The 69237-nt window shown below is 48.6% G+C and overlaps 9 protein-coding genes and 1 pseudogene across 9 annotated transcripts; 5 read left to right on the top strand and 5 right to left on the bottom strand.

Moving 5' to 3' along the window:
- The first annotated feature begins 25333 nt into the window (after window positions 1-25333).
- LOC115459380 lies at window positions 25334-26102 on the top strand (annotated as a pseudogene).
- Window positions 26103-26590: 488 nt separating this feature from the next.
- Window positions 26591-27097, bottom strand: LOC115459389 (histone H3). Its single transcript, XM_030189223.1, has one exon. The coding sequence runs from the start codon at window positions 27065-27067 to the stop codon at window positions 26657-26659; it is 411 nt and encodes a 136-aa protein (XP_030045083.1). The 5' UTR covers window positions 27068-27097; the 3' UTR covers window positions 26591-26656.
- A 9058-nt stretch (window positions 27098-36155) lies between these two features.
- LOC115459386 (histone H4) lies at window positions 36156-36494 on the top strand. Its single transcript, XM_030189219.1, has one exon. It carries the CDS (start codon window positions 36156-36158, stop codon window positions 36465-36467), a length of 312 nt encoding a protein of 103 aa, XP_030045079.1. The 3' UTR covers window positions 36468-36494.
- A 521-nt stretch (window positions 36495-37015) lies between these two features.
- LOC115459384 (histone H2B type 2-E) lies at window positions 37016-37436 on the bottom strand. The gene has a single exon (XM_030189217.1). The coding sequence runs from the start codon at window positions 37400-37402 to the stop codon at window positions 37022-37024; it is 381 nt and encodes a 126-aa protein (XP_030045077.1). The 5' UTR covers window positions 37403-37436; the 3' UTR covers window positions 37016-37021.
- A 314-nt stretch (window positions 37437-37750) lies between these two features.
- On the top strand, window positions 37751-38195 carry LOC115459383 (histone H2A type 1-E-like). Its single transcript, XM_030189216.1, has one exon. It carries the CDS (start codon window positions 37751-37753, stop codon window positions 38141-38143), a length of 393 nt encoding a protein of 130 aa, XP_030045076.1. The 3' UTR covers window positions 38144-38195.
- Window positions 38196-41954: 3759 nt separating this feature from the next.
- Window positions 41955-42399, bottom strand: LOC115459382 (histone H2A type 1-E-like). Its single transcript, XM_030189215.1, has one exon. It carries the CDS (start codon window positions 42397-42399, stop codon window positions 42007-42009), a length of 393 nt encoding a protein of 130 aa, XP_030045075.1. The 3' UTR covers window positions 41955-42006.
- A 326-nt stretch (window positions 42400-42725) lies between these two features.
- On the top strand, window positions 42726-43130 carry LOC115459385 (histone H2B type 2-E). The gene has a single exon (XM_030189218.1). The coding sequence runs from the start codon at window positions 42750-42752 to the stop codon at window positions 43128-43130; it is 381 nt and encodes a 126-aa protein (XP_030045078.1). The 5' UTR covers window positions 42726-42749.
- A 263-nt stretch (window positions 43131-43393) lies between these two features.
- Window positions 43394-43705, bottom strand: LOC115459388 (histone H4). The gene has a single exon (XM_030189222.1). It carries the CDS (start codon window positions 43703-43705, stop codon window positions 43394-43396), a length of 312 nt encoding a protein of 103 aa, XP_030045082.1.
- Window positions 43706-48335: 4630 nt separating this feature from the next.
- Window positions 48336-48844, top strand: LOC115459381 (histone H3). Its single transcript, XM_030189214.1, has one exon. It carries the CDS (start codon window positions 48373-48375, stop codon window positions 48781-48783), a length of 411 nt encoding a protein of 136 aa, XP_030045074.1. The 5' UTR covers window positions 48336-48372; the 3' UTR covers window positions 48784-48844.
- Window positions 48845-49272: 428 nt separating this feature from the next.
- On the bottom strand, window positions 49273-50003 carry LOC115459379 (histone H1-like). The gene has a single exon (XM_030189212.1). The coding sequence runs from the start codon at window positions 49955-49957 to the stop codon at window positions 49343-49345; it is 615 nt and encodes a 204-aa protein (XP_030045072.1). The 5' UTR covers window positions 49958-50003; the 3' UTR covers window positions 49273-49342.
- Between the last annotated feature and the right edge of the window lie 19234 nt (window positions 50004-69237).

Here is a 69237-nt window from a genome sequence, read left to right as displayed (position 1 = left end):
CAAGAGAATAATCTAAAGACAAGTGTACAATCTAGAGGACAAGTGAACAGTTAATCTGATAGGGTGGATAGATTGGGGCATTCTATATTTCTCAAGCGGTTAGGCGCCGAAGGCAGCATTGAAGAGGTGAGTTTTAAGCAGAGATTCATAAACTTTCTATTTAGTCAAAAATTAAACTGAACCCCCAAGATGCCAGACTCTGCATACAATGCAACACCACAGAAACAGAAAATGTCCCCTAGTACTGTGCAAAATATAAAGACAGCAGATGTAAATTTGGAAAAAAACTAACAAATACCAATCACCACTTTACAAATTAACAAATAGAAATAAAACAAATATAGAAAATAAAATACCATTTTATTGGACTAATACATTTAGCTGTCAGAGGCCAACACCTTCTTCCTCAGGTCAATACAGTATAGTGTGTTACAGTGTCCTAACCTGACCTGAGGAGGGGGGTTTTGTTCTCCGAAAGTTAGTCAAAAATGTATTAAAATCAGTCCAATAAAAAGATTACCTTATTTACATGTTCTATTATAAACATTTATTAACACAGCTACAATACTACTTTATCCTAAAGCAAAAAAAAAAACAAAAATATATATTTTATTTACAGTTTGTTGTCTCTGGTTTCTGCTTTCCTCATCTTCTTTTCACTGTCTTCCTTCCATCCAGCATCTGTCTTCGTTCTTTCTCTGCCATCCAGTGTCTGCCCTCTCTGCTGTCCCCTCCATCCAATGTCTGCCCTCTCTCCCTGCCCCTTCCATTCACTGTCTGCCCTCTCTCTCCCCCTTCCATTCACTTTCTGCCCTCCCTCCCCCCCCCCATCCATCCAGGGTCTGCCCTCCCTCTCCCCCCATCCATCCATCCATCCATCGTCTGTCCCCTCTCTCTCTCTCTCTCTCTCTGCCCCTTTTTTCAGTCCCCAGTTCCAGCCCTCTTATCCCACCTGCCCCTAGTTCTAGCCCCAGCCCACATCTCCCACTTGCTCCCCCTTTTCAGCCCCACTATCCCACCAGTCCGCAGTTTCAGCCCCAGCCCTTTTCTCTCACCAGTCCCAAGCTTCAGCCCCAGCCACTTCTCCCTGTCCCCTTTTCAGCCCCCAGTCCCCCCAGCTTCAGCCCCTGCCCCTTTTCAGCCCTCAGTTCCAGTACTAGCCCCCTTATCCCACCTACCCTCCTTTTCAGCCCCCAGTTCCAGCCCCCTTCATCCACATGCCTTGCATTAGGGACCCCTTTTCAGCCCGACCCATTTTCCCACCAGCCCCAGGCATGGTTCCCATTTTCTCGCATGGCCCCTTCCCCACCCCCCTTCTCCCCTCTTCTCCCATCTGAGATCCCCCTCCCCACCCCAGTCCCCTTCTCCCCTCTTCTCCCATCTGAGACCCCCTCCCCTCCCCACGTCCCCTTCTCCCATCTGACACCCCCCTCCCCGTCCCCTTCTCCCATCTGAGACCCCCATCCCTTTCTCCCCAGCCCAGTCCTCTTCTCCCATCTGAGACCCCCCTCCCCACGTCCCCTTCTCCCATCTGAGACCCCATCCCCCTTCTCCCCAGCCCAGTCCCCTTCTCCCCTCTTCTCCCATCTGAGGCCCCCCTCTCCAGTCCCCTTCTCCCATCTGAAACCCTCCTCCCCAGTCCTCCTCGCCCATCTAAGCCCCCCCCCAACTCGACCCACCTACCACCTTCGACGACAGCCCTCATCTCCTGCCTCCATCCGGGGCTTTAAGAAAAATTTGAAAAGCAGCATGGCAGGCAGCGCTTCGCGTCTGCCCTGCCTGCTTGTAAAAGAAAGCGGCAAATCTCCTCGTCGACGTCGTGTCAGGTCTTTCTCTCACTGGGTCCCGCCCCCTCGAGGGCGGGACCCAGTGAGGGAAGACCCGACGCGACGTCGATGAGGAGGTTTGCCGGCGCTTTCTTTTACAAGCAGGCAGGGCAGACGCGAAGCGCTGCCTGCCATGCTGCTTTTCAAATTTTTTTTAAAGGCACAGGATGGAGAGGAGATGAGGGCTGACTGCAGTCAGCAATGGAGCACCCCCCACCCACTGACACCCAGGGCGGACCGCCCCCCCCCCCCCCCCCCCTTGGTACGCCACTGCAACTCCATAAGCCTCTACCTGAAGACAAATCCTTCATCACATTTAAGCCTTTCTTTAAAAATTTCCTTTCATCTCTTTTCCTGCCACTGCCTCTGCCACAATCCTCTTCACCTTCTGCCACCCAATTGGGCACAAAGGCAGGACATTTCACCCCAAGCCCCACTGGAGAAGGGGGATCAAAATGCAGTAGAGGCCTTGTGCTGCTCCTATCCTCCATGAAGGGTAAAGAGAGATAGGAAGTAGCAATGCTGAATAGTGCACCATTCGGTATTGCCCTCTCTCTGTGCACATCAAGCATTGCCCTATCTCTCTTTCTTTCTCACCCCCCCCCCATGCAATATATCCCTTCTCCTTCTCCTTCCCTCCCCCACCCCATCCCCATCAACTAGCATTACCTATTTATCTGTCTCTTTTTTTCCATGGAGATTCCCCTGACCCTGTCTTCTTTCCTTCCCCTCTCTACTCTCCCCACCATTCAGCATTGATACTGCCTTTCTCTTTCCTCAGGTAACATTGCCCCCTTCCCCTCCTATGCAGTATTTCCTCTCTCTGCAGTCTCTCCCCAGCCCATCCAACATTACCTGTTTCTCAACCTCTGGCATGCAGCAGTGCTCATGTCTCTGTTTTTGTCCTCCCCCCCCCCCCCCCCCCCCAATCAATCATTTAGAATTGCATATGCCTATCTATTCCACAGGATCCACAGCACCTCTCTCCCTCCTACTGTGCAGTACTGTCCCTCTGGGGCAGATGCATCAAGCAAACGTAAAAAAATCAGAAACGTAAAAACCTTTACCGAATCTCAAATAACGAAGCATGCTCCAAAAACACAGCCCCAAAAAGTTTGGTGCGGTATTGCAAACCCTGATTCCCGAAAGTTTCGCTAATGTGCCGTAGCGGCGTATGGAACGCATGCGCACTGGTCCATTCGGAAAGCGTGTGTTGTAGGCGTGGCTGTCGCACGCCTGTGATGTCATAGGCATGCGTCGACAGTGTAAAAGAATCAAGTCGCCGCACTGTTTTTTTTTAATCACAGGTTCCTGCCGAGTACTAGTGGAACTGATTTCACGCAGCTTTTCCTGAGATTGAGATTTTCAATCTGTAAGTGTGAAATGTTGTTAGCAAAAATTCTGCTGTTCATCCCATTTAACAGTTTTTAACGTCTTTTCCTCCTTCTGTTTTAAACTTTTTTTTTAGGTGTTATTTGTGTGCCACCTTGCTTCTTCATTCTGTTTCTTACACGTGTTAATATTTGGGTAAGAAGTTCACATGAGCGTATGGTTGTTTACCAATGTGATTTTCATGTCATCCTATTGCTGTTAGGTACTCCGATTTATCATTTTCGGTGTGTGTGTGGTGTGTGGATGTGGTGTGTGGCTCCCTTTTTGTTGTTTTCACCTTTCTGGTTTCCAGTTCTCATTTCAATCGGTGTGGCAGGGTGGTGGCGGGTTGATAAGTGTTCAATTTCAAGCTCTTAACTTCTCCAAAATTTTATGTCTCTGGAAGCAATGGAGGATAATGTCTCGTGGCGTGAGGAACAGGAGACAGTTGGCAGTGAGGGGCATGGTAAGCGGAAGCGTGCTCCAAAATTTACGGAAGAAGAGCTGGAGGTGTTGGTTCGTGGTGTATGTGCCGAATTTGGGAGGCTTTTTAAGAAGGGCAGGCTGACGGTTGGACAAAAGAACAAGATATGGCGGAACATCGTGGCAGAGGTGAATGCTCTCGGTGTGCGCAGTGTACAGCAATGTAGGCACCGTTGGCACGACTACAGGGGCATGGTGAAAGTGAAGGCACAGCGGAAGTGGGAACATGCAAGGGGTACAGGGGGTGGTCCTCCATGTGATGTGGAGCTGACCCCCCTGGAGGATGCTGTGTTGTCCACCCTTGGTCAGGCGCAGGTTGTCGGACTTCCTGCTGGTGGCGACACGTCGGAGGATGCCAGTGGTGTGCTGGAAGGTGAGTATGTATAATGTTGCGCAAGCAATGGGATATGTGTGTGCGTGACAACTTCCGTTGTGGACTGTTTGGGTCAACCTCGTCTCTGTCTACGTTTACAGGTGTACCTCTGGAGGAGTCCGCATTATCAGGCCCCACGCCAGAGGACACAGACAGTGGTGAGTTGTGCTGTGATGTCCAGCTGGTGTGCTGGAAAGAAAAATAGGTATATAACTATTGCCATAGTGGGAGACACTGAGGGCCATTGAGCGTGTGTTCTTTTGTTCCCTGTATTACAGTGTGTGCGAGAAGCCAACCCCCCTCTGCACCTTCCTGTTCTTTCGGCATTGCTCAGCCAGGAACAAGGCGGGTCACCTCTTCCCCTTCCTCGGCTAGTAGTGACGTGGTTCCGCGTAAGTATTGTGTCCGTACTGCATGTTGTGTCCTATCAATTTTTGTGCTGGTTGTTTCCTTTTCTTTTTTTGGCTTTTTAAGGCGATTGAATCCTACATGGCCAATTACACCATAGGTTTTAAACTTCTATCATATCTCCCCTCAGCAACACCATGTGCCACACGACGTCCGGTGCCGGGAACTTTTACATTTTCAACATTTTCAACAGGGCCTGCTACACCATGTCCCACGCAACACGATGAAGAGGAATCACGTGTGTACTTTCTTCTGATTGTATGTTGTGGGAAGATGAGAACGTTTGTGTAACTTCGTTGCAGTTCTCCCTTTTCTATTTTTTAGGTGTTTGTTTGTTGACACCGATACAGGGGGGAGATGAGGTGGATGACGATGAAACTGTCACACTAGACCTACTTGATGTCACACCCCCCCCTGGATGGTCATGCCACCCCCCTATCTGCCGCTATGCAGATGCCCACGGGCCGTCCGCGCAGAACACCCATGGAAGAATGGCAGGCTCGTCGTCATTTGTGGGAGATGCAGGGCAAGTGGAATGACGGGATACATTCTCTGCTAGGAAAAGCGGCAGAGGGTCTCCAGCATTCCTCTAACGCAATATGTGCGCAGGTGCAGAAGGTGTTGGAGAGCACCAACGCCCAATCAGAGAAGACCATTGCCCTCTTAGAGAAAATGTATGCCGTTATGGAACAAAACAACGCCCTTATGGAACAAAACAACACCCATCTGCGTGAGCTGCGCATGAGAGAGTCTGCCCAGCAGTATCGGCAGGAGCTCGGGGGGGAAGGAGCTTGACATATCGCATGATGACTCTGCATGCATTTACCGCGCTGCTGGTGGTATATTTTCCTCGTGTATTCCCCCCCAAAAAAACAATACGTTTGCCTCTGATGTATATTCTACAGCACCCCGGTTACTATGTGTCCATCTAATGTGTCTCTTCTTTTTCCCTTATATCATTTCAGCCTCTACGTCGGGCCTGCCCTGGGCTATAAACCATTCTCATTCAGGTAAGTATTGGTGCTGCTTGTGAAATCCTGTCAAATCCTACACATGCATGCGCACAAATGTTACATATACTTCATGTCCTACAGCAAGGACAACAAGTGTTCCTTCTACGCTCCCTTCCTTGTACAACATGACTCACGCCGCTCATACAGCTCATACCAGTAGTACACCTCTTGAAAGTACGTAGACATTTTAGGTGCTTCTTCTGTTTCTGCCATTGTATTTTTTATTCACTGTCCCACGTATTGTTGTGTTTCCTTTTTGCAGCCGCCACAGGGCAAACCATTGTCTCGAGGGACCTCTTTCATGAGTAAGTGTCACGCGTTACGATGTGTTTGCTGTTCGCCGGCCCGTATAGTATATATACCTCGGTGGAGGGCCACATTTACTTGACTGTTCAATTCTGTTTTCTTAACACAGGCTGTGCCACAGTACACCACGGACAGGACAACGGGACATCAGGACAACCCCCTTTACCACCCCTGTGTGGCAGCCACCCTCTCATTTGTAAGTATGGCATACAGATATACTGGAATAGAATGTTTGCCAACGTATGTTTCACTGCTTTGTTATACAATTTCTACTGTCCAAACTGGAAGGGTTTGGTATCATAATGTGTAACTTTTACGTTTGTGTTTTACATTGCAAGTTTTGTTTTGGATTTCCCTAGCAGCCACAGAACAGCAGGAGACCCTCTTGTTCCTCCCACGTTTGGCGGGCATACTATGCATGGTGAGTTTCATGTTGGCATCTATTATTTTGTTCCATTTCTATCGATACCATGACACGGCTACCACAGCTCTGTCCTTGAGGTGTAGAGATATGTACTCCAAAACAATGTGGAAGAATGCATTGCTTACGTTTTAACTTTGTTCTACTCTGTGTTTGTTGTGCATTACCTGGGCGATACTGGTGTTCCCATCCCCCTTCTGAACCTCCCCATTAGCACACACTGAAAAATAAGAATTCTCAACATTACTTTTATTTTCACATAGATGCAGAGAAACAGCAGCATCCTGTGTTCCAGCGCAAAGAACACATCTAGAGGACACACAGTCTACCTGCTTGCCGGTGCATGTGTTCAGCCTCATTTGTAATATGTTGGAATTAGCATTTTCTGTGCTTGGCTTCCAGGCCATGTATGTGTACGTAACATCTTATGGACACGATTTTTCTTTTTTTACGTATGCTGTAATAAATAATCAAAGCTTATTCATTTGAAGGTATTATTTGGTATTGTTGGAATTGGTTGTTTGAATTATGTAACCATTTTCTGTGCTTGGCTTCCAGGCCATGTATGTGTACGTAACATCTTATGGACACGATTTTTCTTTTTTGACGTATGTTGTAATAAAGAATCAAAGCTTAATCATTTGAAGGTATTATTTTCCTCCATATTTAAAAGCTTATGTACAAATTAAAATGGTCACATGCTGACAGTCCGTGGACCTTGAATAAATGGGCAAGTACAACAAAAAAGGGTACATTTGTTAACCACATATCAGTAGAGGCCATGAACGGAGGGTTTAATGTAGGTTGTGAGAAAGACATAATAGCTTTCTTCTTGCTCCTCAACAAAAAATGGGATTTTATTCCAAGTATTGCCTCGAGCACACGGTACTCTCTGAATCGACACATGATACTGATTGAAACAGATTTTATTGTTATCGTGCAACTGTTCATGTTATCGGTGGCATTACCTAACAATAACAACCAAAAAACATTTGCACAGGGCTGCAAGGGCTATGCTTATTCGGCGCTGACATGTTACACCTTCACGGCGGGAAGATTACTTTCAGTTTTTAAAACGTGCAGGGAAGGGCATGTGTGACCTGTCCACCAACATTTAAAACATTTAAATGATTACCACCCGGTTCGATGACGCTCAAGGATGCGGTTCTACGATACCTTGATGTTATCCGCCTTGGAGGTGTAGCTTGACAGCTCTGCACATATGCAAACTGTTTGTTAAAGCATATAACTGTAACATGGCTACACTGCCTCACGGGGTTGCGAAAACCATTCCCTGATCACCTGCCTGCGCACAGCATTCCCCCTGCTTACGTCTGATCCTGTGGCCAAGGGGGTTATGTCAACTTCAGGAGGGACTACAATGTCGATGTCAATGTCAAGGTTATGCCTCAGCGCTAAGTTATGAAGCATACAGCATACAAGCACTATATCAGCAACCTTCTCTGGGGAATATTGAAGGGATCCACCGGAAATGTGCAAACAGCGAAACCTGCTCTTCAGTACTCCAAAAGTACGCTCGATCGTACATCTTGTTGAGATGTGTGACTCATTGTAGCGCTTCTCAGCATCAGAACGGGGGATCGGTATAGGTTTAAGTAGCCATGTTTTTGATCCATAACCTGCATCCCCAGCAGGGAGACAACAATAAATTGCAATCATGGTTAAATTTTTTTTTTTTTCTGCATATTTGGGGATGTGCCCTAACATGTCCTGGTGAAAGAGGTCACTTTACTTTTGCAAAGTGCACTCATCAGAATCAGGGTTATAGCGAAAGTAGTCGAGACACAGCCATGCAACCTTGAAAATGCAACCACCCTGAACCGCTGACGTGTCTATTATCAAAAACGGGCACTTACCGAGAAGCCATCCTTGGGCAATCCGCCCCTCGGCAAACTTCCTTCCCAGCGCACTGTTAGACAAAATGTAGGAGTCATGACAGCTCCCAGGATAATGTGTCACAACATCCAGGATCTTAAGGTTCGCATCGCAGACCGCCTACACATTCAACGAGTATCCCATCTTGCGGTTGCGGTATTGCATCTCTTGATCGGACGGCGGGGTGAAGGCAACATGTGTGCAGTCAATAGCTCCCAGGACGTTAGGCATACCAGCTATCTTGAAAAATCCGGTCTTGATCTTCCTATGCTCCTCTACCCCCATTGGGAAAGCAATGTGCTTACGGACGCACTTTTTAAGTGCGCGCAGAACCTGAAACATATATGTCAAAGGTGTTTGTTTGGCAATGCAGTAATGGAAAAAAACATTTTTGGGAGGTAGGGTTACATAGGAGGTGGGAAAGGGAACACAGTGGTGGTTTGCAGTGGCTGGGGGACTGGCAATTGCAAAAAAAGAGTTGTACCTGTGTAAGATGTCGTGAAACAGTGGACTGGTCAACGCCACTGTTACCCCCTAATACATGCTGGAATGTCCCTGTTGCAAGGAACTGCAGAACAGTCAGCAGCTTGACTATGCCAGGTACTGCGTGAGATCTTGCAGTGGTAGGATCAATATCCTCTCTAATTTCCTGATATAGCTCATAAATGGCTGTTCTTGATAGGCGGTAGTCATCTATGATTTTCCTGTCCGATATCTGATCTAACACCAGCCGTGTTCGAAACACACGTGGCCTTGGCAGCCGGCGAGGGAACAGGGGGGGAAGCTGTTCAACATCTGGTCCCCTTTGATCCTGTCCCTGCCTGTCAGTGACGTGATCATAAATCATGTCAGGGCAAAAGTCCAACTGTGCCAGGAAAAAACCACCATCCATTTCCTTATTCCAGCGGTACACCAAACAGCCCAAAAGAGGATCCACCGTTCGTTTCCTGCGTGCACTGTGTACGTCATACATATGCGCCGCCAAGCAACCCTGTCTCGCGTGTAACACAGACCCTGCACATTCGCGCGGTGCTTGCTGGCGACGCTACACACATAAGTTTAGAAAATAGGAAGCGCAGCACGCTGCCAGTTTCATTGGCCGTCGCCCTAAAAGCCAGATTGCTTGCCACTGCAATGTGTGACACAAACGCGAGCACCTTCGTTATATTCAAGCGCACGATTTTGACGTCACACTTGTACGCAGCCAACCAGAAACAACATGGACCCAGCACATTCGCGCGGCGATTGCTGCCGGCGCGAGACACATAAGTTTCAAAAATAATTATTATCAAGGAAGCGGAGCACACTGCCGTTTCATTCACCGTATGTCTGTCAGAACCCCCAACACAATCATTATGGTATGCATGACACAGAGGACATAGGTTAAAACACATAACTTTATCAAAACGGCAGATAATATAAATTGTTTACAAAATATCAACGGAACACATCACTTTGTCAAAGTTGCAGATAATATAATTTTTATATAAAATATCACTCAAAACCGTGGTTTATTTACAAGGGCGTGGTGGCTGGAAGTGACAGATCTGTGTGTGTTGGTGTTTGACTACTAGTCCTAATAATTGCACTGGTGGTGGGGATATGGATGCACTTAATGCACTTGTGGCATGCATGCTACACGAAGAGGCCACCCACCGCAGGAGGTATTCACGGCCCCGAGTGTTTAGGCCCCGCACCACCTTCCTACAACTCACTGACCAGCAGTGTCTAACAAGGTTCAGGTTTGATAGGGCCACCATTCGTCAGCTGTGTGAGCAGCTGAAACCCCTCCTTCAGCCCCAGACACGTAGGAATAACCCCATCCCTGCCCACCTCAAAATCACTTCCTCTCTCTCTGTCCTGGCCACTGGCAGTTTTCAATCCCTATTAGCTGCTAACACAGGCCTCACCCAGGCTTCTATTTCACACTGTCTCACCCAGTTCCTGGATGCCTTTATAACTCACACCTCACACTACATCACTTTCCCCACCACCCCCCAGGCCCTGCACAATAACATGGCTGCCTTCTATGCTCTTGCTAGATTCCCCTCGGTCATTGGTGTGATAGACTGCACACACGTAGCCCTCAGACCCTCCCAGGCACACGAAGCCACCTACAGAAATAGGAAGGCATTTCATTCTATTAACATGCAAGTTGTATGTGATGCCCAGGGGGAGATATTAGACGTGTGTGCCAGGTACCCCGGCTCCACCCACGATGCCTACATCCTACAGCACTCGGGCATCTTCCGCGGGTTCGAGCGAGGGGAGTTCATTAGTGGATGGCTACTAGGTAAGTGCAACATGCATGTACCCATACTATACCTCCTCCACTGGGCAACCCTCCGCCCTGGCTTCCTCCACCTCACTCCACAACCCACTATCCAAATCCCCCCGCCCCCCCCCTGTACCTGCTCCAAGCAATACACACTCATCTATCTCATTCTGCTTTTCTCCAAAGGTAACCGAGGCTACCCGCAGAGGACATGGCTCATGACCCCCCTGATCCACCCACAACCAGGGGCAGAAGAAACCTACAACAGGAGACATCGCAGCACCCGGGGGATCATTGAGCGCACCTTTGGTTTCTTGAAAAACCGCTTCCGCTGTCTGGACCGGTCTGGAGGAGAGCTGCTCTACAGTCCAGAAAAGGTGGCCAAGATCTTTGTGGCGTGCTGCATGTTACACAATTTGGCCCAGCGCAGAGGACAGCCTCTCCCAGAGGAGCCAAAGCCACCACCAGAAGAGGCCCCAGATGAGCTGGAAAAGGAGCCCCCTCCACCCCCAGCCCACAGAGCAGAGCTCAATGCCTACTAGCTTGGCGTAAGAGTAAGACAAAGACTCATTGAAACAAGATTTAGGTGAAAGTAAGTGTACATTTATTTATTTACATTAAGTGCATGTGTTACTGTGTTCAACCCCACCACCACCACCACCACCACCACCCCCCTCCCATACCCACCCCCCCTCCCACCAACCCTCACCCTACAGCATGTCCCATCACTTTCCCCTTCCCTTCCCCCGTCCCCTCCTACCCCTCCCACGCCCTTCCTTTGCAGCTGGTGCTGCACGGGAAGTCTGTTCACCCTCTTCTGAGGTGCTGCTCCCAGTGTCCTCCTCCGTATCCCCACGGCAGCCTGCGGCTTCGGCTGCACCGTGGAAATCCAGCCACCTTGTTGGTTCTAGTCTGGCCACAGGACCCAGAATGGGAGCAGATTTGGTGGGTGCTGCAGGAGAGGGTGTGGAGGCGGACGATCGCAACGCCCACCTCTTAGCTGGTGGTTGGTGGTCAGTGGAGGAGGAAGTTGATGGCAGGCCCTGCTCCAGCAGCACGGGGGCTGGAGTAGGTGCTGTGCCCTGAGGGCGCAGGTGTTGGATGCTCTGCTCCAGCCGTTTGAGTTGCTGGAGCACCTCCTGGTGGCCTTTGCGTTGCGCCTGGAGGAGTTCTTGGTGGGCTTGCTGCTGTGCCTCCAGTGCTTGGCGCTGCAGCTCTAGTTTCTGCTGCCGGTACTCCTCCAAGCGCACGTTGTGGCGTAGTAATTCCGTGGCCAGCTGCAGGAGTTGCCTCCTTTGGCTGGATGGCCTCTGGCAAGGAGCTGGCCCCTCCTCCTCCTCCTCACCAAAGTCATCCGGTGCTGGAGTTGCGGCCTCTGTTGATGGTGCTGGTGGAGGATGTGCCTGTACTGCAGGTTCTGCTGCTGCAGGTGGTGGAGGCAGAGGCTGGACTGGTGCAGGTGGAGGCAGAGGCTGGACTGGTGCAGGTGGTGGTGGAGGCAGAGGCTGGACAGCTGGTGCAGGTGGTGGAGGCTGGACTGCTGGTGCTGCAGGCTGTGGAGGTTGAGGTTGGACTGCTGGTGTAGGGCGTTGGCCTTGCAGGCCACTAGGGCCAGCCTCCTCTGAGTCATCACCTGTATAGGTGCAGCGCTGCGTATGCCTTGTAGCGCTATAGAAATGCTAAATAGTAGTAGTAGTAGTATAGCACAAGAGTGAGGAATAGTGTTGGTGCAAATAACCCACTTTTGTCTTTCAGCATTCATATACATTGGCATGTCCCCCAACCTGATGACCCAGCAAAGAGATGGTGAGGAGGAATGGAATTGACACGGGTGCGAAAGAGAGAGCCCCACAGGCAGCTGGGTAGAGGTGGTGGACGATCAGCCAAGAGAAGGACACCACTCACAACGTTGTGGACAAGCTGTTTGTTGTATAATTGTTAAATTGAACAACATTTCAGCATGTGTTGTGTTACTACTAACTTGGTAGACTGCATAGAACTGCTTTATGACCCCCATTACAGGCTCCTTCAGTTGAATGCATGTGGCCCACACTCAGTAGAGCACAGAGGTCACAGAAGGAACTAGGCACAGTTTGTTGATGGGAAAATAGGAGGGAGTAGTAGGGAAGGAAGGCCCCCAAAGTTGTGCCACAGTAGTAACATGCACACACCCAAAGGAACCAACTGTAAAGTATTATTGGGGGTGCTAAGCCCAGTGCACAAAACTCCTCCCTGCACAGCTACATGATCTTTCCTCAATATTGGGGGTGCTCACACACCCACAGCACCCACCCAGTCTGCTCCTATAACACACATGAACACTACCACTACTCAAATAGAGCTTACAATTCAATTAAGATGCGCACACAGGACAAGTAAGAGGAAACCCAATGACAACGGTAGGGATAGGGAGTAAGGGTACAGAGCTAGTGAGTAGGGGTTACCAGGTCACAACACCATCATAAAGGTGGCCTGTTAATGTACATAAAGACAGCCAGAGACACTCCCCCCCCCACCTCCCTCCTCCTGCCCCCCACTCCTCACCTCCCTCCCCCTGGCCCCAACTTCTATAACACAAGTGTACTGCAGCACAACAGATACCCCAACTGCATAATGAAACACCTACCTGAGTCCTCAGCCTGGGCCGAGGTGTCGAGGGAGCCAATCCCGTGGATGCCCTCCTGGGGTAGGAGGGAGTGCACCATCAGCTCCATGGGGGTGAGGTTGGCTGTGTCATGTCCTGGGGGATTGGCCCCCGCCTTCCTCCTGACATCCCTCCTCAGCTTCCGCCACTTTCTCTTGCAATCCTCCACGTCTCTCCCAGAATGGTACACAGCATTCAGGCTGTCCCGTACTGCCTCCCATTCCCGCTGCTTCGTGGTTGCAGCCAGCCTCTGCCCTGTGGGAGCAAACAGACTCCAGTGCCGCTGTTGTATCTCCTGCACCAGGAGCTCCACCTCACCTTCGGAAAAATTACCCTTCCGGGTCAGGGGCAGACGCGGCGGCATTGTACCAATGGGGTTTTCGAAAATACGGAGTGGGCGTTTATATAGTCGCCAAGAACGCCCATTGAGACAGGGGAATAGGCGTTTTTGATATGGGCGTTTGTTTTTCAATTATACACATAATTCCTAAGCGTGCCCAGCTGAGATAGCGATTAGGAGCACATGATTTTGATTATGAGTAGATAAGTATGGGCGTCTCCACCTGCCTTCCCTTTCTTCATTGCCATTTAACCTGCCATTTCCTGCACTGAGACCTTGCCGGTTGTTCGTAATAATCATTTACAGGGTTTTACCCTCACTTATATTAAGGTTTGTGTTTAGCAATGTATGCTTGGGTACACCTGTGTATTTAGGGGGGGGGGGGATTATTGCTGGCCCTCAGCCACCATGCCTTCCGTTTCCTCTTTTCCACATCTCCTGATGCTCCCTTCCTTTCTCCCATTCTCTCTGCCTGGTTGTAGCAGGCAGTCTATGGGGGCGACGAATTTGCTACACTCGCCCCAAATCAAGCACCCCTCGGTAAGGGTCATTTCAATCAGGGAGATGTGCAGCTAATGTTCCAGAAGATAAAAGGCGCACTACACAGTCTTGAAACAGACGTTCATGGTAAGCTCTCATTTGTCTGCCACCTCTTCTCTTTGTGCTCATAGTCAAGGAGTGTGCATTCACTGTATGTAGTCTGGAGTCAGATCTTAGGTAGCTCTCTTTTCACCAGGTTCCTGTGCACTGTACTGTGGGGTTGGCAGGTCCTCAGTGGTGTGGGCCAGCTGTTGGAACTGCTGTATTGGTTCCCGGTAGGTTCCATCTTCCTTGTTTATGTGGTATACCCCAGTCCCCATTTATGACGTGGCCACCCATTCTCAAGGTCCATAGGAGGGGGAGGGGAGAATGATTTATGCAATGGATGTGTTTAGGACATTATGGAACACCTTCCTAAATTCCTCCATAGGTAGTAGGGAACATGAACATTTTTTTTAATCGGTAGCCTGGACAAAATGCTCAAGGTGGCTACAGGTACTGCCACTGAGGCCTTAAGACATGGTGTTGAGGGAGAGGGTTGTGTGTACAGGTCCCAACCCAAAGTACCTGCAGGTGGCTAAAGCCTGGTGGCTGCTGTGGTCTAGTGGTTAGAGCACCAGCCTTATAATCATAAGGTTGCTGGTTCAAATCCCACCTAAGGCAAGTCACTTCAGGGACAAACTTTAACACAAACCCAGAATACCTGAATGTAACACACCTTGATCTACTACTGGAGAAAGTGTGATCACACCTGCAAATAATGAGCACCATTTTTATTTCTGCCTTTCTCTAACACAAGTATTACATTGCAACTGTGATGAAGTAACCATCCATCTATTGGGTTTCCCATTGTTTCCCCTTAGCATTATATACCATAGCTGATGTATTGAATGTGAAAATATGAGCCAGCTGTTTGTAGGTCCTTCTTGGGCCCCCCCACCAATGTGGCTTGTGGGTAAGGATGTGTGACCATCAGACAGCAAACACTGTGTATGTGCTACCTGGGGTTATGTGGAAGTGTCTACTTGGCAGATCACACGTGCTACACTATTAATCTCTTATTGATGGCACTCTGTGTTGTGGGTCAGTATGGTGGAGGGAGGGAGAGAGAGAGGCTGGCTGGCCATTTGTATTCATGAACACAAATATCCATCCAGGCTCCCCGGCCCAACCCCCCTGCACATATGGCCATGCAGGTTGGCATGAACAGGTGGCCTTCTGTATGACCAACATTCTCAGACATACATCAACTTTCTCATTCACACAGCATATTGCTGCCTCCTTCCTCTCAACTCAACAGCACCATTTGCTTATATGTAATGCACAAGGGAGACAAACACACCCTGATAGTTAAAGTGTAACAAAAACATTTATTTTACCCCCCACCCCCACCCCTACAAAACAACCCCCAACAATGCCCTCCTCCCCCCCACAACTCCCCACAACCCCAATTCCCCCCCACACACAGAACCCCAACAATTCCCTGCCCCCCACACACAGAACCCCAATAATTCCCTCCCCCACCCACTCCCCACACTCCCAACAATCCCCCCCCCCCCCAATTTAAGTCAAGGGCGGGCATGCCCTCTGACTAAGGCCCTCTGTAGCAGGGCAATGAGCAGGCCCAGCAGTACCCTTAGTGGGCCCTGGAACTGCTCATTGTCCTGCCGTAGGGCTCTCACCTCCAGCAGCAGCTGGTGCTGGCCAACTACTAGCTGCTGCTGGCCATCTACCAGCTGCTGCAGGAGGCGCATCATGGCACCTGTGCCTAGGGCTGCTGGAGGTGGCCCACGGGCTGGAGCAGGCCCAGAGCTTGGAGCAGGCCCAGGGGACGGAGCAGACCCAGGGGAAGGCGGTGAGGCAGGTGATGGTGCTGCCGCAGGGGATGTGGATGGCCGAGGGGAGGGAGAGAGCTCTGCTGCTGGTACAGGTGGGGAGGGGGCCTCCATATAGTCCTCATCTATGATGAGGACCCCCTCCTCCGAGCCCGACGACTCCTCCTCCTCCGCCTCCTGTGCAGGCGCCGCCGCCTCCTCATCCTCCTCGTGGCTTTCCTGCTCCTGCTCCTCCTCCTCCTGGAGGTGGTGGCCCTCCTCATCTGCCCGCTCGGCTTGCTGGTGGTGGAGCCCTGTGTATGTAAAAGGAGTGTGATTGAGATCAGCGCATACAACATGGCTTGCATAGTGCAGTAGCTGGGTGGCGTGAGGCAGGGGATGGGGCAGGGTGTGGTAAGGCGTAGCCTATGCCCATGGGGAATGAGCTGCATCAGATGACATGACAAAGAACCCTGGAACCTCCTCTGACACACACCGCACAGGACATGTTGCCATACCAAATTCATTGCTGACCAGCATGTTTGCATTGTGAGATGCAACGAGGGGTTGATGAGCAGTTGTTGTAGGATTTATTGGGGGGGGGGGGCAGTGGGAAGGGTGTTGAGCACAAAACTTTTATGTGAGTTAGGCCATGACATGCAGTAAAAGTAGGGCCTCAGGCAGGTCTACCAGGACACACTAATCAGCCACCACAGAAAGGGGAATAGTAAAGTGAGGCATATCATCTCATTCATCTCGGGGGGATGGTCGGAAGTTGCAGCCACACTCATGGGAGAACCCCTGCAACCTGCATCCTTGATCTGGGACAGATATGTTATTACTTACTAGTTGGCTATTAGGCACATGGGAATTGATATTGTACAACACATTCGCATTATTCAAGAAGTGTATTTACAAATCTGTACAGGTGTCCTGTTTTTGAATACTTACGGCGAGCCCTGAGGTGCCTTCGCACCGCCCGGATGAGGTTGGGCCTCTCACGCCTCACACGGCGGAACCGCCTCCTGAGGGACTCCAGGTCCCGGTGCACTCCAAAGCGTCTGTAAGATATAAGTTTGTAGAGCAGGGGTCAGGGGGGGATGGTCCTTTTTGTCCTCTGCACACATTCATTAGCTATTCAAATACCAGAGAGAGAGGGTCAACAGTGTTGGGGGGGGGGGGGACCACCTCCATTGGTACTGAATCATAGGAGCCACCTTTTTACCATTTTGGGGGGTGGAACCCCCAGTGGAGATTACCCCTCCCTCCATACATACAAGGCATTTATTTTATATTGGGGGTGGTCAAGCACCCACAGCAGCCACCGAGTTGGTTCCTATGCAGATGATGCCAGAGAGGTGGGCATGAGGCCAGAAAGTACCGTTTGTATACATTATAATGTATGCTTGTTAAACTACTTTATATGTGTTATCATGACCATGTTATAAAGTATGGTATACGTTTCATTGGTCTCATGTTTCCACTATTCGGATGCGTTGTAAGCCACATAGAGGCTGCAAAGAGGGGTTGGAAAATGTGGCCTTCACAGGCAAGACATACATAACTAACGAAATACATTCTTGTAGGGATGTGGGAATGGTCGTCGTTTCAATAACATACAATTTATTAGTGATTGTGCATGTTCCTATATTACTCATTATCCTTGCATGGACACTCCAGTTACTGGTGGTAACATTGATGACGGAGCTGTTATATGTGTAGGTACAGGAGGGGAGGGAGGTTGGCCCATAACCTTACCTTTCCAGCCTGTCCCTGATGCGGGACCAGGCTCGCATGGCCTGGAGCCTGGGGGGCAGGTGGTGGTGTTGTACAAAGAGCCTGTGCCGGTGCCTTAGGCACAGGCGCACCAGCAAAAGGCTCTCCTCCTGCAAGAAGTTCGGCTCCCGTCGCTGCGCCATTTTTCCACGTGTTGGAAAACAAGTGCCTTATATAGACGACCTTGCGTGAGGGACGTCGTTTCATGCACAGCTCCATATATGGATGACCATTCCATATATGGCCCCTATCAGCATGTGGACGCCCTCGTAAGCATAGATGTCTTTGACGTGCACATGCCTGGTTATGTGTGTGGAACGTGCCTTATATAGATGAGTATGACGCACCCCACCCGACCCTTTTCACATATACACAATATGCATATAGCTGCATGTTCAGTAGGTGTACAGTGCATGCAGATCCGGACATGCAGATGGGCACATATGATGAAAGTATGGGTGGAGCAGCATGATATTTCTGTAGTTGACACATATACGCGTTCCTCATATTTTCCAGTAAGATGGCCAGAACAACATGTACTGTACTTGCGGTACACCTATGTGCATTCTTTTACACACTTTCTGATTTGGTCGTTTGCACCTGCAATAATCGACCGTGTTAGGGCGCCCAATTTTGTCACGCTTATGCACTCCTCATTTGATTGTTTTGCTACAGGGATAATCGTTTATCGAAAAATGCACATACTATTTTTCGGTTTTACATGTCTATTTTTGGACGCTTTCGTAAGAACGTCCTAATTCGTATTTGGACGATCTTTCGATTATGCCCCTCTTAATAATCAAAACCCTAGTTTAGGTGCTCAAGTGTTGCCTGGGGTGCATTCATAAAGAATAATGTACAAGTTAACTCTTGCTAAAGCAAAACATAAAACAAGGAAAGAAAACAATCTCCACAAGAAAAAAAATGTATCAAGTCCTTTCAGACCATAAAAAGGAAAGGGGAGTAACAAAGTGATAAGGATATATGTAACTTTCCAAATAACACCAAAAGGCCTTAGCGAGAATTAACTCTCCTGTTGTGATCTAATTTAAGTCCAGTATGTTTCTTTATTGCTCTGGCAGAAAATACATATATTTTGCACCCAGGTATTTTATCATACATAAACAAGGATATGCCAGCAAAAATGACACCCCCCACCAGCGCCACCAAGGATAGCATTTCTCATCTTAAGGCCAGAAAAGCCTTAACAGGGGATGCCAGGCATCTCCTATACCTGAAAATAATTAAACCACTGTAATTGGCTATAAAACTTCATTAACTTTAACAAGCATTTATTGGTATAAAACACAAAGCTGCAGCTTCTCTTCAAAGGTGGTTACAGTATCTTCTCCGAGCAATAAAACATTAATCACGGATTAGCCAAAATACCTTGCGTGGTCGCAAGGGCAAATAAAGAAACCTGAACCCCCAGGTCTGCACTTGAGAGCATAGATCTAACACTGACCATCTGGTGAATGTTAAGGCCTACTTCAAAGGGCCTCCTTTGAAGGTGCTTCTAGCTTGGGTACCCCTCCTCCCAAAGTTGCAACATTAGCCAGCCTTCGACTCTAGAGTGTGAAGGTGGGCAATCAGCATGCCTCCGAGGAGCAGGTATGATCCAGCTCTGGTTCAGCTTCCCCTCATTCCCACGGATGGTACTTTATATGTCCCTACTCATCCTCATATTCCATTTAAATATCCTTCACGAGGCTTCGAATATAGCAACATTTTATGTGAACGTATGTACACATAAAATATACATACGGCATAGGATCAGCTTGGTTCATTTCTCTTCCTCTCACATGAAACCTTGAAGAAGTTGAAGAATGAACACCGAGTGGGAGGAACGAATTGTGGGGGAGGGGAGGATTCAGCAGTCCCGCCTTTGTTTCAGGATCCAGTTCCCCATAACATAGGCAGCCGAGACCCCTCGGGCCTATAGGTTCTTTGATATAACAATAATCATACAATAATGACATGACACATGGTATTTATTTAACATGGCACAACTCGGCCGCAGCTTTATTTATATACAAAACATCATAACCCTGGGTATACCCAAGCCGATCCAGCCTCTGGCTCATTATCCAAACCCAGTCCGCCGTCATAGCAAGACTGACCAATCGTAAACAGAGCTCCCCGCCGCACAGCAAGGGAGCTCAACCGTAAGCGCTGCTACCCCAGCTGCCTAGCTTATACCATCAGGCTTGGGTACCCCGCCACCAGCCCGGGGTAGCACAGCTTGCCCCGGGCCCCCCCACCACCGCTGCGGCCAGTTGTGCCAATTAACAGGGTCTAGCACATTCTGCAACAGGTCATTCCGACTGGCAGATAAGATGGGCCCATCTCTTTGAAAGAACCCTGGGCAGATCTCTTCTGCCCGATCGTGCGTCACATGCCGATTTTCCGATTCACTTTCTTTCTGGGCCTGCCGGCGTTGGATTACTGGGATACGGGGATAGCCCTGGGCCCATTATGTCCCTCTGACTCCCGTCTCGTGTGTTCTTACTCCTTCGCCTTCAGTGTTCAGGCCGAGTTTACACCGTACGGTCCGAGAGCCGCCCAATTTTTGCCGCGTGTCCAACTTCTCACCCTGCAATATAAAGTAGTGGTTGGTAGACAGTCATAAGTACCAGCATCCTGGCCACAACTGGCGGCCAATCCCACCATGTGTTACTGAGTGTCCAACATCTATCCCTGCAATGTAAAATAGTGGTTGGTAGATAATCATAAGTACATAAGTACTGCTACACTGGGAAAGACCGAGGGGCCATCGAGTCCAGCACCCTTTCCACTACGGCGGCCAATCCCGCCATGTGTTGCTGCGTGTCCAACATCTCACCCTGCAAATAAAATAGTGGTTGGTAGATAGTTGTAAGTACATAAGTAATGCCACACTGACTGGTAAAGACCAAGGGGCCATCGAGCCCAGCATCCTGTCTATGACGGCGGCCAATCCCACCATGTGTTTCCGAGTGTCCAACATTTCACCCTGCAATATAAAATAGTGGTTGGTAGACAGTCATAAGTACATAAGTAATGCCAAAATGGGAAAGACCAAGGGGGGCATCGAGCCCAGCATCCTGTCCACGACTGTGACCAGTCCCTCCAAGGGCACCTGGCCAGCTTCCAGACATGCAACATTCTATGATGCTATTCCTGGCACTGTGGATTTTCCCTGGTCCAGTTGTTATGGTATAAGCCAATCATCAGAATTAAATGTGTAGCATGATGTTGTGTTGGATCAGATACCTATATATACACCAATATATTTGTGCAGCTTTTAAAAAATATATATTTGACACTGCAGCAGAACTGGCTTTCATTCCAAAAGCCCTCTTCCCTCTCCCTTTGGGGAATATTTAAAAGACATTTAAAAGACAAAAGTACTACTGACCTCACTTCCCCCTTTAACAAAAGACTCCTCAAGTAAGAGACTGCCTCAAGGCTAAATTGACTCTCTTCCTCTGATCAAAAAAGCCTGGCTGATCAACACAACAAATATAAAAGGTATCCAGTAGAGGCAAGGAGACAAGCAGGTGGGAAAGATATGAAATACAGCTACTAAAAACAAAGTACACCTGCTGGCCGCCCCAGACAAATCTTATCAGAATATCTATCACAGAGATTCAAGCAGGGGCAAACCCTGCACTACAATAAACCATTTGTCAGTAAAATCCAGACAGCAAGTCTTGTGATGTCATAAGACATGAGACCAAGATACCACAATGCTTTGCAAATGCCCAAGGGTCGTGTGGAAACCAGGAAACCAGATGCACATGGCCTGCTTCCCTGCAAAATAAGAGTATAAAAGGACAAGCTGTTTCCCCAAGAAGGAGACTCTCTTCTCTCTTCAAGACTCTCCCTCCAGGAGATTCTCTCTTCAGCACCAATCCAGATGCCTTGCTCCTGATCTGCAGTCCACCTGCCTCATGGCTCTTCAATGGACCACAAAATGCTTTGCAACAGACTGCTTTGTAAGTTATAACTTTGATCTAGACCTGCTACTCTACTTTACCTTACTTAAGCACAGATTATCTGTAAAGATCTCTTTAAAAAACCTACCTCTCGTGTGCAATTGTATATTAAATCAACCTTTTTGAAGCTAAAAATATGGTCTCTTTGTGTTCTGAGTATATGGTATCTTTTATATATACTTAATTTATTTAATTTATTGCAATTATCACCTTTGGTGATTGGTGGAGAAATTAATATCCTAAAACTTATAAATACAGCACCTGCTCTTAAATTATAAACAGTAGCGAGTGCTCTAGTGCTCTTTTCCCCAAGTAAATCATTTCTTATAACACAGTCAGTAAAGAAAGCCGGCGAGGAGTATGCCGAGCAGCCGCCAATAACATGGCGGCTGCCACGCAGCAGCTCCCCGAACCGAGCAACCCTTCCCTTCCGGCTTCCCTCTGAATGACGTAGGGGAGAACCTCACCCGTCATTGGCTGGGTGGCTGGAAGGGGCAGGGCTTCAGGGGACGCCCTCTCGCACTGCTTAAGGGTCGCCAACGAGACAATGGGAGTCTCTTGGTCGGCGGTTAGCGGTGCGGGAATTTTCAGCCCCAATTTTTAGCTGACCTGAAAAGTCCGGTCAGATCGCATGGCTTTGGACCTTTCAGTCCTCCGGCTGGACTCTCGATCGCACGAGTGCCTCCTTTAGGAATAGACCCTACCGGGTAGATGTGACTCGTGTCGTTGTTGGTCGGCCTAGTCTGGCTCTTCCGATGCCTCTCAACCGATCCGTGCTTTTCACTAGATCTTTCACGTGGTTGTCGGTGCCTGGGTCGCTGCAGGTGAGTGCTGCTAATCCTCTGGTAACCGGACACTGGGTCGGGGCTTGAACAGCGCCGGATTCAGGTGGCAGGTTCGAAGTCAGCCTTCAGGGTGATCCGGCCCTGTTGTATTTGCTCGCAGTTCTCCCGCACCCCAAAACCGGAGTCCCGTGAGACCGCAACGTGGTTGTGGGCACTTATTTGCAGCGGCTACAGCTGGCTCCGCAAGCTCCTTGCCTGCAGCCATGCGGTCGGGTCTTTTTCTGGCCTGCCACATGGTTGTGGGTCACGGGCTGTGTCCACCACTGCGCTCTCCGTTGGCCGCGTGATCAGGTCAGCATTGGATCAGGTCAGATGTTGGTTAAGAGGGGTTGCGATCACCCATTCTGCTCAGCTGGTTTCGCAGCCGCCTTTATACTGGCCGGTTTCTTCGCATGGTTGGCCATTTGGCGTTTTCCCCAATGCCGTCCACTTTGGCCGGCTTCGCGGGCGCGTATGTCGACAACCCGTTTCCGCAGGCGTCTTTTGCCCGTTTTCAGGTGGTGAGCTCAAATCCCACTAATGCTTTTGTACATTGCGGCCATTTGCTGTTTCTTTGTGGATTTGTCTCGAGTCGTGCATTTTAGCGGTCTCCCCTTGCAGCCCTCCTTTTCAGCCATCTAGCATGCCCCTCGATCCTACCTGGCTCTGGGGCCAGCATGCCCCGTCCTGCTCGTGCCACAGGCCGGCCGCGCGCTTTGTCCACCGTCAGGGCCTGGCCGGGGGGGCCACCTCGTGTGTGGCAGACCGTGAGGTGGAGCAGGGACTGTCTTTCTTCTATGTTTGTGCAGCGCTGCGTACGCCTTGTAGCGCTATAGAAATGCTAAATAGTAGTAGTAGTTGCTTCAGTTCGCGCTTTCATCCCCCTGCTCTTTCCAGTGAAGTTGCGTTTTGTTTTTCCGGTGCCTTCACCTCCTGCGCGTGCTTGGGGAGGGTCCAGGACGGCCGCTTGCCTCTTCCGCCCCTCTTTGCTCGCGGTCCCCAAGACGCGGTGAGGACCGTGACCACCCAAGGCTCAGGAGCTCTTGTTAGATGCGGCGCCATTAGGCCCTGCCCTTAGGTCTGTCGACCTGCCGGCTCCTCACCAGATGGGCACAATAAATTTCAGTGCCTCGGGGTCTGGTTGGGGCGTCAAAGTAACTGTATTGATTACCAACTTGGATAAATTCCTGTACTTGGATAAATGTTCCGTTGCCACGTATTTCTCCAGGGTCACCATGCTTTCGGCCTGGTATGGGAACATGGGAGCAATTCTCCTGCATGCCAGAAATTTTCCCATGCAGCCCCTCCCTATTGCTTCAGCCACCTCTACATCTGGGCCAATTTACAGGTGTATCTCTAGCAGGGGTTCCTTTCATATCGTACACTTTATAACACTCTCATGTTTCCGCCTCAAGTGCTACGCCCGAGGCTTGCTGTGACCCGGTTGCTTTCTGTGGGTTTACAGGCATACAGTTGACAAATCGTGCTATACCCGTATTCCTTCCTGTCCCCTTTGGTTGGAGCAATGGTCTTGCAATTCAGAGGTAGCGGGTTCACAGCGCACTGCTGCTCCTTGTGACCTTTGGTTGGAGCACCGGTCTTGCAATTCAGAGGTAGCGGGTTCATAGCGCACTGCTGCTCCTTGTGATCTTTGGTTAGAGCACAAGTCTTGCAGTACAAAGGTGGCGGCTTCATATCCCACTGCTGCTCTTTGTGATACTGTTCACTTTATAACACGCGCATGTCTCCACCTCAAGTGCTGCGGCAGAGGCTGGATTACCCGGTTGCCTGCTGTGTGATTTGCATGCATACGGTTGACAAATCATTGGCTATACTATACCCATATTCCTTCCCCCTTTTATGACTCAGCTGCTACCCTTTCTCACCTTTCTATTAATGCTTGCTCATTCTTGCTTAAGAAGCCCCAAGGGCTCCCGATGCACAGAGCTACCTTCATCGTGCAGGTCATGCAAATGTGGATTGCTACCCTGAGGGCTGCTTGTTAAAGTTAATGAAGTTTTCTAGCCAATTACAGTGGTTTAATTATTTTCAGGTATAGGAGATGCCTGGCATCCCCTGTTAAGGCTTTTCTGGCGTTAAGATGAGAAATGCTATCCTTGGTGGCGCTGGTGGGGGGTGTCATTTTTGCTGGCATATCCTTGTTAATGTATGATAAAATACCTGGGTGCAAAATATATGTATTTTCTGCCAGAGCAATAAAGAACCATACTGGACTTAAATTAAATCACAACAGGAGAGTTAATTCTCGCTAAGGCCTTTTGGTGTTATTTAGAAAGTTACATATATAATCTCCTTATCAATTTGTTACTCCCCTTTCCTTTTTATGGTCTGAAAGGATTTGATACATTTTTTTCTTGTGGAGATTGTTTTCTTTCCTTGTTTTATGTTTTGCTTTAGCAAGTATTAACTTGTACATTATTTTCTATAAATGCACCCCAGGCAACACTTGAGCACCTAAACTAGGATTTTGATTATTAAGACAACAAACGTTTAATAGGTTCAATACCAGGATAGTGCAGAATAGTATGTGCTAGTTCTCTTTAGTTAGATCAGGTTTTTTTAATGAGAATTTTCCTAGGGAAGAGCCGATGAGGAACAGTGTCATTTTACACCTTTTAAAAAATTGTTCCAGAGAGTTTATATAAATGTAGAGCCAGAGATCGCTTTAATTTTCACAAATCAAAATGTTTGTTTTATGGCTTTGGGAGCTGAAGAAGACTGAAGGAAGCAGTTCGTGCGCTCTTTTCAACTTTATTAGCCCACATCTAGATCACAAACCACGGTTTCTCCACACTGTAAACTCTTCTTTTGAGATCCGAATGAGAATGTTTGTGGAAATGAAAGTCATTTTGTCATAAAAACATAATTTCGGGTGCTGAAGAAACACAGGGCTAGAAGAGCCGTAGACTAGAGTCTGTAGAAAGCAGGCATTGAGTGGGCAGCCAATCAGAGGGCGGCTGCTACTATAAATAAGAGGAAGAGCGGGCCGGGGCGGTTCTAGTTCAGCAAGTGAAGTGAAGGAAACGCGGAGCTTTAGTAATTTGCTTTTTCTCTGCACTAGAAGTCCGACTGACTCCTTTGTTGTTAAAAAGGGAGAATGGCAGAAACGGCTCCAGCGGCTGCACCACCAACGGCGGCTCCTCCAGGCGCGGCCAAGAAAAAGGCGAAGAAGCCGACTGGAGCGGCGAAAGCGCGCAAGTCATCATCGGGCCCCAGCGTCTCAGGAGCTGATCGTGAAGGCCGTGTCAGCTTCAAAGGAGCGCAGTGGCATGTCCCTGGCTGCCCTGAAGAAGGCTCTGGCGGCGTCGGGCTACGACGTGGAGAAGAACAATAGTCGCTTGAAGCTGGCGGTCAAGAGCCTGGTGAGCAAGGGCAGCCTCCTGCAGACCAAGGGCAGCGGAGCTTCGGGCTCCTTCAAACTGAACAAGAAGCAGCCGGAGAGCAAGAAGAAGAGCGCTCCCAAAAGCAAGAAACCGGCCGTGAAGAAGCCGAAAAAGGCGGCATCGGCGGGAGTGAAAAAGAGTCCGAAGAGAGCCAAGAAACCGTCAGCAGCCGCTACCAAGAAAGTAGCCAAGAGCCCCAAAAAGCCCAAAGCGGTTAAAGCCAAGAAAGTAGCTAAAAGCCCGGCTAAAGCAGTGAAACCGAAGGTGAAAAAAAGTCCAGCAAAGGCTGCGAAACCCAAAGCCAAAAAGGCCGGAAAGGGGGCGCCTAAGAAAAAGTGAAGCTTTCAAAATTTGTTCATTCTCATATAAACCCAAAGGCTCTTTTCAGAGCCACTACCACACAGATCAAAGAAAGAGTAAGATGAGTTTGGTTCTTATTAAATGACATGGAAAAGCCTGCTTCTGCAGTTATGTATTATAGAAGCCAGAGCTTCACCAAAGGATAGGCGTAGCCGCCAGCAAGTTGGTTTAATTCAGCAGAAGCAGGTACGCTCTGAATAAAAGTTGCACTCCTTTGGCCTTTTCTGGGCGCAAAAAAAAAAAATCCCCATTGCTACAATTCAGCAGACGAGAATAGAGCAAGGGAACACGGGTGTTTCAATAATGCAGCCTAAACAGCGGTTTGGGGGGGGGGGGGGGGGGCGGCGTTACCACGATTCAGTAGACGAGAAGAGGCCAAGGGAGGGAGCAGGGCTTGTTCAATACTGTAGTTGGGAGGGGGTGGGGGAAGAGAGCGGTGAAGAGAGATTGCAAGATGCTGCCTACAATCCTTAAGCCTTCAACAGCCTGGAAATCGGGAGCTAAGTAGTAACCATAGAGCAGACTGACTCGTCAGCTCTTTTTGTGTAGGGATGTGGTGGCTCTTAAAAGAGCCTTTTGGGTGTGTTGCTTGAGTAGAATGCTTTTTAAGCCCTCTCGCCACGAATACGACGGGCCAGCTGGATATCTTTGGGCATGATGGTGACTCTCTTGGCGTGGATAGCGCACAGATTGGTATCCTCGAAGAGCCCCACCAGGTAAGCCTCGCTAGCCTCCTGCAGGGCCATGACAGCCGAGCTCTGGAAGCGCAAGTCGGTCTTGAAATCTTGCGCGATCTCTCGCACCAGGCGTTGGAAGGGCAGCTTGCGAATAAGCAACTCAGTAGACTTTTGGTAGCGGCGGATTTCCCGCAGCGCTACAGTACCCGGTCGATAGCGATGAGGCTTCTTCACACCGCCTGTGGCTGGGGCGCTTTTACGAGCGGCCTTGGTCGCCAACTGCTTACGAGGAGCTTTTCCTCCAGTAGACTTACGGGCAGTCTGCTTAGTACGGGCCATGCTGGCCACAAGCTCTTCTTAGTTCTCTTCTGCTTTCAAAAAGATACCACTGGGTAAAGCGCCAGAACAGAAAAGATACCAATCAACGCCCCGTTCTGCTCTTTTATGGTTGCTCCATGGCTGCTGATAGGCTCCGAGAACCGTTAATGAAGGAATGAAAAGCCCGCCCTGTGGCGTGATTGGTGCTTTACATAGAGGCGCATCTCTTTCTCTTGCTAGAAAATGGCCGCCTTCGTAGAACACGGCTCGAAACCGTGGTTTGAGTTCACGTTTGGTATCCATTTTGTTTTTAGTGAACCTGATAAAAAAAAGTGTCTTACTTAGTTTTGGAGGGGGTGGGGGTTCGTTTTTGTTTCATATTCTCCACATTCTTAGATTAACATTTTGAAATCTTGTAAACGAATAAGTAGACCGAACCCGAGGTTTAAAATTCCCCCCTGTGCAGTGATCGGAAAGAAACTCTTCTTAGTTACCAGCCAATCCCGGGGACCAACAAATGTTCAAATGTCTTGGGATGCTGCTGTTAAGTATGCTTACCAAAGGGATTTTTCTCATTTTTGGTCGTGGCCGGGAGGTGGTTGCACCTGGACATAAAAATGAAGTCTTGATAACTATCTTACTCTCTACAGCAGTGTTAGAAGAGGGAATTGGTCTATAAAATCTGCAAAAGTAATGTTGCGGCCTGCCGCTTGGGGTACCTCTCCAATCAAGGCATCATGGCATTCAGCCTGGTGGGGGTGGGGGCCCTGGTGAATAGCTCAAGGTTTTTGCTGGCCTCCTTGCCTTTGTGTTGGTTTTCTTGGGCAAACGGCAAGGGGGTGCGGGGCTCCGCATGTGGCACACAGGTGCTTGAATTTGCAGTCGTGAATGTTGCAGGTGCCTTTGTGTACTTCCAACAGACCTCTCGAGAAAGCGTGGTAGGCCTCCCATGCCTGTTCCCTGCCATGGGTGCTTTGTGCTGGGGGGCATGCCTCGGTGCGTTGTGGGGTCGTGTGAGGACATTCCGCAGCCACAAGCCGCCGTCGTCTATCCCAAGCCTTCCTAGGGTTTGCCTCCATCTTGTCCCTAAAGTGCTCGTCATATGCTAACCAGGCATAACCCTCGTGTTCACGGTAGATGATTAAAACTGTTTCTAGGTAACAGAGCATGGGGTCCATTTGATCACGCTGCTTCCTGTACACGATGCTCATCATGCGTGCATAGGATATTACACAGCACGCAAGGTTCCGTGGGAGCTCTCTGGTGTGGTCTGGTAACAGGTCGCCCCTTTTTGCTCGCTTCTTCGCATGTCGCCTGCGTCCGTCCTCTACCAGCTTGAAAATGTCGAAATACCTCCGACGCATGACCTTTTTTCGAAGGGACTTGGGAACTCTCTGCCATAGCCGCTCTGTGGGGACACCGTGGGTGAGCGCGTTAGTGTCTCCGGTAGGGGAGACAGAGGAAGAAGATGAAGAAAACGAGGAAGAAGAGGAGGAGGAGTCAGAAGACGATGTGGAACTGGAGCGACCAGATCGCCTACGTTTCTTACCTTTCTTCCTCCGTTTGACCTCCCGGTGCTTCCGTGTTGCTAAGTGGAGGTTGCTGTCTCCATCAGATAGGGTGCGGCCCCTGGGAGTCACTCCGGGGGCCATCTGGTGGCTGCTTGATGTCCCCGCTACTTCCTGCACCGCCTCGCGGCCCGGTGTGCGCCGGGGGTCGTGTCGTACCATACGGGCGTCATCAGTCATGGGTCTGCAGTGGGGTGAAGCTGTAGGTCCATGTGCCACCTTGTCTCCCTCAGACTGGGTAGCTGTCGTTGGGAGTCCGCGATGAGGTGCATGTCCACAGGGGGCAAAGCAAGCAGGAGGTGACCTGCAATGGTCGTCCCCGTGACAGGCGTGAAGCTGGGTGGTATCCACAGTGGTGTCGGAGCCTGCAGTACGACGGTGATCTACTCCGTCTAGGACGGGAGCGGGATCGTTGGCTCCTGGGCCGCTCGGCTGATCTGTGATTCCCTGTGTTGCTCCTGGATCTGCTGGATCTTGCACCCTGAAGCAGGCGGGGGGTCTGAACTTGGGGATGCTGATCGGTACGCCGAGACCCATCTGAACTGCTGTTGGAGAAGGACCATCTTCTGCGCCGTGTCCCCCCCCCCCCCCCCCCCCCCCCGTCTGCCTGGAGATGTCAAGGCTGAAGCAGCATTGTCCGTGCTGTGCAGGTCAGGCAGTTCTGGGAAGGATAGCTCCGCAGGTTGTAGTGGCAAAGCAGGCGCGGATGCACGTGGCAGGGGCAGGTCAGCTAAATCAATGTATCTCTCCGGGTGCCTCCGGCGTCTCGTTGATATGCGGGGAGATGTGACTGCTGCCTCGGGTAGTCCCTCCTCTGCCCGACTTGGGGGTGGCTGAGTAGCTTGCACACGTCGAGGCATGGTGCAATGAAAAGTCTGAGGGCTCCTCTAAAGAAAGTCCAGAAAAGTCTGAGGGCTCCTCTAAAGAAAGTCCAACAGCAATGCGCAATGCCCGTCGACTAAACACTCGAACAAAACAAAACTAAACAAAAAACGCGAGTCTAAGGTCTAGCACGGGCGCAAAAAGCCAGACACTCAAAAGGAAAAGAAAACCTCTTACTTGCCGACCTGCCACGGGGCTCAGTTGAAAACGAAAGTAAAATTCTTTACTTGCTGAGCTGCAAGGAAAAGAAAACCTTTTTCCTGCCAATCTGCCACGGGGCTCAGCTGAAAACGAAAGTAAAATTTTTTACTTGCTGAGCTGCAAGGAAAAGAAAACCTTTTTCCTGCCGATCTGCCACGGGGCTCAGCTGAAAACGAAAGTAAAATTCTTTACTTGCTGAGCTGCTGCGATCGTAGTCTGCTGGTCTCACTCCCGGTGCCTTCACTGCACGTGGGGAAACAAAGAACAAAGATGCTGTACGCCCATGTACCGAACAAAAAGAAAAACTTGTGTACCGTCTGCTTCAAAAGACCCGCTCAGGCCCCCTCGGCAGTCTTTTAACCTATGTCTGGAGCCCACCCGCTGTGACCCCGCTACGTCACCTGGGATGGCGGGGAAGCCGGAAGCGGGGGGCGATTCGGACCAGGGGGCAAGCATGCGGCAGCCGCCATGTTATGTCCGGCTGCTCCGCATTCGCTTCGCTTGCCTCCTTAAAGTTGTGCACAGAAACCGTGTTTTTACGAAGTATACTTGGCATGCACCCTACTTTATTTGCACTGGCCCCATTCAGCTTTTGGCAAAAACTAGCCTTTGGTCCAGCAGAAGCCAAGCCTGCCTTATCTTCCCCTGATACCCCTTTTTTCTGGGCTGAGCTCTAAAACAGATAGGGAAGGCTCTACAAGCAAAATTCACAGAAAGGGACTTTGCTGGATAGCAAGTCAAGGATGTTAGACAGTAGGTATGACCCTATCTAGCCCATTATATGGGCTGAAGCCAGTAGGTGGAGATTGCCACCATTTTCGCTTCCCCGAAACAATAGCAAAAGATTACCAGAAATAAGGGGCTTCCTATATGTAGATATGTAATTTTTTATTTCATGATATTTATACAGTGCTTTTTTTGTAGAAAAAAAGGTGCCGGTACTCATTATGGGCGGGGTCACCACATATGGCTCCACCCCTGATAGCCACACCCACATTAACCACACCCCCTATACCAGCCATGGCGCATATAAACAGACATCATTGAAAATATTATAGTACTATAGGAGAAAAAAATAACGTGATTTTTTTCATTATAAATAATCTCTGTAAACTCTTACAGCTCCAGTATACCCAGTGCAAAATAAGACAGCCAATGTAAATTCTCAAATTGGACATAATTACAAACACTAAAATGAAAATAAAATGATTTTTTTCTACCTTTGTCTGGTGACTGTTTTTCTTTCCATATTGGTCCCAGTCTGTGATTCTGCTTTCTTTTCTTTTCGCTTAACTCTTCTGTGCCATTTGTCATTTTTGTCTCCTTTTTCTTTGCTTTCTTCAATATTTTTCAGGCTCTCTCTCTGTCCAGATTTAATTCATTCTTACTATCCATTCTTTAATTTCCTTCATCTACCTGTGGCTTTTCATCTTTTCCTCACCCTTGTTCTCCCCATGCCCCTTCCTCTTATTCGCCAGTCTTTCTCAATTCCCCTTTTCCATCCAGCAGTTCTGCTTTCTCTCCCCATCCTTCCAGTGTCTCCCCTATTTCTTTCTGCATTCTTCCATCCAGCATCTTCCCTCTCTCTCTCCCCAGCCTTCCATCTGTTTTCCCCCTCTCTCTCCCCAATCCTTCCATCTGTTTTTCCCTCTCTCCCCAATCCTTCCATCTGTTTTTCCCTCTCTCCCCATCCTTCCATCTGTTTTCCCCTCTCTCCCCAATCCTTCCCTCTGTTGTTTTCCCTTTCTCTCTCTCCCCAATCCTTCCCTGTTTTCCCTCTCTCTCTATCCCCATCCTTCCATCTGTTTTCCCTCTCTCTCCCCAATCCTTCCCTGTTGTTTTCCCTCTTTCTCTCCCTCCCCAATCCTTCCCTCTGTTGTTTTCCCTCTCTCTCCCCAATCCTTCCCTCTGTTGTTTTCCATCTCTCTCCCAAATCCTTCCCTCTGTTGTTTTCCCTCTCTCTCCCAAATCCTTCCCTCTGTTGTTTTCCCTCTTTCTCTCTTTCCCCAATCCTTCCCTCTGTTGGTTTCCCTCTTTCCCTCTCTCCCCAATCCTTCCCTCTGTTGGTTTCCCTCTTTCCCCAATCCTTCCCTCTGTTGGTTTCCCTCTTTCTCTCTCTCCCCAATCCTTCCCTCTATTGTTTTCCCTCTCTCTCCCCCCAATCCTTCCCTCTATTGTTTTCCCTCTCTCTCCCCAATCCTTCCCTCTGTTGGTTTCCCTCTTTCTCTCTCTCCCCCCAATCCTTCCCTCTGTTGTTTTCCCTTTGTCTCTCTCCCCAATCCTTCCCTCTGTTGTTTTCCCTCTTTCTCTCTCTCCCCAATCCTTCCCTCTGTTGTTTTCCCTCTCTCTCTCTCTCCCAAATCCTTCCCTCTGTTGTTTTCCCTCTTTCCCCAATCCTTCCCTCTGTTTGGTTTCCCTCTTTCTCTCTCTCCCCAATCCTTCCCTCTGTTGGTTTCCCTCTCCCTGCCATGTTTGGCGCGAAGACGCGACGCACGCGGCACCAGCCCCTATTTCCGGGCGCTGCTGCTTCTCCTGTTGTTGAGCAGCAGCGGCCGCTACACAAAGAAAAAGAAGATTAAAAAAAAATTGAAACCTGGCTGAAACGCGGCACCCCGGCACTGTAGACAGCCATTAGGCATTGGCTGTTGCCCCGCAACCGCTCCTCCTCTTGCCTCTACGTCACTGCCCCTGGAGGAAGACCCCGGAGGAGCGCAGTGACGTAGAGGCAAGAGGAGGAGCGGCTGCGGGGCAACAGCCAATGCCTAATGGCTGTCTACAGTGCCGGGGTGCCGCGTTTCAGCCAGGTTTGAAGTTATTTTTAAAATCTTTTTCTTTGTGTAGCGGCCGCTGCTGCTCAACAGGAGAAGCAGCAGCGGCCGGAAATGGGGGCTGGCACTGCGTGCGGGACATGGACTCACGGGGCGGGGGGAGCAAAAAAAAAAAAAAGGTGCCGGTACGCCGTACCGTTGCGTACCGGCACAAAAAAAGCACAATTGTAGCTGGTAGAAACAGCAGTTATAAACTCTGTATTTTGTGCTCATTTTTCTATACTGTTCAATACAATACAGATGCGAAATGTCATTGAGGATATCCTGTTTACTGATGGGTTCATCTTAACAGTTGTTGTAATCTACCTTGGGATGCCTGGTATTATAAAGATGGAATATACTGAAATGAAATGGAAGTAAAACAAAACTCTCCTTTCATTGGGACACATGGAATCACAACCACAGCTAATGAAAACTGAAACTAAAAACCAGAGTGTTCTTTTGCAGTGGCTGACTTTGCTTCACAATCCAAGTCACAGCTGATTTCATAACTTCATGCCAAATTTAGGACTCCTTTTACAAAGCCATGATAGTGATTCCTTTACGTTAAATGTGACGAAGACCATAGGAATGAAGTGGGCTTCGTCACATTTCTGCCCTGGAATCACTAGTGTGGCTTTGAGAATGGAGCCCTGAAATTCCTGCTACAATTTTGTATCAAAGCAATGATTTGGAGCACTCTATTTAACAAATAAACTATTGTGTGAGATTAAACCTGCATTACTTAAAAATAAGTACAACCCCACCACCCGACAAGAATACAAAGAATAGCCCCACCCACCCTGGACTACCTTACAATCTCAGGTGGTATAGTCAGGGCAGGAGCGATTTTCCAGCTCCAGTAGACATTTTGAGTGCAGAGTCAGAATGGGCAGGAGTAAATGGGGATGACCCCTTCCCCAACAACACCCTTAGACTACCAGGGATTGTAAAATAGACCAAAGGGGCTTACAGATAACGGAGGGGGAGGATGAAGGGAGACAATCGGGACAAAGCATATATTTCCGGTCAGAACTGAAATTAACCAAAAATTAAAATAACACCTTAATTTGAATCCCTTGTCTCATTCACACCCCTGATGTAGCTCCTCCATAGACTCTTGTTTATCACTTTCATATACTCTTAGATCTTCTTGTTCACAACCCACTGCCCTTGGAATATCTTGTCATTCTCTTCTTATCTCCGTCCTGTCCTCATTTATAGGTGCCCCATATCCTCCAGAGCCCCAACCGCGACCTTTCACAGACACACTACCTCTCCTAGCCCGATCATGCTGTTTCTCTATTCCTCCCCTTTTATGCACTGCTGCAATGTAGCACAATATCCCACCCGTTGCACCTTTTGCCGGGACCACGGTAATAAACAAGCAAGGCAGATGCGTGAGACTGTGGCTCTCTACCTGCTGCTACTACCGTTTCCTGCACCTGTCTCGCTTCCTTTGAGGTAAACCTCAGGGGCCTGCACAGTAAGCTGTAGCGGCAAGCAGAGACCAGCGGTACCTCACCTCAGCCTTGCTCATTTATTAGCGCAGACCCGGCGAGGTACAATAAGTGAAATGGGAAATCTGGAATAAGGGGAGAAAGAGAGTAATATTAGATTGAGGAGGGTGAGGGAGAGATAGACAGTGCAATACTGATGGGGAAACACTAGATGTGCTGGAGAGCAAGAGACAGAGGGACAGTACTGCACAGTAGGAGGGACAGAGGTGTATTTCTGGATGCGGTGGAATAGATTGGCATATGCTATTCTAAATGATTGAGTTGTGGGGGGGGGGGGGGGGGGGACGAAAACAGAGACATGAGCATTGCTGCATGCCAGAGGTTGAGAAACAGGTAATGTTGGATGGGCTGGCGAGAGGCTGCAGAGAGAGGAAATACTGCATAGGAGGGGAAGGGGGCAATGTTACCTGAGGAAAGAGAGATAGGCAGTATCAATGCTGAATGGTGGGGAGAATAGAGAGGGGCAGGGAAGAAGACAGGGTCAGGGGAATCTCCATTGAAAAAAAGAGACAGATAAATAGGTAATGCTAGTTGATGGGGATGGGGTGGGGGAGGGAAGGAGAGGGAATATATTGCATGGGGGGGGGGGGGGTGAGAGAGAAAGAGAGATAGGGCAATGCTTGATGTGCGGAGAGAGAGGGCAATACCGAATGGTGCACTATTCAGCATTGCTACTTCATATCTCTCTTTATCCTTCATGGAGGATAGGAGCAGCACAAGGCCTCTACTGCATTTTGATCCCCCTTCTCCAGTGGGGCTTGGGGTGAAATGTCCTGCCTTTGTGCCCAATTGGGTGGCAGAAGGTGAAGAGGATTGTGGCAGAGGCAGTAGCAGGAAAAGAGATGAAAGGAAATGTTTAAAGAAAGGCTTAAATGTGATGAAGGATTTGTCTTCAGGTAGAGGCTTATGGAGTTGGTTCCATATAAGCGTTGCCAGGAAATAAAAAACACTCTGCTGTGTAGTAGCAAGCCATACCAACGATGGGGATGGAAGAACAAGGTGGTGGTCATTGAGAGGGTCAGTACTGCAGAGGGAACAGTTAAGGAAGCCAAATAACTGGGGGAGTAATCACAAAAAGTCCTGAAAGAAGAAGAAGCTGGTACTGTAATCAAAAGACAATGGATAACCAAAGCAGACCAGCAAATAGGGAAGGGACACACTCAAATTTACAGGCACCTCATAAAAAACATAAGAATAGCCACACTGGGTCAGACTAATCATCCATCTAGCCCAGTTTCCTGTTTCCAGTGGTATGCAATCTAGGTCACAAGTATCTGGCAGAAACCCAAATAGTAGCCTCATTCCATGAGACCAGTTCCGGGGCTTGCAGTGGCTTCGCCATGTCTGTCTCAATACTAAACTATGGACTTTTCCTCCAAAAGTTGTCCAAACCTTTTTTAAACCCAGATATCTAGATTTGCAAGTAGGTGAACATTAAGGCCTGTGGTTTACTGCACACAATACTGGTTGTGCTCTAAATCCAGAGTGACATTAGAGATATGCTTTCTTGGATTGCTGCACCCCCAGTTGCAGAGTCCTCTTGGCATTTAAATCCTGGCCTCCCTGCTCTGTGGAGTGTCTTTTGTGAGGCAAATTTGATATGATTGGCATTACCAATTTTTATTCCACATTTTTCCTGAAAGCAGATAATAGTCTGCTAATACCACATTTGAGAATGCTGGAAAAATAAATCAGTTTAAAGCAGCAATGGGAAAAACAAGTAGAGAACAACAAAAGAAGTTTTCGTATGGAATGAGTGGAGACTGAGGAAGGGCAGGTTAGATGGTACTTTATATGTCCCTACTCGTCCTCATATTCAATGTAAATATCCTTCACGAGGCTTCTAATATAGCAACATTTTATGTGAACGGTATGTACACATAAAATAGACATACGGCATTGGATCAGTTAAGTTCATTTCTCTTCTTCTCACATGAAACCTTGAAGAAGTTGAAGAATGAACAAAGAGTCGGAGGCACGAATTGTGGGGGAGGGGAGGATTCAGCAGTCCCGCCTTTGTTTCAGGATCCAGTTCTCCATAAGGTCCGCTTCACCTCTATATTAGTGGCAGTTAGAAGTCTCTGCTTGTTATTTCTGTAGAGCTTTTCAGTTTGCACTTTGCGAGCTTAAAATGTCTGGTCGTGGTAAAGGTGGGAAGGGTTTAGGGAAAGGGGGTGCTAAGCGCCATAGAAAGGTGTTACGCGATAACATCCAAGGGATCACTAAGCCCGCTATCCGGCGCTTGGCTCGCCGAGGCGGAGTCAAGCGTATCTCCGGCCTCATCTACGAAGAGACTCGTGGGGTGCTGAAGGTTTTCTTGGAGAATGTTATCCGAGACGCCGTCACCTATACTGAGCACGCCAAGAGAAAGACAGTAACAGCTATGGATGTGGTGTATGCCCTGAAGCGCCAGGGCCGTACCCTGTATGGTTTCGGAGGCTAAAGGACCTGACTCTTATTTGAATCTATCCAACCAACCCAAAGGCTCTTTTAAGAGCCACCCACACATTCAGTAACAGAGCTGTGATGTTAGCTTTTTCTTTAAAAGCTGTTATATTCAGAGTGGGGTGTGGGAAAGTAAAAAACTCCTTTCCTCTTCAGCAATAAGGTAAAGGAGTAGTGCTAGTGTTAGCTTTTTCTTAATTTTGTCCGTATGTATGTTGAATAATTTTAGAACACAGTTACGATTTCATGTGTAGCCAGTTCTGAGGCCTAAAGGGGAAAGTTTGTTATATTTGTGGTGTGTGGGAAATATATCTTTTTTTTGCTCTATAATAAAAGCTGTTAGAGAGTGGGGTGTGGGAAAGATATGTTTGGAAAGTGAAAAACTCGATCTCCTTTCCTCTTTAGCAATAAGGTAAAGGAGTAGTGCTAGTGTTGGGCCAGCTCTACTCGGTCGTGCAGCAAAATTTTAGCGCTTTAGATAGAGTAAATTGGGTGGCTCTGAAAAGAGCCTTTGGGTTGTGTGTGTGCGGAAGCTGTAGGCTGAGCCCGCCATTACTTGGAGCTGGTGTACTTGGTGACGGCCTTGGTACCCTCGGACACGGCGTGCTTGGCCAGCTCACCGGGTAGCAGCAGACGCACTGCGGTTTGAATTTCCCTGGAAGTGATGGTAGAGCGCTTGTTATAGTGAGCCAGGCGGGAGGCTTCTCCAGCGATGCGCTCAAAGATGTCATTCACGAAGGAATTCATGATATTCATGGCTTTGGATGAAATGCCGGTGTCGGGATGAACCTGCTTCAGCACTTTATACACATAGATAGCATAGCTCTCCTTCCTGCTTCTCTTGCGCTTTTTCCCGTCCTTTTTCTGGGTCTTGCTAACGGCTTTCTTCGATCCCTTTTTGGGCGCGGGAGCAGATTTGGCTGGTTCAGGCATGACCACAAGCTCAGCAAAGCCGCTATCTAAAATGGACAAAGCACAGAATCGATCGTACTAGTGGAAAAGCTTGTTCGGATGGCAATTTATAGGGTCCCCATTCAAATTGCTGGCGCTGAGTTTCTCTCCTTGCTTTTTGGTCTAGACCAATGAAACGTCATCAGACCGCCTGGCAGCCCTGGGATTGGCCTATTTGCCTGCCCATTATGATAATAGCGGAGACAGGCAGGTTTCAGGACGGTTGGTTCTTAACCAATCGCGAAGGAGTGTAAGAAACAGTGGTAGAGAGTATAAAATGGTTCGATCTGTGAAAGCTTCAGCTATTTTTTCTAAAAACAACTGATCGAAATGTCTGGACGTGGCAAGCAAGGGGGTAAAGCTCGGGCCAAGGCTAAGACTCGCTCGTCCCGAGCGGGGCTGCAGTTCCCCGTGGGGCGTGTGCACAGACTGCTGCGGAAAGGTAACTACGCTGAGCGTGTGGGCGCCGGCGCCCCAGTCTATCTGGCGGCAGTGCTGGAATATCTGACCGCCGAGATCCTCGAACTGGCTGGTAATGCTGCGCGCGATAACAAGAAGACCCGCATCATCCCCAGGCACTTGCAGCTGGCCATCCGCAACGACGAAGAGCTGAACAAACTGCTTGGGAGAGTCACTATCGCGCAAGGCGGCGTGCTGCCCAACATCCAGGCGGTGCTTCTGCCTAAGAAAACCGAGAGTCACAAGGCGGCCAAGAGCAAGTAAAGCTGTCCCGCAGAGAGGACGAAACCAGGAACCCAAAAGGCTCTTTTCAGAGCCACCTACTTTTTCTCGTAAAGAGCCAGATTTCAGCGGAGTATCGCCTTAAAATAAAATAAGGAATCCTTTATTAAGTGTTTCTCTAGGTTAGGTATTACCCTTAGAGGCTGGTGATAATAGCCCTGAGTACCTGACTAGGGGGAAAAGAAATCAATGATTTGAGAACACACGGAGTTTAAAAAAAAAAAAGGTATGCCGGGAGTTCTGAGACGACCAGTGAAGACAGAAAAATTGAAATAAAAGCTAATACAGAGCAGCAGCTTTTGGAGAGGTCTCCTCCGCTCTAACCTAACTCCAGGCAGCAGTTTTAAGGTCTCGACCTGGAAAGATTTTCTGACCAATCCCTGCACAGGGCGGCCTTTTCAAACTTTGCCACTTTTTCGCTCTGCATATATGAAACAGCCGCTATTCGAGGGTGTTGCCAGCTTGAACGATACTATCCCATCCCTGACACATGCTACTCTTCCAGTTGCCTGGGCAAGCGAGGTCTTAAGCCGGATACCTCCGCATCCACCTAGGCTGTTGTCAGAGATAAAGAGATGCTCACACCGCCCCAATCCACCCCCATCGACTGCGGGTCCCAGACTGGCCAATCGCCCTTATTCTACGCTCTTGTGTTTGTTTGGTTAAAGTCTCAGAATTTTGAAAGAACAGCCTCATCACTGCTTTTACTATATTCTCTCGAAAGAAATGCCAAGAAGAACATCGATGGAGTTAGACAGATTGGATCGGAGGCTCTAAATGTGTCAGCAGATTCCTGGCCCTATTCGGCTTCAGTTACGCTGGGATAAATTCCTCTTTATTGATGAACCTAAGCTTTCCAGCTGGTTCTTTATCATTAGAAACCATATATCCAACCACCCCTGTAGGAAATTGATGTACCATTTAGATCTTTGCTGTGGAATTAAAGAATTTGTCCCGATTTTGGAGGCTCTTGGTGCATTTTTTGTTTTTTGGACTGTGCCTTGTGCTTTGAAACCTCTCTGTGCTGTTTTGTCAGCAATATAAGAAACATCTTTGAGGTTTTGGACAGAGCGACACTAATAGTTTCTTTTGGTTCTGAATGAGTTTTAAATGCCTAGAGTACCTTTTATGGACTCCTCTAATGAAGTGTCCTTGCCGTAATGGATCAATTTCCTAGACATAACCTTTTTGTTTTGTTTTTAAATAAACACACACAAAAAAGGTTTATTAGATGAAATGAGTCAGAGCCAGAACTCTCCACCACAAAAGAAAAAAAAAGGAAAGAAATTGAAAATAGACAGAGCCTTAAATGTGAAAAACCACAAATGAGTGTCTCACATTCTAGCAGCAAAGGGTGGAGTCCTCAGACCTGAATTCAAATATAGGCAGCTAACCGCGTACCAAATTTTGAAGAGCGAAAATACTAGTGCTAAACTGTACGGCTTTAGCACCATGTTTTATGACCTTGGGTGGGGAGGAGATGGGGGGATACATTTATCTCCCTACTGATCTATGGTCTGTCCTGTTTGTGCTGGCACTTTAAAGTCCCACCTAGGACTCATACATAATTTGCAAATCCTCTCCTCGTCGCACAGAAAGGCAGTTCACGGGAGATGCAGGGTTTACTGGACTCACCAAGGATAGTCCTTTCCTTATAAAGATTATGGAGGACCAGCAGGTAAACGCTTTTCAGTCTGGTCGCATCAAGGACAGTCACTTTTCTCAATAGCGACCAAGGGTACCTCTATTTTGTGTCTCAGGTACACAACGGAATGCTCTTCTCCTTATCGGTTTGTTTGCCCAAGTGCACTTCTAATGGCATAATCTCAGCTGCAAGTGTGTATCACATGAGTTTTAAGATGAAGTTCAGCATTAGCCAGTACTGGAGCAGTCACCAATGCAGGTCTTTGGAACTGAAAAGAGCGCTTTACCTTCTGGTGACCAAGAAATGGTGTTGAATAGCCTCTTCTTAGTCAGGGATTTGGCTATTACATAATTCTGGGGGGTCAAACCTCCAATTATGGTCTGCTGTCTCCATAAGAGAGAATTTGTCAGTAAACAAGACAAAGACCCATAGCAGATTGCTACTGGACGACCTGACAGTTCATCAGCCTAGATGGTTCATTGAAAGCTCTTTGTCTGATGCACATCATTAGTCTACACAATCGTGGTTACTACTACTTTTTGTGCGAAGAAGAATTACCGGAAAAATAACTTATTTATTTACCTTTTCATGCACTTCTCATTGAAAGCTCTTTGTCTACACAATCGTGGTTACTACTACCTTTTGTGGGAAGAAGAATTATGGGAAAATATCTCATTTATTTACCTTTTCATGCACTTCTCAGTCTCGGCAAACCCTCAATGAGCTGTATAATTAAATGCTTTGTGATTGTCCAAATCTACATTATGAACCAGTGGCGTAGCCAGACAGCCAGTTTGGGTGGGCCTGAGCCCAAAGTGGGTGGGCACAAAATTTTCTCTGCTCCACCCTACCTCCACCTCAAAATATAAATACTTTAGCTAATGAGGATCCTCAAGCTCAGTCAGCTGAAGACTTTCTCTGAAGGTGGCCAGAACTCTCTTTTACCAAGCTTGGCAGGCAGCAGCAATGACACTAAGCCACTGATGCCAGCACCCCACACATGCTTAGCTGTCGATGGCTCAAGGATGCTGTTGCCAGAGCTTGGTAGAAGGGAGTTCTGGCCGCCTTTGAATAGTAGCAACCCCAGCTACACTTAAAATATTATGACACAGACATTCATACACACTGGATTCTCAACTTGCCAGTCTTGAATTTCATAGCTCCACCTTGACAGCAAAAGTCCTGGAGCAGGCATTGGACCCCATGCCTGGTAATGGGTCTTGCGACCCACCATAATAAAACATATCTTGTACCTCCCTTATTGTTATCACTGGTAGCTCATGAGTCACAACCCCTATAAACTCGGGTGTCCACCCATTGTGACAACCCTAACCCCCCCCCCTCCCCACACACACACACACCCACACCCTTCCCATCAGTTCAGAAACCAGGCCCAGGACAAAAGGAGGGAGGGGGGGGGGGGTGGGCAAGCCTACTTCAAGGAGCTGAAAAGCCCTGATCCACAGAGTGGGCTGCTTAAGTATTCTTGCCCCACAGCCCACCCCTCAAGGACACGTGCCCAATGGGGTCAAGAGGGTCTGGCGAGAATTGGCATTTGACCTAAAATTCCGGAGGCTGGCTGGATCACAGAAGATCAAATTACATGATTTTCCAATGCAAGTTTTCTCTCACTATGCTATATCTTTTAATCCCTTGATCAGAGTAATTAGGCAATTCTGCACACAGTTTGAAATGTCATCACATGTACATTCGTTCTCTGGATTCTCTCTCTCTCTCTCACTCACACACACAGCTGTTTCATATATGCAGAGCGAAAAAGTGGCAAAGTTTGAAAAGGCCGCCCTGTGCAGGGATTGGTCAGAAAATCTTTCCAGGTCGAGATCTTAAAAATGCTGGGAGTTAGGAGAGCGCGGAGGGGACCTGTCCAAAAGCTGTATTAGGAGCTTTTATTTCAAATTTTCTGTCTTCACTGGTCGTCTCAGAACTCCCGGCATACCTTTTTTTTTTTAAACTCCGTGTGTTCTCAAATCATTGATTTCTTTTCCCCCTAGTCAGGTACTCAGGGCTATTATCACCAGCCTCTAAGGGGAATACCTAACCTAGAGAAACACTTAATAAAGGATTCCTTATTTTATTTTAAGGCGATACTCCGCTGAAATCTGGCTCTTTACGAGAAAAAGTAGGTGGCTCTGAAAAGAGCCTTTTGGGTTCCTGGTTTCGTCCTCTCTGCGGGACAGCTTTACTTGCTCTTGGCCGCCTTGTGACTCTCGGTTTTCTTAGGCAGAAGCACCGCCTGGATGTTGGGCAGGACGCCGCCCTGCGCGATGGTGACTCTCCCCAGCAGTTTGTTCAGCTCTTCGTCGTTGCGGATGGCCAGCTGCAAGTGCCTGGGGATGATGCGGGTCTTCTTGTTATCGCGCGCAGCATTACCAGCCAGTTCGAGGATCTCGGCGGTCAGATATTCCAGCACTGCCGCCAGATAGACTGGGGCGCCGGCGCCCACACGCTCAGCGTAATTACCTTTCCGCAGCAGTCTGTGCACACGCCCCACGGGGAACTGCAGCCCCGCTCGGGACGAGCGAGTCTTAGCCTTGGCCCGAGCTTTACCCCCTTGCTTGCCACGTCCAGACATTTCGATCAGTTGTTTTTAGAAAAAATAGCTGAAGCTTTCACAGATCGAACCGCTTTTATACTCTCTACCACTGTTTCTTACACTCCTTCGCGATTGGTTAAGAACCGACCGTCCTGAAACCTGCCTGTCTCCGCTATTATCATAATGGGCAGGCAAATAGGCCAATCCCAGGGCTGCCAGGCGGTCTGATGACGTTTCATTGGTCTAGACCAAAAAGCAAGGAGAGAAACTCAGCGCCAGCAATTTGAATGGGGACCCTATAAATTGCCATCCGAACAAGCTTTTCCACTACTAGTCTAGTACGATTCTTTGCTTTGTCTATTTTAGATAGCGACTTTGAGCTTGTGGCCATGCCTGAACCAGCCAAATCTGCTCCCGCGCCCAAAAAGGGATCGAAAAAAGCAGTTAGCAAGACCCAGAAAAAGGACGGCAAAAAGCGCAAGAGAAGCAGGAAGGAGAGCTACGCTATCTATGTGTATAAAGTGCTGAAGCAGGTTCATCCCGACACCGGCATTTCATCCAAAGCTATGAACATCATGAATTCATTCGTGAATGACATCTTTGAGCGCATCGCTGGAGAAGCCTCCCGCTTGGCTCACTATAACAAGCGGTCTACCATCACTTCCAGGGAAATTCAAACCGCAGTGCGTCTGCTGCTACCTGGTGAGCTGGCCAAGCACGCCGTGTCCGAGGGTACCAAGGCCGTCACCAAGTACACCAGCTCCAAGTAATGGCGGGCTCAGCCTACAGCTTCCGCACACACAACCCAAAGGCTCTTTTCAGAGCCACCCAACTTGCTCCACCTAAAGTGCTAAAATTTTGCTGCACGAGTACGACTGGCCCAACACTACCACAACTACCGTGTTCTAAAATTCTTCATACATACGGACAAAATAAAGATAAAGCTAATATCACAGCTCTGTTATTGAAAGTGTGGATGGCTCTTAAAAGAGCCTTTGAGTTGGTTGGATAGATTCAAATAAGGATCGGTCCTTTAGCCTCCGAAACCATACAGGGTACGGCCCTGGCGCTTCAGGGCATACACCACATCCATAGCTGTTACTGTCTTTCTCTTGGCGTGCTCAGTATAGGTGACGGCGTCTCTGATAACATTCTCCAAGAAAACCTTCAGCACCCCACGAGTCTCTTCGTAGATGAGACCGGAGATACGCTTGACTCCGCCTCGGCGAGCCAAGCGCCGGATAGCGGGCTTTGTGATCCCCTGGATGTTATCGCGTAACACCTTTCTATGGCGCTTAGCGCCCCCTTTCCCTAAACCCTTCCCACCTTTACCACGACCGGACATTTTTAGCCTGTAAAGTGAAAAGCTCTACAGAATAACGAAAAGAGAGACGTCCAACTAATATAGACGTTAAGCGGACCTTATGGAGAACTGGATTCTGAAACAAAAGCGGGACTGCTGAATCCTCCCCTCCCCCACAATTCGTTCCTCCCACTCGGTGTTCATTCTTCAACTTTTATAAGGTTTCATGTGAAAGGAAGAGAAATGAACTTAACTGATCCTATGCGGGATGTATATTTTATGTGTACATACCTTTCACATAAAATGTTGCTATATTGGAAGCCTCGTGAAGGATATTTACATGGGATATGAGGAGGAGTAGGGACATATAAAGTACCATCTAACCTGCCCTTCCCCAGTCTCCACTCATTCCATACTAAAACTTCTTTTGTTGTTCTCTACTTGTTTTTCCCATTGCTGCTTTAAACTGATTTATTTTTCCAGTATTCTCAAATGTGGTATTAGCAGACTATTTATCTGCTTTCAGGAAAAATGTGGAACAAAAATTGGTAATACCAATCATATCAAATTTGCTTCACAAAGGACACTCCAGAGAGCAGGGAGGCCACGATTTAAATTCCAAGACGACTCTGCAACTGGGGGTGCAGCAATGCAAGAAAGCATAACTCTAATGTCACGTCCGGATTTAGAGCACAACCAGTATTGTGTGCAGTAAACCACAGGCCTTAATGTTCACCTACTTGCAAATCTAGATATCTGGGTTTAAAAAAGGTTTGGACAACTTTTGGAGGAAAAGTCCATAGTCTGCTATAGAGACAGACATGGGGAAGCCACTGCAAGCCCTGGAACTGGTCTCATGGAATGATGCTACTATTTATGTTTCTGCCAGGTACTTGTGACCTGGATTGCTTACTGCTGGAAACAGGAAACTGGGCTAGATGGATGATTAGTCTGACCCAGTATGGCTATTCTTTTGTTTCTTATGAGGTGCCTGTAAATTTGAGTGTGTCTCTTCCCTATTTGCTGGTCTACTTTGGTTATCCATTGTCTTTTGATTACAGTACAAGCTTCTTCTACTTTCAGGACTTTTCGTGATTACTCCCCCAGTTATTTGGCTTCCTTAACAGTTCCCTCTACAGTACTGACCCTCTCAATGACCACCACCTTGTTCTTCCATCCCCATCCTTGGTACGGATTGCTACTACACAGCAGAGTGTTTTTTTTATTTCCTGGCAACGCTTATATGGAACCAACTCCATAAGCCTCTACCTGAAGACAAATCCATCACATTTAAGCCTTTCTTTAAAATTTTCCTTTACTCTCTTTCCTGCCACTGCCTCTATCCTCTTCACCTTCTGCCACCCAATTGGGCACAAAGGCAGGACATTTCACCCCAAGCCGCACTGGAGAAGGGGGATCAAAATGCGGTAGAGGCCTTGTGCTGCTCCTATCCTCCATGAAGGGTAAAGAGAGATAGGAAGTAGCAATGCTGACTAGTGCACCATTCGGTATTGCCCTCTCTCTTTACTCTCCCTCCGCACATCAAGCATTGCCCTAGCTCTCTTTTTCTCTCACCCCCCCCCCCAATGAAATATTTCTTCCCCCACCCCGCCAACTAGTATTTCCTATTATCTGTCTCTTTTTCCCTGGAGAGACCCCTGACCCTGTCTTCTTCCCTTCCACTCCCTACTCTCCCCACTATTCAGCATTGATACTGCCTATCTCTTTCACCAGGTAACATTGCCCCCTCCCCCTCCTATGCAGTATTTCCTCTCTCTGCAGTCTCTCCCCAGCCCATCCAACATTACCTGTTTCTCATCCTCTGGCATGCAGCAGTGCTCATGTCTCTGTTTTCGTCCCCCCCCCCCCCCCCCCCCCCATAACTCAATCATTTAGAATTGCATATGCCAATCTATTCCACCTCATCCAGAAATACACCTCTGTCCCTCCTACTGTGCAGTACTGTCCCTCTGTCTCTTGCTCTCCAGCACATCTAGTGTTTCCCCATCAGTATTGCACTGTCTATCTCTCCCTCACCCTCCTCAATCTAATATTACTCTCTTTCTCCCCTTAGTCCAGAATTCCTATTTCACTTATTGTACCTCCCCGGGTCTGCGCTAATAAATGTGCAAGGCTGAGGTGAGGTACTGCTTTTCTTTGCTTGCCGCTACTGCTTCCTGTGCAGGCCCCTGAGGCAGTGGCGTAGCCACAGGTGGGCTTGGGTGGGCCAGGGCCCACCCATTTATGGTTTAGTGGTAATTGGTGGGAATCCCAAGCTCCACCAGCTGAAGATTTCCCCCTGATGGTAACGAAAACGCTACTCTCCACAATCCCGGCACCTGTGCATGCTCAGTTTTCAGTGCATTCTTGCTGCCAATGTGGAAAGAAGCTTTTTCACACCAGCTGAGATTTTTTTTTTTTTTTGGGGGGGGGGGGGGAGAACACTTGGTGCCCATCTAATTCTTGCCTAGGCCCACCCAAAATCTGTTGCTGGCTACGCCCCTGCCTGAGGTTTACCTCAAAGGAAGCGAGACAGGCACAGGAAACGGTAGTAGCAGCAGGTAGAGCCACAGTCTCATGCATCTGCTTTGCTTGTTTATTACCGTGGTCCCAGCAAGGTGCAACGGATGGGATATTGTGCTACATTGCAGCAGTGCATAAAAGGAGAGGAATAGAGAAACAGCATAGTTGGGCTAGGAGAGGTAGTGTGTCTGTGAAAGGTCGTGGTTGGGGCTCTGGAGGATACGGGGCACCTATAAATGAGGACAGGACGGAGATAAGAAGAGAATGACAAGATATTCCAAGGGCAGTGGGTTGTGAACAAGAAGATCAAAGAGTATATGGAAGTGATAAACAAGAGTCTATGGAGGAGCTTCATCAGGGGTGTGAATGAGACAAGGGATTCAAATTAAGGTGTTATTTTAATTTTTGGTTAATTTCAGTTCTGACCGGAAATGTATGCTTTGTCCTGATTATCTCCATCCATCACCCCCCCCCCCCCCCGTTATCTGTAAGCCCCTTTTTTTACAATCCCTGGTAGTCTAAGGGTGTTGTTGGGGCAGGGGTCAACCCCATTTACTCCTGCCCATTCTGACTCTGCACTCAAAATGTCTACTGCAGCTAGAAAATCGCTCCTGCCCTGGCTATAACACCTGAGATTGTAAGTTAGTCCTGGGTGGGTGGGGCTATTCTTTGTATTCTTGTGGGGTGGTGGGGTTGTACTTATTTTTAATTAATGCAGGTTTAATCTCGCACAATAGTTTATTTGTTAAATAGAGTGCTCCAAATCATTGCTTTGATACAAAATTGTAGCAGGAAATTCAGGGCTCCATTCTCAAAGCCACACTAGTGATTCCAGGGCAGAAATGGTCTTCCTCGCATTTAACATACCAGAATCACTATCATGGCTTTGGTTTTTAGTTTCAGTTTTCATTAGCTGTGGTTGTGATTCCATCATGTGTCCCAGTGAAAGGAGAGTTTCATTTTACTTCCATTTCATTTCAATATATTCCATCTTTATAATACCAGGCTTCCCAAGGTAGATTACAACAACTGTTAAGATGAACCCATCAGTAAACAGGATATCCTCAATGACATTTCGCCATCTGTATTGTATTGAACAGTGTAGAAAAATGAGCACAAAATACAGAGTTTATAACTGCTGTTTCTACCAGCTACAATAATATCTTAAGCTGTGGTGATATAAATATCATGAAATAAAAAAATTAAATATCTACATATAGGAAGCCCCTTATTTCTAGTAATCGTTTGCTATTGTTTAGGGGAAGCGAAAATGGTGGCAATCTCCACCTACTGGCTTCAGCCCATATAATGGGCTAGATAGGGTCTGTGAATTTTGCTTGTAGAGCCTTCCCTATCTGTTTTAGAGCTGACCCCGGAAAAAAAAAAAAGGTATCAGGGGAAGGCAAGGCAGGCTTTGCTTCTTGTGGTCCAAAGGCTAGTTTTTGCCAAAAGCTGAATGGGGCCAGTGCAAATAAAGTAGGGTGCATGCCAAGTATACTTGGTAAAAACACGGTTTCTGTGCACAACTTTTGCACATTTTAACAACCAATTCCCTCTTCTAACACTGTTGTAGCGAATAAGATAGTTGTCAAGACTTCATTTTTATGTCCAGGTGCAACCACCTCCCCGCCACGACCTAAAATAAGAAAAATCCCTTCGGTAAGCATACTTAACAGCAACATCCCAAGACGTTTGAACATTTCTTGGTCCCCGGGATTCAGGTTTGCGGCTGGTAACTGAGAAGAGATTCTTTCCGATCACTGCAAAGGGCGGGAATTTCAAACCTCGGGTTCGGCCTACTCATTCGTTTACAAGATTTCAAAATGGTTACCTTAATATAAGAATGTGGAGAATACGAAACAAAAACGACCCCCCCCCCCCCCAAAAAAAAAAAAAAAAAAAAAACTAAGTAAGACGCTCTTTTATCAGGTTCACTAAAAACAAAAAGCATACCAAACGTGAACCCAAACGGTTTCTGAGCCGTGTTCTAAAAGGGCGAGATGCACCACTAAGCAAAGCACCAATCCCGCTACAGGGCGGGCTTTTCATACCTTCATTAACGGTTCTCGGAGCCTATCAGCAGCCATGGAGCAACCTATAAAAGAGCAGAACGGTGCGATCTGCTTTTATACAGTGGGTGGTATCTTTTGAAAGCAGAAGAGTATTCAGAAGAGCTTGTGTCCAGCATGGCCCGTACTAAACAGACTGCCCGTAAGTCTACTGGAGGAAAAGCTCCTCGTAAGCAGTTGGCGACCAAGGCCGCTCGTAAAAGCGCCCCAGCCACAGGCGGTGTGAAGAAGCCTCATCGCTATCGACCGGGTACTGTAGCGCTGCGGGAAATCCGCCGCTACCAAAAGTCTACTGAGTTACTTATTCGCAAGCTGCCCTTCCAACGCCTGGTGCGAGAGATCGCGCAAGACTTCAAGACCGACTTGCGTTTCCAGAGCTCGGCTGTCATGGCCCTGCAGGAGGCTAGCGAGGCTTACCTGGTGGGGCTCTTCGAGGATACCAATCTGTGCGCTATCCACGCCAAGAGAGTCACCATCATGCCCAAAGATATCCAGCTGGCCCGTCGTATTCGTGGTGAGAGGGCTTAGAAAGCCATTATGCTCCAGCTACACAACCAAAAGGCTCTTTTAAGAGCCACCACATCCCTACACAAAAAGAGCTGACGAGTCAGTCTGCTCTATGGTTACTACTTAGCTCCCGATTTCCAGGCTGTTGAAGGCTTAAGGATTGTAGGCAGCATCTTGCAGTCTTTCTTCCCCGCTCTCTCCCCTCCTGCTAAGTACAGTATTTAAACAAGCCGTGCTCCTTCCCTTGGCCTGTTCTTGTCTCCTGAATTGTGGCAATGGCCTGCTCTCCCCCCCCAAACCGCTATTGAGGCTGATGCAGTATTGAAACCCTGGCTGTGATCCCTTGGCAATGTTTTTTTTTGTACAGAGAAAAGGCCAAAGGAACATAACTTTTATTCAGAGTACCTGCTTCTGCTGAATTAAACCAACTTGGGCTTCTATAATAACTGTGCAGAAGCAGGCTTTTCCAAGTCATTTAATAAGAACCAAACCAAACCTCTTACTCTTTCTTTGATCTGTGTGGTAGTGGCTCTGAAAAGAGCCTTTGGGTTTATATGAGAATGAACACATTTTGAAAGCTTCACTTTTTCTTAGGCGCCCCCTTTCCGGCCTTTTTGGGTTTCGCAGCCTTTGCTGGACTTTTTTTCACCTTCGGTTTCACTGCTTTAGTTTTAGCCGGGCTTTTAGCTACTTTCTTGGGTTTAACAGCTTTGGGCTTTTTGGGGCTCTTGGCTACTTTCTTGGTAGCGGCTGCTGACGGTTTCTTGGCTCTCTTCGGACTCTTTTTCACTCCCGCCGAAACCGCCTTTTTCGGCTTCTTCACAGCCGGTTTCTTGCTTTTGGGAGCGCTCTTTTTCTTGCTCTCTGGCTGCTTTTTGTTCAGTTTGAAGGAGCCCGAAGCTCCGCTGCCCTTGGTCTGCAGGAGGCTGCCCTTGCTCACCAGGCTCTTGACGGCCAGCTTCAAGCGACTATTGTTCTTCTCCACGTCGTAGCCCGACGCCGCCACAGCCTTCTTCAGGGCAGCCAGGGACATGCCGCTGCGCTCCTTTGAAGCTGACACGGCCTTCACGATCAGCTCGGAGACGCTGGGGCCCGATGACTTGCGCGCTTTCGCCGCTCCAGCCGGCTTCTTCACCTTTTTCTTGGCCGCGCCTGGAGCCGCAGTTGGTGCAGCCGCTGGAGCCGTTTCTGCCATTTTTAACAACAAAATAAAGGAGTCGGACTTCTAGTGCAGAGAAAAAGCAAATTAGTAAAGCTCCGCGTTTCCTTCACTTGCCTGGACGGTGGACCGCCGCCCCGCTCTTCCTCTTATTTATAGTAGTAGCCGCCCTCTGATTGGCTGCCCACTCAATGCCTGCTTGTTACAGTCTACGGTTGGCTCTTCTAGCCCTGTGTTTCTTTAGCACCCGAAATTATGTTTTTATGACAAAATGACTTTCATTTCCACAAACATTCTCTTTCGGATCTCAAAAGAAGAGTTTACAATGTGGAGAAACCGTGGTTTGTGATCTAGATGTGGGCTAATAAAGTTGAAAAGAGCTCACTAACTGTTTCCTTCAGTCTTCTTCAGCTCCCAAAGCCATAAAACAAACATTTTGATTTGTGAAAATTAAAGCGATCTCTGGCTCTACATTTATATAAACTCTCTGGAACAATTCTTTAAAAGGTGTAAAACGACACTGTTCCTCATCGGCTCTTCCCTAGGAAAATTCTCATTAAAAAAAACTGATCTAACTGAAGAGAACTAGCACATACTATTCTGCACTATCCTGGTATTGAACCTATTAAACGTTTGTTGTCTTAATAATCAAAACCCTAGTTTAGGTGCTCAAGTGTTGCCTGGGGTGCATTCATAGAAAATAATGTACAAGTTAACACTTGCTAAAGCAAAACATAAAACAAGGGGGGGAAAAACAATCTCCACAAGAAAAAAAATGTATCAAATCCTTTCAGACCATAAAAAGGAAAGGAGAGTAACAAATTGATAAGATTATATAAGCAACTTTCTAAATAGTTCCAAAAGGCCTTAGCAACAATTTCTTCCCCGTCCTACTACCATAATCTCTTGAGTCCTCATCAGATCTCTTGTTGTGATCTAATTTAATTCCAGTAAGGTTCTTTATTGCAAAAAATACATCATACATTTACAAGGATATGCCAGCAAAAATGACACGCCACCAAGGATAACATTCTCATCTTAAGGCCAGAAAAGCTGTAACAGGGGATGGCAAACATGTCCTATACCTGAAAATAATTAAACCACTGTAATTGACCAGACAACTTGCTTAACTTTAACAAGCATTTATTGGTATAAAACGCAAAGCTGCTGCTTGTCTTCAAAGGTGGTTACAGTATCTTCTCCAAGCAATAAAACATTAATCAGAGATTAGCCAAAATACCTTGCCTGGCTGCAAGGGCAAATAAAGAATCCTTACCCCCCCCCCCCCCCCCCCAGGTCTGCACTTGACAGCATAGATCTAACACTGACCATCCGGTGAATGTTACTTCAAAGGGCCTCCTTTGAAGGTGCTTCTAGCTTGGGTATGCCCTCCCCCAAAGTTGCAACATTAGCCAGCCTTTGACTCTAGGGTGTGAAGGTGGGCAATCAGCATGCCTCCAAGGAGCAGGAATGATCCAGCTCTGAGGAGGTTGCCCTTTGTTCTGGTTCAACAGAGGGGCTTAAAGAAGAGTTCCCATTTTAAAAAATGCTTCCAATCAGAAGCATTTTTCGTCCCATTGCTTGTTTAGCTTCCCCTCATTCCCATCCCTGACACATGCTACTCTTCCAGTGGCCTGGGCAAGCCAGGTCTTAAGCCAGATGCCTCCGCAGCAGCCCAGGCTGTTGTCAGAGATAAGGAGCTGCTCAGAGCACCCCAATCCACCCCCATCGACTGTGGGCCCCAGACTGACCAATCGCCCTTATTCTAAGCTCTTGTGTTTGTTTGGTTATATAAGGAAATTTCCCAATTTTTCCCCACAAATTAAAGTCTCAGAATTTTGAAAGTACAGCCTCATCTCTGCATTTACTATATTCTCTCGAAAGAAACGCCAAGAAGACCATCGATGGAGTTAAACAGATTGGATCAGAGGCTCTAAATGTGTCAGCAGATTCCTGGCCCTATTCGGCTTCAGTTATGCTGGGACAAATTCCTCTTTATTGATGAACCTAAGCTTTCCAGCTGGTTCTTTATCATTAGAAACCACACATCCAACCACCTGTGTGCTCAAACATCGCCCGAGATGGGTCTACACTGTAGGAGATTGATGCACCATTTAGATCTTTGCTGTGGAATTAAAGAATTTGTCCTTTGGAGGCTCTTGGTGCTTTTTTCGTGGTTTTTTTTTTTTTTTTTTTTTGGACTGTGCCTTGTGCTTTGAAACCTCTCTGTGCTGTTTTGTCAGCAATATAAGAAACATCTTTGAGGTTTTGGACAGAGCAACCCTAATATTTTCTTTTGGTTTTGAATGAGTTTTAAATGACTAGGGTACCCTTTTTATTGTCTCCTCTAATGCAGTATCTTTGCCGTAATGAATCGCAATGAAATTTCCTAGACACAACAAATTTGTTTTTTTTAAATAAACATACTAAAAAAAAAAAAGTTTATTAGATGAAATGAGTCAGAGCCAGAACTCTCCACCACAAAAGAAAAAATGAAAGAAATTGAAAATAGACAGAGCCTTAAATGTGAAAACTCACAAACAGTGGCGTAGCTAGACCTCACATTTTGGATGGGCCCAGAGCTAATATGGGTGGGCACTATGCATATAGGTATGTCGTATTTCATGGGATAGTCTAAATAACGCCTTAGCATGCACTTGGGCAGATCTGCCCAACAGATGTCCTGCATCAACCAGTGGTGTAGCCAGAAGGCAATTTTTGGGTGGGCCAACAGGTTGGATGGGTGGGCACTAGAGTTGCCAACTCTTTTGAAAGAGAAACAACAGTAACCTGATGCACCCATGCTGTGTCCCTACCCTACTCCCCATAACTTCAATGAGGGTTGCAGTGCAGGCTTCAGTGGCTGCAGGCCAATTGAGAGCTAAGGGAAGTACAATAGACTGCACTATTCAGTCCCATTGAGCCTTGGTCCTCCAACACATATATGGTATTGAAGCCAAACACATTCTGCATCCAGAGAACCTCCTGGCCCTCCACCAACAATGGATACATAGTAGATGACAGCAGAAAAAGACCTGCACGGTCCATCTAGTCTGCCCACGATAAACTCATATGTGTATACCTTACCTTGATTTGTACCTGTCTTTTTCAGGGCACAGACCGTATAAGTGTGTCCAGCAGTATTTCCCGCCTCCCAACCACCAGTCCCGCCTCCCATCACCGGCTCTGGCACAGACCCCGTATAAGTCTGCCCTCCCCTATCCTAGCCTCTCAACCACCAACCCCTCTTCCCCCCGCCACCCAATTTCAGCTAAGCTTCTGTGGATCCGTTCCTTCTGCACAGGATTCCTTTATGTTTATCCCACGCGTGTTTGAATCCTGTTACCGTTTTCCTCTCCACCATCTCCCAAGGGAGGGCATTCCAAGTTAGTTGCTGTTGAGACAAGGAAGGAGGAGGAAGTGCTGCCAGAGGCTCTGCAGGCTTCCAGGGGGAAGGGAGTGAGGCCTAGCTCCTTCCCCAGAAATGAGGAAGGTCCCTGGGGAGCGGTCCTCAGGAAAGCCCCAGGCCAGAGAGTCTCCTGGGGCCAGGGACCAGAAGGCCAGGAGAAGTAGTTCCCTCTCTGGCAGGGCTCCAGAGAGGAGGGAAAGGAGCCCTGTGGATCGAAGAGTGCAGGCTTCCACGGGAGGAACCCAGACCGGTACCCCCCTCACAGTGGCACGCCATCTAGCAGGTGAGGGGGGAGAGAGCTGGGGGAGGCCCCAGAGAACAGCAGATCAGAGAAGGAGAGGGAGGAGAGAGCAGAGGTAATGGAGATCTGCCGGGAGGCCCTACCGGTGTCAGAGGAGGAGGACAGTGACTCCTCAGAGGAGGAAGATTTCACGGACTATTGTCAGGATCCAGAGGACCCAACCAGTGGCCTGATCCAAATGGTGAGAAAGATAAAAAGCACAGAAAAAGAGGTGGTAGAGTTGGGGAAACGGGTTAAAATGGCAAAAGCCCTGTGCAAACTAGCCCCAGTGGAGCACCGCAAGACTTATACAAAGGAGGTAACCCGTTTACTCAAGCTTCTTCAAAAGAAAGAACATTTGCTGGGGGCATTGAAAAAGGGCCCTGGGAACCCTCTGAGAGAAGTTTACATCAACCGAGAAAGAATGGCCTTGGGGGGAAAGGCCCTGACAACCTTCAAACAGTCACAAGAGCAAACAGAGAAGGAGAGTAGGAGCTCAGACCTTGGACCCCAGAACACCCAGGGGCCAGAGGAGCTTCCTGGGCCCAGTACCCAAAAGACATTACAGTATATGCAGTACCTTGCTAGTCAGTCTCTGGCAGCTTCTGGAGCAAGCAGGACTGGAGGTGGGGCTGGAGAGGCATCCTCCTTAAGAGAACCTGAGGTTGGAAAAACTGAAAAGGAAAAAAGTTTTAAAACCCAGACTTTTCATCTTGTAGAAACAGGGTCTGGAAGTTCAGGAGAGAGACTCTTTTCTACACCAGTGATGGTGGAAGCAGAACTGAAAAACTTACTTGAGCAAGAAGCAAGAGGTCAGCAGAGGCAGTTGCAGCCACAGGTTTTGTGCCCATTGCCTGCAGCAGGAGCAGGGTTGCCAGGTGGAAAATGTTTTTCCCACCCAATCCAGCCTAAAAACAGCCCAAAACCCGCCCAAACTCAAACCCCGCCCCTGACACCCCCACCCCCGCGTCATCACCCCGCCCCCGCCGTCATCAACCCCGCCATCGTCGTCATCAACCCCGCCCCCGCCGTCATCGGCCCCCGCCTCCCCCGTCACCGGCCCCGCCTCTCTCATCATCGGCCCCGCCTCCCCCGTCATCGGCCCCGCCCAGAACGTCAGTAACCCCGCCCAAAACATCACTAACCCCGCCCCCCGCGGCCGAAAAACCCACCGGAAAACCGCCCAAAATAAAAAAAAAAGCCCAAAAAACCGCAACCCGCCGCGGGCAAAAATTTCCTGCGGCGGGTCGCGGAAAACCGCCCAATTGGGCGGTAAAACCGCCCACCTGGCAACACTGAGCAGGAGTTGAGAGCAGGAAACAAACACTGACTCCATTGCAGTTGGGGAGGCCCCGCCCACGCAGCACTGAGGGGCTGGAGGTCACGGCCAGGCAGGCTGCAGCACTGCCAAAGACTGAGAATGGTGAGGTTTTAGCAGAGGAAAACCTGGTGACAGAGAGTGCTGCAGCTGGACAAACAGCAGGTGAAAAGGAGGGGTTCTCGATGAAGAAGGCACAGGAGGATCAGGAGTGTTTGCAACAAACCGGCCTGGCAGCAGAGCAAGAGGCTCCAGCCAATCGGGCTGTGGGAGCAGGAAAGACTGCAGAACAGCTACAAAGGCTGGCAGGGGAAATAGCTGCAGCGCCAGAAGATTCCCCATGTGTGAGAGGGCAGGCACTTCTGGAGTGTGGGAAGCCTCGTCCGCTTGGCAAAACAGCGGGGCTGGAGGATCCGACGGAGCAGAACATTGGGGGGAAAAGGGATCCGGTCCAGAGAGCAGGTTTTGGGCGGGAGGGAGGGGTGCTTGCCTTGCCATGCGCACCAGAAGTAAACTTAACTGGTGGTACTAGGGATTTTGATTCCAGCCAGGCAGCGGGGTGGTTGGCTCTGGGGGGAGGGGTTGATTCAACGGGAGGGGGAGGGGGGCAGGGGCACTGGGAGGGGACCAGTTATATAGGGGAACCTGTTCTCAAAGTTCCTACGGACCAAATCGATGGGGAGACAGGCAGGGTTTCTATTGCAGGAAGCATTGAACTGATGGACACTGTGACTGCAGGGGATACGAGTGCTCGGGGGGTGAGGGGTGCAGGGGACCAAGGTTTGCTGGTTGAAGGGGTACAAGGCATGTTGGGGGGAGGGATAGGGAGGGAGGGGAGGGAGGCTGAGAAACGGGGAAGGCAAGAGAAGGAGGATATGGTGCATCAGGAGCGGGGGGGTCCCCGCGCTGGAGAAGGGGGGGCGGTGGGGGGGTCCGTCCTTTGCGGCGGTGGTGGGTGGAGGAGGCGGGCGCAGGGGAACTAGGGGGGTAGGGGGCAGCGGGGAAGGATGGGGAGGGGGGTGGGGGGAGGCCAGGTTCCCAAAAGGAGGAATGTGGTACAATTGAGATGGGTGGGGGAGGGGGGATGCCAAGCAGGGATGCGGTCCTGAGATTGGTCCTGGGTCTAGGATTCCTCCCAGAGGACCTCTATGCCTGTATTCATCCGGTGAATATACCAGAATACGATATCAGCTTTCTAACCCAGCGAGGCATGGAGGTCTTCTGGGATAGATACGAAGGGGTACGGGGGAGAGGGGACTGGAAGAACTACCGGGCCGTACCGATCAGCAGACCCGACCTGGTGCAGGTAACCCTTCTGGTTCGAAATGAGTCTCTATCAGGGGCGGACCTGGCCTTCTGGCTACAACGGTACGCAGAATTGTGTACCCCCTTGTCCAAACTCCCGGACCCCAGTAGGGTGTGGGTGGGAGGTTGGGGTGCGCAGGTTAGGCTGAGGCAGGCAGGGCATGTCATCCAGCACATTCCCTCCTCGGCGTTCATCGGCAGGGATCGGATTCTCTGCTTTTATAAGGGGCAGCCACGGCAGTGTCACAAGTGCGGGTCGTTTAGACATTTTAGTATGTCATGCCCGCTAGAGCAGTGTGGAAAGTGCGGGTCTAAGGAGCATCCCACGGAGTCCTGTATGTCTATTCGGTGCAACTTGTGTGGGGGTCTGGGGCATGCATTTCGAGCCTACCCTTGGGCCTCCCATAATGGGGAGAGGAGGAGATAGATAGGGATGGTTCAGGTCAGGGGGAGGGGGGAGGGGAAGCAGGCCATGATCAGGTTCCCGGGGCGGGGGGGAAAGGGTCCAGGGAAGGACAGGGACAGGTAGAGGGGGGTGGCTTGGGGGAGGGTCGGAAGCGGCAGGAAGGGGAGGATGAGGGCTGGACGCGGGTGTCCAAGAAACAGCGGAGAGGAAAGGGGGGAGGGGGGTGGGAATGGGGATAGAAGTAGGGAATAGATTCAGGGGTTAGGAAGAGGAGGGAGGGGTTGAGGAACTGGCTGGTGAGGAGGTAGAGGATGGGGGTGGCTGGCAGGAAGGGTTGGAAGGTAGGGGAGAAGGAGTGAGGGGAACAGCGGGTAAGAGGAAAGAGAAAAGGGGGGGGAGGGTTTTGAGGGACAGAGAGGGGGGAAGGGTAGGGGGGAGGTGGGTGGATCGGGGGAGGCGACGGCTGATGCAGTGAGGGCGGGAGAGGAAAGGAAGGTAAGAAAGGATGTAGTAATGCAGGCCCGTGAGGGGAGGAAGGAAGGGTCGGAGGCGGGATGATGGGAAGGGTGGAAGAAGAGGAGGTAGTAGGGGTGGAAGAGGGGGGAGAGGAGGGAGGCAGGTCGGTTGATGATCCCCAGGGAGGGAGGGAGGTGGGTGAAGACAAAAAGAAGATAGGGAGGAAGAAAGCAAGGGTGGGGGAAGGGATGTTTAAGCTAGGGGTTCGGGATTGGGCAGAGGAGGAAGAAGAGGGTGGAGGGGAAGGGACCACGGATGATGGTGTGGAGAGAAGGGAAGGCAGCCAGGAAGGTGGGGGGTGTGATGGCGGGACTGCTATTGGTGTTCGCCACACTTAATGTGGCTAGTGTCGCCTCCCAGAGGGCAAGAAGCTTGGCATTTGATGGCCTCTCTGCTGTGGAGGCGGACTGTTTCCTCCTCCAGGAGACCCGGTTGCAGACGCTGGAGGACATCCGGCGGGCAAGAGGGCCTGGAGATGGGGACCCTCTATCTGGGGTCTGGCCGGGGAGAGGTATGGGGGGATAGGCATCCTCTTTAAAACCAATAAAGTAGAGATTGAGAGGGTGGTGGAGCTGGGTATTGGTAGGTGTTTGGTGTTGGACGTAATATTGCGGGGGGTGGCCTTGCGGGTGATTAATGTGTATGGACCGCAAAGCAAACAGGGAAGGTCTGCATTTTTCAACAAAATTAAGCCTTACCTATACACTTCAAGGCAGTTGGTGTGGGGAGGAGACTTCAACACTATCTTACGGAAAGAGGATAGTGGGGGGCGGGCAACACAAGTACGTCATGATGGGGTTCGACTAGCGGGATTATGAAAGGAGCAGGGCTGGTGGATGTACATATTGCACTTGGTGGTGGGAATCAGGGTTTCACCTTTTCACGGGGCACCTGTAGGAGCAGAATTGACCGGTTTATAGTTCGGGAAGGGGCATGTAGGCAGGCACCTAGGGTGGTGGAAGTAGATTTCTCTGACCACAGGATGGTGATGATAGAGTTGGGGGGGGGGGGGGGCGTGCAAGCTAGGGAAAGGGTTGTGGAGATTGAATCTCAAATGGTTGAAGGAGGAGGTGTTGCACCAGGAGTACCTGGAATTCCTAGCAGACCAGGTGTCCATTCAGGGTGTCTTCCCTTCCCTCAGGGACTGGTGGGAAGTACTGAAACACCGCACCAGAGGGTTTTTTCTCCATCAGGCAAGGCGGCAGGGAAGGGAGGCCACCCGGTTGGGGATCGCCCTGAGAAAGCGACGGGATAATCTAATTTCCCGGGGGGGGGGGAGGAGGGAGGATATTGAGGTACTGCAGCAGGAGGTTGAAAGAGTACAGTACAACCGCTACTCTTCCCTCGTCTACGAGCGGGACTTCGGGAAGCTGCTTGGTCCGGACCCGTATGACTGCTGCAAGGAACAAAGGGAGAGGAGGGTGGTGGTGGGGTTTAGGGATGAGGGGGGGGGTGCTCCAAGAGTCCAGGGAAGGTATTTTGCGGGTGGTGGGGACGCATTTTGGGTGGGTTTTCTCAGACCTACAGTTGGGGACAGAGGCCATGGGAAGATATATTGAGGGGACCCCGGGGGTGGGTAACTGGGGGCCCCATCTTCAGGTCTTAACGCAGCTGTGGACGCTGGGTGAGGTGGAGGAGGCCATTGGGGCCTTGCGGCGCAGAACAACGCCGGGCCGGATGGACTTCCGGCGGAGTTTTACCAACGGTTCAGGGACAGCTGGCGCCGCTCTTGCTGGAACTCTGGGAGGAGGCGCGAACAGGAGGATCCTTGCCGGAGTCTATGGGAGAATCAGCATTGGTCCTCCTTAGCAAAGGCAAGGATCCTCAAGACGTGGCGAACTGGCGACCAATAGCACTATTGAACAGCGACCGGAAGATCTTCGCCCACATGCTTCATGCTCGCATGAGGAAGGTCTCCGGTGAAGTGCTAGCAGTCCCGCAGAGGTGTGGGGTCCCAGGAAGGGGGGTGCTGGAGGCAGTAGCCTGGGTGAGGGAGGGCTTGGAACATAGCCGGGTGGGAGATGGTAGGTTGGTCGTGGCCTTGGACCAGGACAAGGCTTCGACCGAGTGCAGTGGGGGAGTTCTTGTGGAAGGTCCTGGATCACTATGGCTTCCCGGGGGAGTGGATCGCCACAACTGCAACTGTGTATGCTGGGGCACGTATTTTTTCCCTGGGGAATGGATGGAGGGGGGGGAGGTGGGGGTCACGGCAGGGGTACGGCAGGGGTGCCCATTGAGCCCCCTGCTGTACGCTTTCACCATAGATCCCCTGGTGTGGAGGCTGGGAGGGGTGGGGAAGGGAGGGCTCAGAGGGTAGAGGTTGGCAACAGGGAACGTATTGAGAGTCATCGCTATGCAGACGATGTCACCGTGTTGGGTGGCAGACCAGAGGGAGGGGAGGATGCTGGCGGGAGACCCCTGACGAATATTCCAAGGCATCGGGGTTCACGGGTAAACCTGGGTAAGTGTACTAGCTTGTGGGTGGGTCCAGAGGAACGGCGATTTAACCTATGGGGGCGGGTTTCCTGCAGGGATTGAAAGAATGCGGGTGTTGGGAGTGTATTTTTGGGGGGGGGGGATACGGGCGGGAGAGTTGGGAGAAAAGATATTGGAGGCAAGGGAAAAGGTGGATCGTTGGAAGGGGTGGCGGATGTCAATGGCAGACCGGGTCAGTTGTTGAAGACCCAGATAGTCCCCATGTTCTCTTCTTGAGTTACATCTGCCTTTGCCGGAATGCTGTTCACTTCATTGTACAGGTGTTTTTTCAACTTTGTGAGGCAACAGGATGAACCTGGTAAAACGCAATATTACTTACGGTCGCGGGAGGAGGGGTGGGGTGGGGGATGGTAAACCCTGTCTTGCTTTCTCCTCCCTGTTCATCCAGTTTAACCTTGGGAGGGGGGGGGAGGGCGGAGGCCCCAGGGTGGGCACAAGTGTTGTGCAGTGGTGGGAGGGATTTGGGGGCCCTTGGTGGGGGGGGGGGGAAGGTGGGGAGGTTGCGGAAGGGGTTTCCCGGAGGGGGTAGGCTACTACAAATCCTTAGTAAGCTGGTCCGGTTGTGGGACATTACATGAGAGGAAATAAGGGTGGGGCAGAGGGAGAGCTGGGTGGAGCGGGTTCGCTCCCAGCATTTCTCATCTCCCCTGACTCTTAGGGATGCTCCAGGGCCCGTGCTGAGGCAGGGCCTCCGCTTTATTTCATCTAGACGACTCCCGAACAAGTACAGGGACATTGCCTGGCTGTCCCTTCACGGTAAATTATATGTTAGGGCAAATATGCACCGAAGCATGCAGGACCGAAACTGCCCGAGGGGGGAGTGTGCTGAACAGCTGGAGACGATGGACCACTTCCTTATGGAGTGTCCATTCTCCAGAGCAGTTTGTGGAAGAGTGGCCGCCTTGTTGGCCATCCCCAGCTTCACGTCCTACACCTATGCAGACTGGGTGTACGGGAGGCAGCAGGGGACGGGGCGGCTGGAGCCAGGTACCGCCTTCCTCATATCAGTTATTATCAGGTACTGCCTGTGGGTGGCCTGATGCGAGGTGTCTATGCGCCAGGAGTGCAGGTCGGCTGAGCAGGTTTCCTGGGACATTGTCCGAGCCGTCCAGGAATTGGCACGCTGGGAAACGGTGGAGGGGGGGTACATAATTTTGGGGTTTGGTGGAAACATGTACGCTTGAAGTTGATTTGAATATATGGTGTGGGGGGGATTTGAGGGGGACGGGTTTTGTCGGGTTTGTATTTTTTGTATAAAAGTGTAGTGGGGCTGGTTTTACAACGGCATGATGTAATGTCTTGAATATTGTTTTTTTCCGTTTTATTTAATAAAGGAATTCTCCAAGCATTCACCACCCTCTCTGTGAAGAAATACTTCCTGACATCTTTCCTGAGTCTGCCCCCTTCAATCTCATTTCATGTCCTCTCGTTCTACCGCCTTCCCATCTCTGGAAAAGATTCATTTGCGGATTTATACCTTTCAAATATTTGAACGTCTGTATCATATCACCCCTGTTCCTCCTTTCCTCCAGAGTATACATGTTCAGGTCAGCAAGTCTCTCTTCATACGTCTTGGAACGCAACTCCCATACCATCCTCGTAGCTTTTCTTTGCACCGCTTCCATTTTTTTAAACATCCTTCGCAAGGTACGGCCTCCAAAACTGAACACAATACTCCAGGTGGGGCCTCACCAACGTCTTATACAGGGGCATTAAAACCTCCTTTCTTCTGCTGGTCACACCTCTCTCTATACAGCCTAGCAACCTTCTCGCTACGGCCACCGCCTTGTCGCACTGTTTTCATCGCCTTCAGGTCCTCAGATACTATCACCACAAGATCCCTCTCCCCGTCCGTGTCTATCAGGCTCTCCCACCCTAACACATACGCCTCCCTTGGATTTCTACTCCCTAAGTGCATCACTTTGCATTTCTTCACATTGAATTTTAATTGCCAAACGTTAGACATTTTTTCCAGCTTCTTCAGATCTTTTTCATGTTTTCCACTCCCTCTGGGGTGTCCACTCTGTTGCAAATCTTGGTGTCATCCGCAAAAAGGCAACCTTTACCTTGTAACCCTTCGGCACTGTCACTCACAAATATATTGAACAGACTGGGCCCCAGCACCGATCCCTGAGGCACTCCACTACTCACCTTTTCCCTCCTCCGAGCGAACTCCATTTACCACCACCCTCTGGCGTCTGCCCGTCACCAGTTCCTAATCCAGTTCACCACTTCGGGTCCTATCTTCAGCCCTTCTAGTTTATTCAAGAGCCTCCTGTGGGGAACCGTGTGGGGAACCGTGTCAAAAGCCTTGCTGAAATCTAAGTAGATGACGTCCATAGCACATCCTTGATTTAATTCTCCTGTCACCCAGTCAAGAATTCAATGAGATTCGTTTGGCACGATTTCCCTTTGGTGAAACCATGTTGTCTCGGATCTTGCAACTTATTGGCTTCCAGGAAATTTCACTATCCTTTCCTTCAGCATGGCTTCCATTACTTTTTCCAATAACCGAAGTGAGGCTTACCGGCCTGTAGTTTCCAGCTTCTTCCCTATCACCACTTTTGTGAAGAGGGACCACCTCCGCCATTCTCCAATCCCTCAGAACCTCTCCCGTCTCCAAGGATTTATTAAACAAATCTTTAAGAGGACCCGCCAGAACCTCTCTGAGCTCCCTCAGTATTCTGGGGTGGATCCTGTCCGGCCCCATGGCTTTGTCCACCTTTAGCTTTCCAAGTTGTTCATACACACTCTCTTCCGTGAACGGTGCTCTATCCACTTCATTCTCAGGTGTACTTTTGCCAGTCCCTCTCGGTCCTTCCCCAGGATTTTCTTCAGTAAAAACAGAACAAAAGTATCTATTTAGCAAATTGGCTTTTTCTTCATCATTTTCTACATAGCGTTTTGCTGTATCTTTTAGTCTCACAATCCCCTTTTTAGTCTTTCTCCTTTCACTAATATACCTGAAGAAGTTTTTGTCTCCCCTCCGTACATTTCTAGCCATTTGTTCTTCCGCTTGCGCCTTCGCCAGACGTACCTCTCTCTTGGCTTCTTTCAGAGCACAGCAAGGACAATTCTCCATAAAACTCATCATACAAAGAAATTTTGTTTTATTTATTTATTTATTTATTGCATTTGTATTCCACATTTTCCCACCTCTTTGCAGGCTCAATGTGGCTTACAATATATCATGAATAGTGGAGTAGAGAAATAGACATTTGGTATTACAGAAGGATTTTGGGTTACATGATAATGTTAGAACATGATAGTAATATACCAAGAAAACATTATGAGACAATTCTGGATACATGTGGGGGACATAGGCGGTCGGTGGCCTAACTGTTTGGGGAGGCTAAAGGGGGTGGGGTTAGGGGTGGAGCTTAAATCCATAATCTGATAACACAGAAAAATAAATAAAAAGTCAGAATTAATACCTTTTATTAAATTTAGATATTAGCTATGTATCATATGTCAAAGAATAAAGTGGTTGCTCAAAGCATATTCTAAGCACAATCGCTCAACTGCAAAACACTATGCACAACTTTGTGCAAAAACACACTCAGTACCTTACTGTACCATAAATATTACACTGGGCAGAACCTAATACACCAATATACCACCCATACGGAAAATGCAGACCATCAACAATATGAAACAAGGGATCATATCATCACAATTCTCATGTAGAGCCACAAAACACCCTAATTCATGTTTAATGTGGGATAAAATGCCATAAATAAATAAGTAAATAAATATAAACTTTTAATGTTGAGCACCTGATTCTCAAAGTGGACATATTCCAAACACTATCATGAAAATAAAATAATCTTTTCTACCTTTGCTGTTTGGTGACTTTTTTTCTGATCATGCTGGCCAAGTATCCGATTTTGCTGCTATCTGTCCTCTTAACTCCGTTTGCAGGGCTTCCTTTCCATTTATTTCTTTACTTTCCGCCTTTCTTCTTCATTTCTTGTCCTACATCCGTAAGTAAAAGCTGGGTCCTCTGCAGACTTGAATGTCCAGTGGATCTAGCTTCTGCCTATTTTCTCCATCGATGTGCAGGTTTTCTCCCTTTTCCCTCATCTCATCTCCTTCCTCTCTCTTCCCTCCCCTCCATCCATAACCAGCATTTTTTCTCTCTCCCTTCCCCTCCATCCATGTGCATCTCCTTTCTCTGTCTTCCCTCCTCTCCATGCATGTCCAGAATTTCTCCCCTTCATTCATGTGCATCTCTTTCCTGTCTTCCCTTCCCTCCATCCATGTCCAGCAACCCTCTTCTTCCCTCTAGGCACCCATGTCCAGCAACCCTCCTCTCTCTCCCCTGCCTCACCTCCATCCAACCAAGTCCAGCAACCCTCCTCTCCCCTCTAGCCACCCACCCATGTCCAGCAACTCTACTCTCCCCTCCATCCACCTATGTACAGCAAATCTCCTCTCCCCTGACCTCCCCTCCACCCATGTCCAGCAACCCTCCTCTCTCCCCTGACATCCCCTCTATCCACCCATTCTCTCCCTTTCCATTAAAAACTATCTGCCCCCCCCCCCCCGTGCCATCTTTAATTTACCTCTGCTCCATCCCCAGCGTCGGCCGCATCATTTGAAAGCCCGCCGGCGCCCTGCTGCCCGTCTCTATTCTCCCCTCGGCTCGCTCCCTTCGCAACGTGATTCGTTCCGCAGACAGAGTCCCAGCTTCTGACATCATTTCCTCGAGGGTGGGACTCTGTCTGTGGAACGAATCACGTCGCGAAGGGAGCGAGCCGAGGGGAGAATAGAGACGGGCAGCAGGGCGCCGGCGGGCTTTCAAATGATGCGGCCGATGCTGGGGACGGAGCGGAGGTAAATTAAAGATGGCACGGGGGGGCAGATAGTTTTTAACAGAAAGGGAGGGAAGGGGACACAGCGCCACTCCCCAAGCCTCTTATACCGGGCGCCTATGGTGGGGGAGTTCACATGTGTTGATCTTTGTGGTATGTCTTGTTAAAGAGATGAGTCTTCAGTAGTTTGCGGAAGTTGGTTAGTTCATAGATTGTTCTTAGGTTGCGCGGCAGCGCGTTCCAGAATTGTGCACTCATGTAGGAAAAGGTTGATGCGTGCGTTAGTTTGTATTTTAGACCTTTACAGTTGGGGAAGTGAAGGTTAAGGAATGTGCGAGATGATTTTTTAGCATTCCTGGGTGGTAAGTCGATCAGGTCTGACATGTAGGCTGGGGCTTCGCCATGAATGATTTTGTCAACTAGGGTACATATTTTGAACGTGATGCGTTCTTTGAGTGGGAGCCAATGTAGCTTTTCTCGTAATGGTTTGGCACTTTCATATTTTGATTTTCCTAATATTAGTCTAGCTGCAGTATTCTGGGCTGTCTGGAGTTTTTTGAGTATTTGTTCTTTGCAGCCAGCGTATAATGCATTGCAATAGTCTAGATGACTAAGTACCAGTGATTGTACCAGGTTACGGAAGACGGTCCTTGGAAAGAATGGTCTTACACTTTTTAATTTCCACATTGAGTGGAACATCTTTTTGGTTGTGTTCTTTGTGTGGCTTTCAAGTGTTAGGTGTCGATCAATGGTAACTCCAAGAATTTTTAAGGTGTCCGAAATTGGAAGATTCAGTTTTGGTGTGTTGATGGTGGTGAATTTGTTTGTGTTGTGTTGAGAGGTGAGTATTAGGCATTGGGTTTTTTCTGCATTAAGTTTCAGATGAAATATATCTGCCCATGAGTGCATGATTTGTAGACTTTGGTTGATGTCGTTGGAGATTTCCTTTAAGTCTTGTTTGAATGGGATGTAGATCGTTATGTCATCAGCGTATATGTATGGGTTGAGGTTTTGATTTGATAGTAGTTTGGCCAATGGTATCATCATTAGGTTGAATAAGGTCGGTGAGAGGGGGGATCCCTGTGGAACTCCGCATTCAGGTGTCCATAAGGCTGATGTGATCGAATTTGATGTCACTTGGTATGATCGTGTGGTTAGGAACCCCTTGAACCAATTGAGCACGTTGCCTCTGATTCCGAAGTACTCGAGGATATGTAGTAGAATGCCATGATCAACCATGTCAAAGGCGCTAGACATGTCGAATTGTAGAAGTAGTATGTTCTTGCCGGTTGCAATCATTTGTTTGAATTTAGTCATGAGCGTAACTAGTACTGTTTCGGTACTGTGGTTAGAACAGAATCCTGACTGGGAGTTGGGTAGTATTGAGAACTTGTTTAAATAGTTTGTGAGTTGTATGGTCACCATCCCTTCCGTTATTTTGGTTATTAAGGGAATGCATGCTACTGGTCTATAGTTGGTTAGTTCACTGGCATTTTTCTTTGGGTCTTTGGGTACGGGGGTGAGTAGAATGTTTCCTTTCTCCTTTGGGAAGAGTCCATTTTGTAGCATAAAGTTCAAGTGGTTTGTTAGGTCTTTTATAAATTGTTGAGGGGCCGATGTCATAAGGTTGTTTGGGCATATGTCTAGTTTGCAATGAGATTTGGTGAATCTTTTGAGTGTTTGGGAGATGAGATCCTCCGATAGTGTCTCGAATTCGGTCCAAATTCTATCTGCTGGGTATACTCCAGGGTCTGGGTCTAGACAGTCTAGTAGTACGGCGTATTCGGTGGAGTTGACAGGTATTTTAAGTCGCAATTGTACGATTTTCTCCTTGAAGTTGTGATAAAGTCACATCCAGGATAGTTGGGTTAAGGCAGTTTCAGTCTGAACTACAAGTCCCAGAAGGCACTGCAGGCAAGGAGCCAGGGGGTGAGATGAGGAATCCGGACTGGACTTCTAGCTGCAATAGGGGAAGACAAAGGAGTAAGCTGACAGGATGTGTAGATTAGCTGCCCCTAGGGGGGGAAAGAGAGCTAGGAAACCCTGTGTGCAGGAGCTCCTCATTAGGCTGATGCTCAACTCAGATGGTATGGGAGAAAGAGAGCTAGGAAACCCTGTGTGCAGGAGCTCCTCATTAGGCTCATGCTCAACTCAGCTGGTATGGGTGTGTAGAGAAGCTAATGAGTGGGGAATGATTGGTTGTGAAGGCAGAAGCCAGGGATTGATTAGGCAGGTGGGAAGGAATCTCAGGAGCTCAGTTCAGGGAGAGCAGCAAGGAAGGCGAGAAGCAGTTGCAGGCTGAAAACCCTTGGGCAGGGAGGTCCCTAAAGTACTGAAGTCTGAGAAGTATTGCAGGCTGAGAACCCTTGGGCAGGGAGGTCCCTAAAGTACTGAAGTCTTGGAAGTATTTGCAGGCTGAAAATCCTTGGGTAAGAAGAAGTCCCTAAAGTATTGACCTTACTAGTGAAGCTGTTGCAGGGGGAATCCCTTGGGTGTGAGAAGTCCCTAAAATATGGAGCTCATTATGAGAGTGAAGAGAATAGAAGTATAACTGCTGCTTTGTGAGTTAACTATGATGATGAATTGAATGCACTGCTGCTGTTTGGAATTGAACTAATGTTTATGGTGCACTGGATAAAGAGCCTAGACTGAAGCCGACTGTAGCCTATATTGAATCCTGACATGTGCTAAGAGCCTTCTGCTTAAAGGGGACTACTGGCCACACACTTTCAGGTGGCTTATAGGTGCATAGGATTGAAGGTGAATGCTGCTGTTGGAACTGTGTACTAGAAACCTGCATGGAATAAAGTCCTTGAGTTTGAAGTTACTGGTGGATATCTGTTTCTTCATTGTACCGGGAGCCTGTGGTTAGAGGAGATTGTTCTATCCCTGGCTGCACAAGAGAGGCTCCTGGTTACAAAGTACTTCGCAAGGTTGTCAGCTCCTGGTGTTGTTTGTGACTGGTGTGGTGTCTATTAGTTTATTCACAAGTTGAAAGAGTTTGTGTGTCCTTGTAGTTTGGTCCAATTACAGTTTTGTAGTACAATCTTTTGGTTTGTCTTATGGTATATTTATATTTTCTTTGAGTTTGGGGTCGTCTTTCTTTTTATTCCACGCATGTTCTAATCTTCTGACTTGTGTTTTGAGTTTTTTCAGTTCATCGTTGAACCATGGTATTGAGTTCTTTCTGTGTGAGGATCTGGTTTGAGTTGGGGCGATACTGTCTAGTATTGATTGGCATCTGTTGTCCCATTCTAAGAGGAATTGATTTGTTTCTGCTTTTATTGTCCATCCGTTGTGGTATATCTGTTGCCAGAATATAACCGGTCTATTTTTCCTCTCGTGGTGTAGGTTTTCCGTATTTGTTTGTTAGGTGAGTTTTTCGTTCGCCATTGGAGGGAGATGTGTGCTTTATAGTGGTCTGACCACGGTGTGGGTGTCCATTTTGTATCTGTTAATATGAGGTTTGAGTCGTGGTCGAGTTTGTGTGTGATGATGTCTAATGTGTGTCCTTTAATATGGGTTGGTTGCGTGTTTGGTCCGTGAAGATCCCACAGTTGTAGGAACTCTTTGCATTCTTGGGTGCTTGTTATGGTGAGATCTTCAAGGTGCAGGTTGATGTCACCCAATATGATAAGGTTAGAGGTAGAGACACAAGTGTTCGAGATAAAGTCCATGAAGAGTGTTTGGGAGTCTTGCCAGTTGTCTGGTGGTCTATAAAGTATGACTGTGTTAAGGTGTTCCTGCAAATTTGGGTGATTGATTCTTACCGAGGCAATTTCAAGTTGTGGCAGGATGGATTCAGCTGTTGTTGTGATGGTGAATTCGGATTTGTATATTATGGCTATTCCTCCTCCTCTTTTTCCGTTTCTTGTCCAATGGGTAATTTTGTAACCTGGTGGGCATAAGCCTAATATTATGGGGTCTTTAAGGTCGTGGATCCAGGTTTCAGTGATGAATAGGAGGTCAAGATTATCTGTTGTGATCCAATCTATTATAATCTCTGTTTTGTTTACTACTGATCTGGTGTTTACGTATCCCATTTGGATTAAATAGTAAGGTTCAGTATGGGACACTGATGTGTTAATTTTTATTAGTTGTCTGTTTTCTTGGTATCTAGTTTTGTTGTGTCCTTTCTTCCCTTTCTGTTGGTTATTACCGTATGTATTTGTTTTCTTCCTTTTAGTTGGTTGTTTTTTTGGTTTAGTGAGCTGTGAGTGGGTTGTCTGTACGGTGTGTATGTTGTGGGTATATTGTTATTTGTTTGGTGTAGTCCATGCATGGCAGATTAGGGAAAGGAGGTATATTATCATGAGCAGTTTGTTGGTGTTCATGTTGGCTGTAGTTCGTGTTGTTTGGTTGTGTCTGAGGGTGTTAGTAACTGAGATATTGTATGAGCATCAGTAGTTTTAGCTTTAGGCAGTATCAACGTCAGTGGGGTGAACTATGAGTAGTGATTAAGTGTGGTTTCAGCAGTGTCCGCATTTGGCTGTCTTAACATTAAGCGGCATCAACATTAAGCAATGTCATCATCAGGCATTGTCCGTGTTAAGCAGTCTTAGCATCAAGCGGTATCAATTTTAAGCAGTATCAACATCAAGCAGTGTCGACACCCGTAGCTACGCCCCTGGCATCAACATAAACCACATATATACTTTATGGAACAGAAATTTTTTAAATAAATTTTAAAATGTCAATCCTGCACTATCCCACAATTCTAGGCAGGTTACAACTGTTATATACATAAAATTTCACGAGAAGAAACCTCTCCC

Source organism: Microcaecilia unicolor, unplaced genomic scaffold, assembly GCF_901765095.1.
Source record: "Microcaecilia unicolor unplaced genomic scaffold, aMicUni1.1, whole genome shotgun sequence".
Taxonomy (NCBI): Eukaryota; Metazoa; Chordata; class Amphibia; order Gymnophiona; family Siphonopidae; genus Microcaecilia; species Microcaecilia unicolor.
This window is presented reverse-complemented; position numbering and strand designations above follow the sequence as displayed.

Bases quoted from the DNA above. Each gene is read 5' to 3' on its own strand.
- LOC115459382 (XM_030189215.1), bottom strand. From the start codon at position 42,399: ATGTCTGGACGTGGCAAGCAAGGGGGTAAAGCTCGGGCCAAGGCTAAG.
- LOC115459379 (XM_030189212.1), bottom strand. From the start codon at position 49,957: ATGGCAGAAACGGCTCCAGCGGCTGCACCAACTGCGGCTCCAGGCGCG.
- LOC115459383 (XM_030189216.1), top strand. From the start codon at position 37,751: ATGTCTGGACGTGGCAAGCAAGGGGGTAAAGCTCGGGCCAAGGCTAAG.
- LOC115459386 (XM_030189219.1), top strand. From the start codon at position 36,156: ATGTCTGGTCGTGGTAAAGGTGGGAAGGGTTTAGGGAAAGGGGGTGCT.
- LOC115459381 (XM_030189214.1), top strand. From the start codon at position 48,373: ATGGCCCGTACTAAACAGACTGCCCGTAAGTCTACTGGAGGAAAAGCT.
- LOC115459384 (XM_030189217.1), bottom strand. From the start codon at position 37,402: ATGCCTGAACCAGCCAAATCTGCTCCCGCGCCCAAAAAGGGATCGAAG.
- LOC115459385 (XM_030189218.1), top strand. From the start codon at position 42,750: ATGCCTGAACCAGCCAAATCTGCTCCCGCGCCCAAAAAGGGATCGAAA.
- LOC115459389 (XM_030189223.1), bottom strand. From the start codon at position 27,067: ATGGCCCGTACTAAGCAGACTGCCCGTAAGTCTACTGGAGGAAAAGCT.
- LOC115459388 (XM_030189222.1), bottom strand. From the start codon at position 43,705: ATGTCCGGTCGTGGTAAAGGTGGGAAGGGTTTAGGGAAAGGGGGCGCT.